General features: G+C 36.1%; 9 protein-coding genes across 16 annotated transcripts in view; 5 read left to right on the top strand and 4 right to left on the bottom strand.

The window, feature by feature from the left end:
• Positions 1-8819: 8819 nt before the first annotated feature.
• LOC112723482 (UDP-glucuronate 4-epimerase 1) lies at positions 8820-10968 on the top strand. Its single transcript, XM_025774872.3, has one exon. It carries the CDS (start codon positions 9328-9330, stop codon positions 10624-10626), a length of 1299 nt encoding a protein of 432 aa, XP_025630657.1. The 5' UTR covers positions 8820-9327; the 3' UTR covers positions 10627-10968.
• Positions 10969-14150: 3182 nt separating this feature from the next.
• LOC112723484 (uncharacterized) lies at positions 14151-17331 on the top strand. 3 transcript variants are annotated; one of them, XR_011868071.1, is made up of 8 exons: positions 14151-14467; positions 14846-14970; positions 15107-15144; positions 15443-15553; positions 15645-15864; positions 16061-16097; positions 16842-16883; positions 16960-17331. XR_011868071.1 is itself a non-coding variant. In XM_025774873.2 (8 exons), the coding sequence occupies exons 1-8, from the start codon at positions 14327-14329 to the stop codon at positions 17028-17030; spliced, it is 645 nt and encodes a 214-aa protein (XP_025630658.1). In that variant the 5' UTR covers positions 14151-14326; the 3' UTR covers positions 17031-17331. The 3 variants fall into 3 exon arrangements, 1 of the variants encoding a protein (XP_025630658.1); XR_011868070.1 differs by having other exon boundaries at positions 15957-16097; XM_025774873.2 differs by having other exon boundaries at positions 15645-15724.
• A 1860-nt stretch (positions 17332-19191) lies between these two features.
• LOC112723481 (protein FLX-like 4) lies at positions 19192-21618 on the bottom strand. The gene is made up of 4 exons (XM_025774871.3): positions 21335-21618; positions 20356-20973; positions 19698-19837; positions 19192-19606 (listed from the first exon to the last, which is right to left on the bottom strand). Exons 2-4 carry the CDS (start codon positions 20844-20846, stop codon positions 19389-19391), a joined length of 849 nt encoding a protein of 282 aa, XP_025630656.1. The 5' UTR covers positions 20847-20973; positions 21335-21618; the 3' UTR covers positions 19192-19388.
• A 7122-nt stretch (positions 21619-28740) lies between these two features.
• LOC112723479 (uncharacterized) lies at positions 28741-35299 on the top strand. Of its 2 annotated transcripts, XM_025774868.3 has the most exons (15): positions 28741-28937; positions 29044-29077; positions 29210-29398; positions 29540-29676; positions 29750-29899; positions 30101-30202; positions 30619-30783; positions 30967-31077; positions 31716-31813; positions 32071-32194; positions 32342-32431; positions 32685-32729; positions 32975-33295; positions 33435-33660; positions 34520-35299. In XM_025774868.3, the coding sequence occupies exons 1-14, from the start codon at positions 28875-28877 to the stop codon at positions 33459-33461; spliced, it is 1656 nt and encodes a 551-aa protein (XP_025630653.1). In that variant the 5' UTR covers positions 28741-28874; the 3' UTR covers positions 33462-33660; positions 34520-35299. The 2 variants fall into 2 exon arrangements, with proteins under 2 accessions (XP_025630653.1, XP_072064094.1); XM_072207993.1 differs by lacking the exon at positions 34520-35299 and having other exon boundaries at positions 32685-32910; positions 33435-33714.
• Positions 34412-39310, bottom strand: LOC112723480 (uncharacterized). 2 transcript variants are annotated; one of them, XM_025774869.3, is made up of 15 exons: positions 38893-39310; positions 38265-38546; positions 38070-38155; positions 37819-37913; positions 37576-37698; positions 37307-37376; positions 36962-37048; positions 36806-36871; positions 36606-36698; positions 36280-36336; positions 36055-36183; positions 35868-35958; positions 35464-35552; positions 35007-35200; positions 34412-34785 (listed from the first exon to the last, which is right to left on the bottom strand). In XM_025774869.3, exons 2-15 carry the CDS (start codon positions 38482-38484, stop codon positions 34680-34682), a joined length of 1506 nt encoding a protein of 501 aa, XP_025630654.1. In that variant the 5' UTR covers positions 38485-38546; positions 38893-39310; the 3' UTR covers positions 34412-34679. The 2 variants fall into 2 exon arrangements, with proteins under 2 accessions (XP_025630654.1, XP_025630655.1); XM_025774870.3 differs by lacking the exon at positions 36280-36336 and having other exon boundaries at positions 38893-39275.
• Positions 39311-41165: 1855 nt separating this feature from the next.
• LOC112723478 (uncharacterized) lies at positions 41166-42795 on the top strand. The gene is made up of 5 exons (XM_025774867.2): positions 41166-41349; positions 41618-41811; positions 42076-42160; positions 42250-42315; positions 42539-42795. The coding sequence occupies exons 1-5, from the start codon at positions 41266-41268 to the stop codon at positions 42629-42631; spliced, it is 522 nt and encodes a 173-aa protein (XP_025630652.1). The 5' UTR covers positions 41166-41265; the 3' UTR covers positions 42632-42795.
• Positions 42796-42995: 200 nt separating this feature from the next.
• LOC112723477 (autophagy-related protein 18b) lies at positions 42996-47063 on the bottom strand. Of its 3 annotated transcripts, none has more exons than XR_003163094.3 (11): positions 46764-47057; positions 46603-46676; positions 46443-46516; positions 46245-46354; positions 45599-45690; positions 45278-45390; positions 44878-44997; positions 44646-44791; positions 44194-44307; positions 43961-44055; positions 42996-43526 (listed from the first exon to the last, which is right to left on the bottom strand). XR_003163094.3 is itself a non-coding variant. In XM_025774863.3 (11 exons), exons 1-11 carry the CDS (start codon positions 46826-46828, stop codon positions 43385-43387), a joined length of 1116 nt encoding a protein of 371 aa, XP_025630648.1. In that variant the 5' UTR covers positions 46829-47063; the 3' UTR covers positions 42996-43384. The 3 variants fall into 3 exon arrangements, 1 of the variants encoding a protein (XP_025630648.1); XR_011868069.1 differs by having other exon boundaries at positions 43636-44026; XM_025774863.3 differs by having other exon boundaries at positions 43961-44026; positions 46764-47063.
• A 2444-nt stretch (positions 47064-49507) lies between these two features.
• LOC112722145 (protein FAR1-RELATED SEQUENCE 5-like) lies at positions 49508-52166 on the top strand. Its single transcript, XM_025773116.1, has 3 exons — positions 49508-49519; positions 49630-52011; positions 52098-52166. The coding sequence occupies exons 1-3, from the start codon at positions 49508-49510 to the stop codon at positions 52164-52166; spliced, it is 2463 nt and encodes an 820-aa protein (XP_025628901.1).
• Positions 52167-65167: 13001 nt separating this feature from the next.
• Positions 65168-69196, bottom strand: part of LOC112723476 (probable LRR receptor-like serine/threonine-protein kinase At2g23950) — a 4723-nt gene continuing 694 nt past the window's right edge. For both annotated transcript variants that reach the window (XM_025774862.3, XM_025774861.3), the window contains 10 exons: positions 69004-69136; positions 68843-68914; positions 68359-68502; positions 68138-68209; positions 67941-68000; positions 67725-67825; positions 67508-67639; positions 67090-67434; positions 66178-66557; positions 65168-65787 (listed from right to left, as the gene is read on the bottom strand). In XM_025774862.3, the coding sequence (XP_025630647.1) occupies positions 65380-65787; positions 66178-66557; positions 67090-67434; positions 67508-67639; positions 67725-67825; positions 67941-68000; positions 68138-68209; positions 68359-68502; positions 68843-68914; positions 69004-69136 (1847 nt within the window). In that variant the 3' untranslated portion in view covers positions 65168-65379. The remainder of the gene's footprint in view (positions 65788-66177; positions 66558-67089; positions 67435-67507; positions 67640-67724; positions 67826-67940; positions 68001-68137; positions 68210-68358; positions 68503-68842; positions 68915-69003; positions 69137-69196) is intronic.

The following is a 69196-nucleotide window of genomic DNA, read 5'->3' as shown; positions in this document are numbered from 1 at the left end:
AAAGAGAGGGAGAGGGAGCCCAAGAAGAAGGAAGAACTCGGTCTCGATAGACCAAGGAAATATCACTCTTATACTCCTTTAAAGGTTTCCATAGTGGATGTATACAGAGAGATTTGCAATACTGAAAGGCTGCCACCTCCCAGGCCCATTAAAAATAAAAAAAGGGGGAGGCGCAGTGACTACTGTGAGTACCATAAAATATATGGTCACTTGACAAATGACTGTTATGACCTTAAAAATGTGATAGAAAAGCTGGCTAAAGAAGGTCGGCTCGACAGATATCTCATAGAAAGGTCGGACGGTCATGGGAAGAGAAAACGAGACGATATGGATAGAAGAGACCCACCACCGCAGACTCCAGAGAGACATATCCATATGATCTCAGGAGGATTCGCGGGAGGGGGACTCACCAAGTCCTCTCGCAAAAGACATCTCAAGCGAGTCTACCAGGTCGGAGGAGAGTCATCCGACCTCCCCACCATTTCATTCACAAGAGAAGATAGGCAATGATTAATCCCTGGGCATGATGACCCAGTGGTAATTACTATGATTCTAGCCAATGCCCATCTCCACAGAACCCTAGTAGATCAAGGGAGCTCAGCGGACATCCTTTTCAAGTCCGCTTTTGACAAACTAGGGTTGGATGAGAAAGAATTAAGAGCCTACCCCGACACCTTGTACGGACTAGGCGACACACCAATAAGACTACTAGAATTTCTACCCCTACACACTACCTTTGGAAAAGGGGAAAAATCCAAAACTCTGAGTATAGACTTCATAGTCATCGACGTAGGGTCAGCATATAATGCTTTGATCGGCAGAGCTACCCTTAATCGACTCGGAGCGGTGGTGTCAACTCCGCACCTTTGCATGAAATTCCCGACCCCAGCAGGAATAGCAACGGTGAGGGGAGATCAGAAGTTGGCAAGAGAATACTACAATGAAAGCCTGAACCTGAGAGGAAAATGCAGAGAAGTTCACACAATAGAGCTCGGCGGTGCAAGGGCCAGAGAAGAGCTGCGACCACAGCCGGGAGGAAAAATCGAAGAAAAACAGGTCGGCCAAGAGGAAGGAAAAAATACCAACATAGAAGCCAACCTAGGGGAAACCCTAAAACAAGGGTTGATTAAGCTCCTAAGAGACAATTCCGACCTCTTTGCCTGGAAAGCCTCCGACATGCTCGAGATAGATCCCGAGCTCATGTCCCACAAGCTCTCGGTATACCCAGGGTCCCGACCTGTACAACAAAGAAGACGCAAGCTCGGCCCAGAACGAGCCCTAGTAGTAGAAGAACAAGTACAGGCGCTCTTAGAAGCCGGCTTCATCAGAGAAGTCGAATATCCAACATGGCTAGCCAATGTAGTGCTGGTCAAAAAACAAAATGGCAAATGGAGAATGTGTGTCGACTATACCGACTTAAATAAGGCATGTCCCAAGGACCCTTATCCACTACCAAGTATTGATACCCTCGTAGACTCTAGCTCAGGGTATCAATACTTGTCGTTCATGGATGCCTACTCGGGATATAACCAAATCCCGATGCATGAGCCAGACCAGGAAAAAACATCATTCATCACGCCCAGAGCAAATTTTTGCTATGTGGTCATGCCATTTGGATTAAAAAATGCGGGAGCCACATACCAAAGGCTGATGAACAAAGTGTTTGCTCCCCACCTTGGGAGCTTAATGGAAGTCTATGTAGACGACATGCTAGTGAAAACCAAGAGAGAGGCCGACCTCTTAACAGACCTCTCGCAAGTATTTGACACCATAAGGTCACACGGGATGAGGCTAAATCCCGCAAAGTGTACCTTCGCGGTGGAAGCTGGAAAATTTCTAGGGTTTATGCTGACACAAAGGGGGGATCGAAGCAAATCCCGATAAGTGTAGAGCTATCTTGGAAATGGAAAGCCCGACTTGCTTAAGAGAGGTCCAGCAGCTAAACGGCCGACTTGCAGCCCTCTCCAGATTCTTGGCAGGATCAGCACTAAAATCCCTTCTACTGTTCTCCTTATTGAGAAAGGGATGTCAGTTCGAGTGGACTCCTGAATGCGAAGAGGCGTTCCAGGAGTTCAAAGGATTCTTGAGTCAACCTCCGATTCTAACCCAACCTGTAGTTGGAGAAGACCTCGTCCTATACTTATCTGTAGCAGACAAGGCTGTCGCGTCAGCCCTGATAAGAGAAGACGAGGTCGGTCAGCATCCAGTGTATTTCATCAGCAAAGTTCTACAAGTCCCCGAGCTAAGGTACCACAAACTAGTGAAGTTTGCCTACTCCTTAGTGGTAGCCTCACGAAGGCTACGACCTTACTTTTAAGCTCATACAATAAGAGTCCGCACGAACCAACCCATGAAGCAAATCCTCCAAAAGACGGATGTTGCGGGGAGAATGGTTCAATGGGCAATAGAGCTCTCCAAGTTCGACTTGAGGTATGAAACTCGGATGGCAATTAAAGCCCAATGCCTTACCGACTTCATATCAGAATATGCAGGAGATCAAGAGAATAAGCCAACTACATGGGAACTCTATGTAGACGGATCCTCAAATAAGACAGGAAGCGGTGCAGGCATAATATTAGTGGACGAAAGGGAAACCCAAATAGAGGTTTCCCTCAAATTTGAATTCCCAGCTTCAAATAATCAGGCAGAATATGAAGCCCTGATTGCTGGGTTGAAGCTGGCAGAAGAAGTCGGTGCTACAAAAGTGATGGTATATAGCGACTCCCAAGTGGTGATCTCCCAGATAAGTGGAGAGTATCAGGCAAAAGACCCAAATATGAAGAGGTACTTGGAAAAAACTCTGGAGCATCTTGGGCACTTTGCGAAAATCGAGATCAAACATATAACTCGGGATCTAAATAGCAGAGTAGACACCCTATCCAAGTTAGCAAGTGCCAAGCCAGGAGGGAATAACAGAAGCCTGATCCAGGAAACTCTCTAGGAACCCTCTGTGGTAAAAACGAAGGAAAAGCAAGTGGTCCTTGAGGTAACCTGATTAAACCTCGGATGGATGAACCCTTTGGTCGAATATATGAAATTTGACATCCTCCCCAAGGAGGAAAAATAGGCTAAGAAAATCCGGAGGGAAGCACAACACTACACTCTGGTGAAAAATATTCTCTATAGAAGAGGGATATCAACACCATTGTTAAAGTGCGTACCGACCTCGAGAACCACCGAGGTATTAGAGGAGGTCCACAGTGGGATCTGCGGAAATCATCTCGGAGCCAGGTCGCTTGCCAGGAAAGTAATCCGAGCTGGATTCTATTGGCCGACCTTGCAGAGAGATGCCAGGGAATTTGTGAAAAAATGTCAACCATGCCAAATGCATGCAAATTTTCACGTGGCTCCCCCTGAGGAACTAATCAGTATAACTTCCCCATGGCCCTTTGCAAAATGGGGGATGGACCTGTTAGGCCCTTTCCCCCAGGCCCCGGGACAAGTCAAATACTTGATTGTGGGAATAGACTACTTCACAAAATGGATAGAAGCAAAACCACTAGCATCCATCACAGCCCAGAGAAGTCGAAGGTTCCTCTACAGAAATATTATCACAAGGTATGGGATACCATGTTCCATCACTACAGATAATGGAATCCAGTTCACCGACTCTACCTTCAGAAGCCTGGTGGCCAGTATGAAGATTAAACACCAGTTCACCTCGGTGGAGCATCCGCAAGCAAATGGACAAGCCGAGGCAGCCAACAAAGTCATACTGGCAGGGCTGAAGAAAAGGCTACAAGATGCAAAAGGAGCCTGGGATGAGGAGCTCCCACAAGTGTTATGGGCTTACAGGACAACGCCCCAATCCGCCACTGGAGAAACGCCCTTCCGATTAGTCTATGGCGTAGAAGCCATGATACCAATAGAAATCAGCGAACAAAGTCCAAGGGTGATTCTCCATGATGAGATCGGAAACATACAGGGGCACAAAGAGGAGCTCGATTTGCTCCCCGAAGTCCGAGAAGAAGCCCAGATAAGAGAAGAAGCGCTGAAGCAAAGGATGACTATAAGATACAACAAAAAAGTCATTCGAAGAACCTTCACCCCAAATGACTTGGTCTTGATCAGAAACGACATTGGAGTTAACAAATCAGGGGAAGAAAAACTTGCTGCTAATTGGAATGGACCATACAAAGTCAATAAGGTCTTAGGAAAAGGTTATTATAAAGTAACCGACCTGAATGGCACCGAGTTACCAAGGTCGTGGCATGCTTGTAATATGAAAAGGTACTACAGTTAAAAGCAAACTCTACTCCATGATGTACTCTTTTCCCAACTTCACGATTTTTTTCCGAAAGTAAAAGGGTTTTTTCTGGAGAAGGGTTTTTAACGAGGCATCATAGTAGAGGCTAAGGGAAAATAGGCTGTCAAAAACCCTTAGTAGCAATAAGGTACATCCCCAATAAATAAAGATCTTTTTTCATTTTACAAATATCTCTTATAAATTCCTTCTAGTTTTCTCTTTCTACGAAACGCGTCGACTTAAGCTCGACAAAACGTGAAAATTCCATGAACCGACCTAGATGGTCGTCAGGATAAAACGACGAGGTACAAGTCGGCGTAAAGAGGTTATAAAAGTTGATCGTGAGAAACTCGGAGAAATTCCGACTCATAAGTCGAAATGAAAAACCGAGTAAGAAACAAAAACGAATCGCAAAAATAGCCTAAGTCATAAAAGCTCAACAAAACAAGGTTGAGTATAAGGAATAACCAAAAAGAGATAAAAAAAAAACCTAGGGAAAAAGCTTAAAAGCTGTCCTAAAGTCCTTAAGGCGAAAAGGCTCGAAAAGACAGACAAGCCAAAAGAAAGGTTTTCAGAAAAGATCAAGGGGACTCCGAAAAAGCAAAATCAGAAAAGCATGCACACATAAGGTAACTTAAACCCTTATCCAAAAAAAGGGTATTTATTTTGTTAATTTAAAACCCTTATTAAAAAAGGGTATTTCAAAAAAGTGTTTTGTTTATGGCCTTAAAAGGCCAGAAGAAATTGTTCAATCACCACCAACACAAACAAAGAAAGAGTTTAAAAAAGGGGGGACTCACAGGCTGGGCCCCCATATAGCAAATAAAGTTATTTTTTCGGAAGAGGAGTAGACGGATCACCACCAGAGCCAGGAAGAGTAGTCGGAGCAGCGTCAGGACCAGGGAGAGAGGCATCCATAGGAGATGGAGAGGAAGTCGGAGGAACCTTTGAAGAGCTCGGAGCATCCTTTGAGCGAGGAGGGGACTCAATAATCCTCTGCCCCCGAGTCTTCAAGTCTGACTCAGAAACAACTTGGAGGGCAGGAGGAGAAACTATAGCACCATCAATGACGACCTTGTCAAGATCCAAAGGAGAGAGATCCAAGCCAGGAGCAATGACTCCGACTTGCTCCTTAAAAATCCTCCAAGCCTCTTCAGATCCCTCGGCAATAGAGTCCTCCAACTCGGCATAGGCAGTCCGAGCATTCAGCAGATCTTTTTTCACAACCACAAGGTCCTCAAAAAGGCTTGAATAGCTCTCCTGCACCTTCAGCCTTAAACCGACCTCCATGTTGCACTGGGCCTGCAACTTGCTCTCCCTCTCCTGGAGACCCTTCCTCTCCTCCTTTAGTTTGACGACCTCCTCCTTCAACTTCTTCTCATGTTCTTGATATAAAAGAAGTCTCTCCTCCAACTCTTTAGCTCTCGAGGATGAACCAAGAGAGCTAAGAGGAGTCTTCTAAAAAATATCAAGAAATTTGGTGCACACCGCCGCCGCCCTGATACTCTCCTGAGCCAGAATAGTGAGGTGGTTCCGGATAGAAACATCATCCAAGCCTATACGGGCATGAGGATAGATGTACTTCCGGATAAATTCAGGGGCATCCACCTTGGCTTCACCCTCGAAAGAAGAGCTAGGCTCTAAAGCCTTGCGCTTCTTCCTTTCAGGCTCAGGGGAGGATCGGGGGGGAGGGGACGGCTGAGAAGGAGCAGAAGAGGAGATAACAATAGGTTCAGAAGGGGTCCCCAAACTACGGGAAGAAGAGGTAGGAGGAGGAAGAGAGGAGCTAGTTACCCTGGCGCCACCGGTCCTGGTGCGAGACCTTGCCTTGGCCTCCTGAACCCTTTGATAAGACTCATTTGAATTCTTCCTCGCCATCTCTGCAAAAGAGAAACAATTAGTAAAACAAGTCGGTAACTACAAGTCGGTAACCACAAGTCGGAAACAAAGTGGATAAGTAAAAGCTACCTAGTTGCGACTGGACGAAGGATGGTGCCCCCTGGAGAAATTTTTTAGTGTCCAAATATGGGGCCCTCCCCCACACTTCTCGGAGGAACCCCACAATGGCTGCCTCCACTTCGTCCAGGTCATCCAGACCATATTTCTCACAGGGGGAGGCCTCCAGCCAGTATAGAGGAAAGCGAGGAGAAGAATTCTCATCCAAGAAAAAGGGGTGGTGACCCTCTACAGCTTGCACTTTGAAAAAATAATTTTTGAAGTCATGGAAAGATTCATCAAAAAGGGTGAAGACCCTCCGACCTTGTATGGCCCGGAAAGACACCCATTGTTGTTTATTATTTTGCCCACTGAAGGGCTTAGTTATATGGAAGAGAAAAAAGAAAATCCTCAGGGAAGTTGGAAAGTCTAAAGCATGGCTGACAAATTGATAAATTTTCAGAAAACCCCAGGAATTGGGATGAAGCTGGGTAGGTGCAACACGGCAGTGGCGTAAAACATCAATCTCAAAGTCAGAAAAGGGAAGGAAAACGCCCAGGCGGGTAAGCATGCTCTCATACATGAAAAAGAAATGAGGGGCTGCCTCCGAAGCCCTCCCAAAACAGACCCGGTCTTCTGGACCCGGGGCAAGTAGTTCATACTTCGGCTCATCCTCATCAGAGGTGCAGAGCCGGTGGCGAGTGCAAAGATCAGTAAGAAAATCAGTGTCGACCCAAGGTTCCTCCCCCAGGACTGTGACATCAACCCACTGAGCAAGACTTTCAACAGAAGACATTTTCTTTCTTTGGAAAAAGGGTTGGTAAAACCTACAAAAGGAAAAAAGAAAAGAAAATAAAAAACACGGTCTATAAGGGGGAAGTACGGAATCAAACAGAGGTATATGGATCAACCTATCCATCTAAAAAATAAAAGCATACAAACAGAAAGCATGTCGTTAAAGGAAAAGAAGAAAAATCTAACCTTTATCTGAGAATAAGGTTGGAGAAGATGAAAGCCTTTAAATGCAAAAATACTGCACGAACGGATGAAGAGAAAATTTGAAAAATTGCAGAAACGAAACAACGAAAGAGATGGAAAGTATTTATAAACACGTTAGGGGCATAATGGTAAAAACGGGCAGTCATTAATGGGTGCACCGTTACCAAGGTAATTAATACCTACGCGAACCTTTAACAGACGCGACGTTCGATTAGACGTAACTGTGAAAATCAAAAGTCATGAAAAGTCACGTCGGTTGCGCAAAATCATGTCGGTTCCCTCATAGGTCGGCTACGACCCCGAGTAGAATACTCGAACCCAATCCTAAAAGAGAAATTGGGCTCGAGTAGGGGCACTGTTCATATCCTGGCCCAACGCTAAGACCCAGGATCCAAGTAAAAATGCCCAACCCAAAAGAGTTGAGCCTCACACTACACAAACCAGATGCCACGAAGTCGGCTATCTTCACGACTTGCTCTAAAGAAGTCGGTACGAGGATCAGCTGGCAGATAAACCCTCCCTCAAGAGGATAACTGCCCCTAGAATCTCTCTAACCACTTCCAAGAGCCATATCTCAACCACCCTAAGATAAAGGGACGGTTATTCCCCTTAAAAGGTGTAACTACTCTAACGGTGGTTATTGGTCCATCCCTATAAATACACTGACACTTCTCATGTATCTCAGAAGCTCCAATACTCTCTAGACCTGCTCACACCCTTGCTGACTTTGGCATCGGAGTGTCTTTGCAAGTACCACCCCCCATTCGTTCATACTCACAAGTCGGACGGAGGCTCCCAAGGCGCAAACCCACACGAAGGCTTCCTTCCTCAGACGATTGGGCCAACCCACCGAGTCCAGCCCAACAATCTCCGGTTACCCATCGTAACACTTAGCTTGAGCTTCTTCACATGGACTAAATTCCAAAAAAATTAAAAGAAAAAATAATTCCTATAAGTTTATTTATGTATTTATTTATTCAATTTGTCTATTGCTCTGCAGATTCCTAGTAAGGTCATCACTTCTCCCCTGCACATGCTTTGGCATGAGTCAAGCCATGGATTATTGTGTATAATAATCATTATAGTAATAATCATATTAAATCACTAGTTAGACAGACTTCCTACTCAATTTAAGGTCAGCATATATATATACGGACGATAAAATTTACATAAAATTCTTCTTTTCTTTTTACGTTTATTTTCTTTTTATTTCTAAACTCTAAATCCTCTCCATAATAAAATGAAAAATTAAACTTAAAACAAACAAACTTTCAATTGAACTTAGACTTTATGCAAAAAAGAAACGATAATAAACTAAAATTAACTATCTTGTTTCCTTAACCGCGTTTAGACTGAATTTGCAGAGTGAATAGCATTTCTTCTTATATAGCAAGTAGCTAAACGAGGGTTTCCTAATATTTAGGTCAAGGATATATTGTTGCTACTATTAGTTATTCACAATACTATAATTACTTGTTCCAGTTAATACACGGTTTTTCTTCATCTCCTTCCCACCCGAAAAGAGAGGCAAAAGGCAGTGGTTTAGTCGTTACTAGTAGTAGTACATAGATGTGTCATGTGTACTACTTAAAAATCCTGGTATTAATGCAGTCATGCGGAGATGAGTTTGTTTAATATAAAAATATAATTATTTGAAAAAGAAAAATTTACCGGGAAATGTCATTTATATAACATATCCGGTGCAGAAATTAAGAAAAAAAAGGGCTCAAATTCGCTGTTCGCATTATTTAATTTATAATAATAATAAATAATAATAATGTGTGCAAGTCCGGTTCAGTGAATGGTTGTGTTGTGTGTGGCTCGTCCACCCACCCTTTCCATTGTTAAACGCGTTCACGCGTATACTTGTCGCTTGTATGTGGGTGACCACTATATATAACCACCTCCTTCCCGATTGGTCCTAAATCTTAATAGCAGGTGCAAAGAAAAGAAAAGAAAAGAAAAATTTGCATCCCACCCATTTTTTCTTCCTCTCTTTCTATCTATCACTTGTCCCCTTTCCCTCCCTCATCCATCACCATTCACCAACCAACCACTTTCTCAAAACACCAAACAAGCGAAAAGCATTTTCATTCCCCTCATTTTTTCTCAGCAAGAAACAAAAGAAAGAAAGAAAGAAAGAGAGAATGCCGTCATTGGAGGAGGAGCTGTTCCCGTCGACCCCAGGGAAGTTCAAGGGGGATAGAGCGCACAACATGAACCGCCAGGTCTACCGTTGCTTCGCCTCCACAAGCACCATGTTCCTCTGGGCTTTGTTCCTCATCGCCCTCACCGCATCCTACCTCAGCTTCCAGGGCTTCGTCGACTCCGGCAGCCGCTACCTCTCCGCCTCCTGGGGCGGCATCAACTGGGAGAAGCAGCTCCGCTCCTCCGCCCAGATCCAACGCCACGGCGGCTTCTCCGTCCTCGTCACCGGCGCCGCCGGCTTCGTAGGCTCTCACGTCTCCATAGCCCTCAAGCGCCGCGGCGACGGCGTCGTTGGCCTAGACAACTTCAACGACTATTACGACCCTTCCTTGAAACGCGCACGCAAGTCCCTCCTCGAAACACATGGCGTCTTCATCGTCGAAGGTGACGTCAACGACGCCAAGCTCCTCGCCAAGCTCTTCGATGTCGTCGCTTTCAGCCACGTCATGCACCTCGCCGCCCAAGCCGGCGTCAGGTACGCGATGGTGAACCCTCATTCCTACGTCCACAGCAACATCGCCGGCCTCGTCACGCTCCTCGAGGCTTGCAAGAACGCTGACCCTCAGCCCGCCATCGTTTGGGCCTCGTCAAGCTCCGTCTACGGGCTCAACGACAAGGTCCCATTCTCCGAAGCTGATCGGACCGACCAGCCCGCCAGCCTCTACGCCGCGACAAAGAAAGCCGGCGAGGAGATCACGCACAGTTACAATCACATCTACGGGCTTTCCATCACGGGCTTGAGGTTTTTCACTGTCTATGGGCCCTGGGGGAGGCCCGACATGGCTTACTTCTCTTTCACCAGGAATATTCTCCAGGGGAAGTCAATTACGGTTTATCGGGGCAAAAATCGGGTCGATTTGGCCCGTGATTTTACCTACATTGATGATATAGTGAAGGGATGTCTCGGGTCACTGGATACCGCGGGCAAGAGTACCGGGTCGGGTGGGAAGAAGCGAGGGCCCGCTCCTTATCGGATCTTTAATTTGGGTAACACTTCGCCCGTGACCGTTCCAACTTTGGTGAGTATATTGGAGCGTCACTTGAAGGTTAAGGCCAAGAGGAATATTGTGGATATGCCTGGAAACGGCGACGTTCCGTTCACTCACGCCAATATTAGTTCGGCCCGGAGGGAATTCGGGTACAAACCCACCACCGATTTGCAAACCGGGTTGAAGAAGTTCGTTAAGTGGTACCTCTCTTACTACGGCTACAATCACGGCAAGCCTGTAAATTATTAAATTTTTTGTTTCCTTTTTATTTGGGAACGGCTATTTTTCTTCCTTTTTAGTCTGCTAGATTTTTTGTTTTTTTTTTTTTGGAAAAATTACACACATGGGAAGAAAAGAAACGAAAGGACCTGGTCAAGAACGAATGAAGGGAAAGGAAACTAGAAAGAGAAAGAATTTCTTGAAAAAGGAAAAAAATAAAAAGAAGAGCAGAACACATTCTTTGCTTGAGAGGCCAGCTAAAACAGCTGTTCCTTAGCTGATTTCTTTTCCCTTTATTTTTTTGTATTAATTGTTGTTTTTCCTTTTTTTTTTTTTCTTTTTGTAAAGAAAGAAAGTTTAAGTTTGTTTTTATCTTACCCGATTTATTTATTTTTTGAAATTTATCGTTCTCCTTCCGTAGTTGATTAGTAGCTTAATATTATAGTTGAATACGATACAAATAGTTGCACCGTAATTTTCGTTTGTTCATCAATCACGCGGCATTGTGGATGATCTGATCTTACTCCATTGAGCACATGCAATTATTTTTTCTGTATTGTATAAGTTTACGTATATTTTATTTTCTTTTGACAAAAGGGGCAGCATGATAAAGATGGTTAGATTTGAGGTGAGGGAAAATGATAAAAGGGTGGAGACAGCTAGGATGATGGTGACAAGTAGTGGTGTTTAGATGGGATCCGCATAAGTAGTGGAAGCTAGAGAACGATAGTAGTAGCCGTTGGATTTTGGGGATTTGGCTAGTAGATTTCTCCATTCTCCAGCTGTAAAGTGCTATCCAGTAGACTAATGCACTGCACTGTGGGTTCAGGAAAAAATACACAAACTCATGTATACCTGTTCAACTTGCCGACAGTACTATTGGAGATACTATAAAATAGGTAGGGATAATGGCGTATTTAGATCTATGTTGAAATTTCATACATATGTTTGGGCTTTTCTGGTGGGTCCTTTGGCATTCTTGGTGTTCTGTGATGTGAAGTGAATGTGACCCTTCTTTTTTCCTTCTATTAATGATTTATTTAGTATAATAATTGGAACTATGGAATCCAATAGCGTGTGTACAGGTTATGAATGTGCTTTTTTAAATAGGGTCCCCAAAGGGTGGAGGGGTTAGTGATTTATTAGCGCATTAATCATTATAGCTTAGTGTTGCGGATGTTATTATGCATTGGCTAAAATCGGCATGTCTCAAGCAATCAATAGAGCTATAAGAGAGATTTTAATTCAGCTGTTTAGATGAATATTTGTACACTATAGGTAACGTTTGTTTTGAGTTACTGACACGTACACTGAGAAATTGACTTAGCATCTGTTTGTTGGTTTAAAAATTGGTACTAAAATTTTTGTCTCTATCTCTAAAATTTTAATATTTCAGTATTTCTAAAGAGTGGAGACACATGGATTAAAATTTTTAGAGATGGAAACTAAAACTTTAATAACATTTTATACCTAAAATACCTTCATTTCAATTAATTAATTTTAATTTTATCCTTTATACAAATTAAATTAGAATTTCATTCTTATTTTAATTTTTGTCTCTCACTTTGCACCAAACAAAATATTAAAATTTATTTCAATATTTGTCTCTTAGTTTCTGTCTCTCTCAATTTTAGTCTTTCCATCTCTATCTCTCCATCAAACGCTACCTATATGATTTGATGTGAATACACTTTGTATATACGATTATTATTAATATTAATTAAATATTATCTAAAATATTAAGAATAAAATTAAAAACATACAGGAATAATTTTGACATAGATGGAAAATATTAGAAATAAAATCGAATAAATTAAAAACATTAAAGATATAATTGAATAAAATTAAGAGAAATGCTAGGGACATCAAGTTTTATGATTTGTAGCTATCAATTAGCCATCATTAATATTTTTAATGGTATAAAATTACATCTAATAGTGTAGGATTACTCACTCTTTTCTTGGTGGTTAAGTGCTGGCCAAATTTTAATGAAAGTACTCGCCTCATAGACTTTCTCTAAAATTAAATATCAAGAATATTTAAAAAAAAAATAATAAAATATTAAAGACAAAAAAATATATTTTGTTTTTAAATTTTTAAAGATATTTGTATATTTTAGAATATTTAATAAAATGTTATATATTAATAAATAAGTATTTTTTATTTATTAAAAGTTATTTTTATTGACTTATTAGATATCATTATTATAATTTTTGAAAAATTAAAATTTTATCAATCTTGATTAATATTCCATCCACGCAAAAATTAAGAAGATTAATCACTTCTTATGTATTTACATGTTATATAGGATTGAAAAGGTCAGGGTATAGAGGCAACGTTAAACCTTGTTGAACTTCGTGTAAGATCGCTGCTTGGAATTCCTTCATTTAGGCCTCGGATTAATGAGAGTTAATAAATTGAAATTATGCTATTATTTGGATTTGTTTTAGAATAAAAAAATAAATATTTAATTATGATTATATTTAACAAAAATATTATAGATATACAAAAATCAGTTATTAAATTAATCATATTATATTTGTATATAAATATAATATATATGCGTTATTTAACTTATCTTTAATATATATTTTATAATTTAACATAAATTTTATACAAATAATTAATTTAATATTTGATTTATATATATATATATATATTAAAATATTAAAATTTATGTATATTAAATTATAAATTCAATAATGATTGAAATTAGGTTTTTTCAATTTATTAATTGTTTTTTTTATTATAAATTAGATTTTTTTCGATTTATTGATTATTATCTTATTTTTATTTATTTTTATTTTTTATAGGTCAATACTCTTTATATATTTAATTTTATCTTCATAATTTACAATTTCAATCTAAAAACAATTAAGTCACAAAAAAAAAAATCTAACAACAATCAATAAAATTTTATCTTTTTTTATTCTTTCCCAATTTTATTATTTTTGCGTATTTTTTTATGTCCTCTTCCCATTTTATTAAAAGTTGTGGCCAAATACGAGCTAATTTTTTTTTATATTGGAGGAGTCTTCCCATTTTATTAAAAGTTGTGGCCAAATACGAGCTAATTTTTTTTTATATTGGAGGAGTGTGTGAGTTGTGCTTGGTTATGGTGTATACAGGTGTTAGACACAGATGTGGGACAGAGAGAAATCGGACAGTCCGAATTCTTTGTTAAAAAATTCGTTGATCACAAATCGGACTGTCCGATTAGTTTTTGTTTTTTTTTTATTTAACATGAAATCGGACCCTCCATTTACACTTTTTGTTTCTTTTTTTTAAAAAAACTGAAAACGGACCCTCCGTTAACCATTTTTGTTTTTTTTTTTAATTTTTCCTTTAAAACAAAACGGACCCTCCGTTTTTAGTTTTTTTTTTTTTAAATCAAAACGGACCGTCCGAGTTTTATAAAAAAATTATTTTTTTGTACATCTCTTTTAATCGGATCGTCCGAGTTCCTTGCTCTAAATTGTTCGGTCCGATTTCAGCCTCCTGACACCACATGCAGAAAAAACACCTCTATTCTTCATAATGCTGTTACACCCCACACCTTACTCCATATTAAAAATAAAAAAGGGCCAAATACCTAGTTCAGACAGTTCCAAGAGAGCCTAACTGAATCCAAACGAATTTCCCTCTGCATTTTGCATGATTTCTCTTTCTACTACGAAGCTGAAATTCAAACCCCTTAGCTTTCGCACTCACTTTCGCTAGGGTTTATCGCATGGCCGCTGCATCTCCATCCTCCCCTCCGTCAAACGCCGCCGCCACTATTCCTCCTCTACCTCCTTCTTCGGCGGTTCACGACGGACCTCCTTCCGCTTCTTCTGCAATCGATTTCCTCTCCATATGTCACCGCCTCAAGGTACTTATTTCCGCTGCCCTAGTTTATTTGAAACGAGGCATGATTTATTCGAAATTCGGTGCAAGAGCTGAATCTTAAGACCAGATAATCTTAATTTTATTTAAGCTAACTGGAGATACTATGTATGTACAGGAGTACAGGAGTACATCAATCTAACGAACTAATATCTCTAATTAGCTTAAATAAATCACATTAGGTGTAATAGATTATGCTGTTCCATTGTGTTTGCATATCCGGAAGATAGCCTTAGGTTCAAATTCCGAATGTCATATAATATGCAAGTCAACTGGAGATTTCAATTACAGTTGATATTTTGCTCAATTGCTTTTGATTTGGAGTTCATTCATTTGTTTGGATTCTGTGTCTGATCTGAAATAGACAACAAAAAGGACGGGATGGGTTCGAAGAAATGTTGAGAATCCAGAATCTATTGCTGATCATATGCATCGAATGGGTTTGATGGCTCTCATTGCATCAGATGTCCCCGGTGTAGACAGAAACAAGTTAAATATACCTTTCATTCCCCTTTGTTACATATTATATATGTTTCTGGCTTTATGGTCGTTATTGTGCAGCTGATGATTTAATTACACAAGAGAGGGTAGGTTTTCAGCAACTTGTTTTTCTGTTAATTTTCAGGTGCGTGAAAATGGCTATTGTTCATGACATTGCAGAAGGTATGCTGATTTGCAGTTTGCCTTGTGCTGGTTGTTTTTGTCTAAAAATAATAATGGTATCTTTTTGGCTTTCACATGCTTCATCTTGTGGCTAAGAAATGCCGAGTTCAGCTGAAAAGTAATATATTTAAGGTAAAATCAATTGAAACATTGCTGAGAACAGGGGTCAACAAGGGCAAGTTAAAGATGAAAATAAGTATATAATTGTCTAAGTGGTTCTTCTTCTTATGCTTTATTCTGAGACCTTTAGTAAGTTCTTTTTAGTAAGAATTTCTTACTTTGGTACTTTGTTTAATAGCTATTGTTGGGGATATATGCCCTGAGGATGGAATTTCAAAGGAAGAAAAGAGTCGGCGGGAACAAGATGCACTGGACCATATGTGTAATGTTCTTGGAGGAGGATCTAGAGGTACACATTTTCATTCTATTATTGAGCTTGATAATGAGCAGTTAAAGAAAACTCACATCCCTTGATTTTTAATTCAATTGTCACACTGAAGCAAAGGAAGTAGCTGATTTGTGGATGGAGTATGAAGCAAATTCTTCTCCAGAAGCAAAATTTGTCAAGGACCTTGACAAGGTTTGTGGCTCTTTCTGCTATTCTTCTTTCAGGGATTCACACCCAGCTATTGGGTCAATGCTTGCTTGTGGTTGTTATTATGGTCTTTGATTCACTACAATCGGTACCCGTTGGCTGATTTTGATTACTAACCTCACCAAGTATGAACTATCCTTTGGGCTTTTCATGATGTTTTCTATTCCATTGCTACTTTTTTGAGTGGGTTGTATGAGTTGTATTTGTGTCATTGCAGATTTAAACGAGATAAGAAGTAGCAAATTTATCATCAAGATTCTGTTAGGCAGCAATGGTGATTATTCTTTAACCTTTTCCTTCTATGGTTCTTGTTCAATGCAGGTGGAGATGATACTTCAAGCTTTGGAATATGAAAATGGTGAGATAGTTCATTAATTCTATTTTTTCTCAATAGTTTTAGGCCTTGTTGAATCCTTTGAAAATTATCCTGATGTTAAAACATTAATTCCACATGATGTTGAATTTTGGGCATGTTAAATGTTTCACACCAGGATCCTCCACGATTGAATGGTTTCCATAATTAAGGCAATTTTGTTGGACTGGATGAGGTTGTAAGCTTTGTAATCTTCGGCGACTTGACAAATGAGCCTTAACATTATAGTTAGCTAGGAGTACTTACTATTGAAGAACTTGTTACCATAGGGTGCCATTAGTGATTAACTCAGTACCATAATAACGATTAGGAAAAGTCTAGGGGGGCCAGCAATTTTATTAAATTCTGGCCAGCATGTAACCAGCAAAACAAAAATGAATAATCCCATACCATTAGATGAAATCTCACACCATTAAAAACATCATTGATGACTACTTGATGGCTACAAATCATAAAAGTTGCTGGCTCCCTAGCACCTCTTGTTATGTACAAGTCTCAGAGCAACAGATCCATGCAGGATACATCCCACTAAATATTATAAAATTTGGTCAATAGAATGTCTCTGATTGTTTTACTCTCCATTTTAGGAGGCATGCATATTTAAAAGTATCATACTAATACATTGAAATGAGTGGGTATTGTGATGTTTTTGGACTAACTAGCATGTAATAAGCCATATGGTTAAAAATCTTTCAGTTTTGAACTTTGTTCTCTCATGGCTTTTTACAGAGCAGGGGAAGGATTTGGATGAATTTTTCCAGTCAACTGCTGGTATGACTTTCCTCCTCATCCGCTGTTTCCTATTGATACTTATTAGTGTTCCCTGATTGTGGTGAATATTTTACAGGGAAGTTCCAAACTGAAACAGGCAAAGCTTGGGCGTCCGAGATCGTGTCAAGAAGAAGGAAGAATAACTAAATGCTCGGATCAATCTGATTGAGTGTGTAGTAATAGCAGCATAGCTTTTACCAAGAAAAAGGAAGCAATGGTAGCTGTGCAATGAGACCAGCCTATGCTATTTCCCATCCATGTCCCGGATCGGATAGCGGCAAGCTAAGCCATTATCCTGCCCATGGCGCACAGTACTCATAACCTACCAAATGTATGTGAAGCCGCCAATGTTTAGAGTTATCAATCAACTTTATTGAAATAGACAAATTATCATTACACATCCAATGGAGAAGCAAATGGTTAAAAGTACAGTTAAAATCAGAAGAAAGAATGTTACGAAATCACTTAAATTTAAAGACTTGAATTTATCTAAAATAATTGATAAAAAATAATGATTATAATTAATATTAGTTCTAACGGCAATGATTTGTTAAAATGAATATAAAATGATTTTATATAAGATTTTAACTGAACACTATAGTTGATTTTCTAAGAGAAGTATTAACATACGCGTGTTATAAAAAGGATAAAAGAAAAACGAAGAAAAAGTTTCATCTTGAAGGAAATAAATTATTAATAAATGAAATCAAATAATTATTTTTAAAAAATAGTTTTAAAATTTTGATGTTAAATACATCAAAATAATGTATTTCCATATGTTTAAATAATGAATTCTGAAAAAAAAAAAAAGTAAAATGTGAAAAGTTATTAAATTAAAATGTATTTCCATATGTTTAGTATAGTATAATGTTCGTTTGTTCGTCAAATCGCGTGAGGACGAGGACCGTTGGTCACGAGAAACGGTTAATGCGGGACAAGACCCGAGCGCGAGTGGTGCGAGCAGCTGCAGGGTCAACGATCATCGGTTGGACGGCGGGTGGAGTTACCTGCAAGGACACTCCAATACTAAATTTAGTATCCGTATGATGAGACGGCTAATTAGGGTAAAGGATGTGACATACGTCAGAAAAAGGGTAAGTCCCTCTCCTTTTATACCTTGTATTTTAGGTGGGTCACATTTGCTTGGGCCTAGAAACTTGATAGCTGTGGAGCCTAGAAACTTCTGACAGCTGTCCAAGTCGTTTCCAGGAGGTAGCGTTGCATCTTGGTTGTCCTAGCATGTTCGGGTTGGAGACCCGTTGGTTTACTCGGGTTAGGTTGATGATTCGCCTAATGGACTCCAGCCCTTGCGACTTTATTGCTTTTTTTTAGTTACATTTTAGAAGTGTAGTTAAAGTTTTATAGTCATTAAATACGATTGATATGACCAGTAAACATCGGTTACGAGTTATAGCTCGGAAACGCATAATCCTCAATTATAACCGACCTTTTTAAGAGGACAGCATTAATCTCTAATTGATAACGTTGGATATGTAATTAATCCTCTCCTCAGACGTTACAACCTCGTCCACACAGGCATAAAAGGACGAGGAAACAGTCAAAGGTAAGATCATCTTTTGATGAAGAAAGAGTATTCATACACATATATCCCTTTGCTAACTTAAGCATTTGAGTGCCTTTGCAGGCACTCAACCTCCCCGCTCCAGTCAACCGACGTATACTACACTTTGTTGGGAAGGATCGCCGACCTTCGTCAAGAGCCGAGTTATACCTCCACTCACTCAGGCAAGAACAACGATAATTATAGATATTATAGAAAGAGACCTGCTACACATACATGTTTTTTTGGCATACAAGTTAACCCTAACTCAACAAAACCCACTTTCATAATGCGCGCCTAAAATCACGACGTTCCTCCTCCAACGTTTGGATCCCGCGTTCCTCCTCCTCCTCTTTCTTCTTCCTCGTTTTATGGTTTAACATTCCTTAAAGGAGTATACTACATTAAATTTAGTTAATAACTTCCTCATTTTAAGGTTTAACATTCCTCAAAGGAGTACACTATATTAAATTTAGTTAATAACTGCTTATTGAAAATAATACTTTAGAAATCGATAAAAGCCAGAAGACATGCACATGGTTAATAATAAACTACCATATATCCATGTATCATTCAACAAATTTTCATAAGATCATTCAAAAATATTTTTCTGTTACTTATCCCAATTCAATTTTTGATAGGTGAATGATTATCTCCAAGGATTGAACTTAAGAGCAGTGATATTTTAAACCCAGTGTGGTTGTTTATGAACATACAAAACAACCAAAAACAATAACAGCAATAACATACAAGCAACATGATTCATTACATAGGCCACTCTTGCAAACACATTCTACAAAATTTGAGAAAAATATTTTTACCTTCTTCAAAATCTATACAATTTAAGTCCCTGCTCGAATTTATGGCTTTAAGCAAATAATTGGAGATGGCGTGATCCATAATGAATTTTGCATAAAAGAACGTTACAAACAATTAACTAAACTTCATCTCCGAGCAACTGAGGGATCATAAGATCCTGTCCATACAGCACCACTCCCGCCACAACCAGCACTACTGCCCGCTGCTATGCCATTGCTATCTCCATATGGTACAACGTTTTCTCCTACTTGAGCAAACACCGTCTGACCATGACCTCTCCCATAAGCATCAAGAAAGGGTACAGTACTGTCTACAGGCGTAGCAGCTCCAAACTGGTTTGGAGCTGTTTACATGGTAAGAGTGCATCAGATAAAATATTTGATAGAAACGCCACATAAAAGTAAAGCACTGACATACAAAAGCCAAAGAGTTACCTTTTACTCTTTTCTCAACGTTCAAAATCTCAGCTCGTAACATTTCAACTTCTTTGGCCATTGATATTAGATTGTTCTCCTTGGCTTTCATTTCCTCCACTAGCTCTATGTTTTTGTTCTTTTCATACTCGAATGTGGCACTATTAACACATTTACAGAATCAACCATAAGAAAAAAGATAAATAATGAAGAACAACAAGAGAAAGTATGCAACATGACGGGAAAGAATTATTTAAAATATTAAGCATGTATTATTTGATAGATATTATAAAACCACTTTTCAAACATTTAACGTTTTATATGATTCTTGAATCCAATGGCAATAACACATGTGGTATATCTTATCAATAAGAGAATCAACCAGTATATCACTCGCAAATCGCAATACACACTTCTAAAATTGATATTATTGCTTAACTTTTCAACTCTTCTTTTATTTGAGTGGGAAGAGAAAAAAAAATTTCCCCCACCCACTAAGTGTGGTCAATTACATCGACTAAATGACATCCAAGTATTCTGTCAAAAACTAAGTTTTAGGAAAGCCTTTTCAATCACATTGTAACAATGAATTGAGTACCCTTAAGAATCAAGCATCAATTCCGATCTACATGCATATGAAAACAGGCATGCAACAAAGTTAACAGACTTCAAGACTCACCGTAATCTTTGGTGCTCTAGCACTAAACTGTCCAGTTCAGCCTGCAAATCTGGAGTACTCTGAACATCGCTACAAGCCTTCTTCAGTTCCTCAGTGGCTCGTTGAATTCGGGCACTCAATTCCTGCCTGGAAGTTGCCAAGCTCTGTGCATCAATAAGGGCCTGCTGCAGTTCCTTCTTTATGCTGTCACCAGCTCTAATATCTACCTCCATTTTAGCAATCTTATCCAGTAAAACTCTGATCTGTATGTCACTTTCCGTCTGAATGCTTCTAATGTGTGACTTCACCTTTTGCACATCCTGAGTAGCAACCACAAGTGCCTCCCTTAAGGCCACATGAGTATTTGCCAATTTCCGGTTATCCCCAATGAGTCGCTCTATTTCTACTTCCTGAGCAGCAATTTTATTCTCCAACAATTGAGGAGAAGGCAGGGACTCCAAAGAACGACCGGCAGCAGAACTCAAACCAGGAAATGTACCGTGCCCCATCATCCCAGAAACCTAAATCGCACGCCCCTCTAACAAGCAGGCGGATTTTTGCCCCTAGCAGCCATTCATCAGACACATCACAAACTTCTTGTTGAGCAAGTAAACATCAATACAAGAACCTCCAAGATACCTACAATCAAATGCACGGCTCCAATTAACACAGATGCAAAGAGTCATGATCCTTGTTAACAACAAAACTGTCAAAGTCAGAAATGAATTCCACAAATGAGACAACTTCCAAAAATGTTAAGAGCAAGCATTACATCAAAAGGTATAATGGATATCGCTTAACAAGTGGCAAAGTGCAAGTGATAGAGTATGTTATTGAGGCTAAGCATTTAGAAGTTAAAAATCACATGTTTCAAATAGTTTGCATCATACTGAAAGGTTCATGGTGAGGTAGGAGTATGACCTCGATTAATAGAAGAAACATAACAGAATTGAATAAAGTGGAGCTTAATTTCACATAAAATCAGAGACAAAAACCGAACCGATGATAGGAGGAACTTTGGGGGCGGAAGAGACAAGTCTGTATGAAGCCAAACAAAACAATTGGCGGAACAGTAACGGCAAACGGCGAATCTTCTCAGGTCTCATTCATTCACACGGCAAACGGCGACGGCGACGGCGACGGCGACCGACTACCACAACAAGCGAAAAAAAAAAAGTCTCCGCCCAATTTACAGAATTTCATACAAGAGGGTTTTCGTTTTGCAAAGACCAATGTAGTATTGTTATTAATTAAAAGCTTGTTGTGAAATAAAAGATATATATAATAGAGATGTACAAATAGAAGACTCTAGTATTAAAATAATTAGCCCAATAATAATTTTTATATATATAATAATATTATATGTTGTAATGTGTATATATATACAAAGATAGAAAGAAGTATTAAAAATAAAGAGAGAGAGAATCGCATCTGTTTATTGTTGCAATCTCAATATAATAAAGATGGTTAATATTGCTATTAATATTATATGTAAAGAGTAATAGAAAATAGAATTTAAAATACTTATAAAATAAAAGAAGAGAAAGAATTGTAGTAGAAATATAAGAAGAAGAGTATTTAATTGCAGCATAAAATAAGATTGATTTGTATGAAAAGGAAGGGAGAATAGTATTTTGTTATTGCTTGTAGTGTACATATCATGCACTGAGGATGTCTATTTATACATGCAAGGAGGCTATAATTTTCAACTATCATTAAATATAAGGACATTGATAATGTAGCCATTCAGCATGGAAAATATGATCTGCTCATGGTCATCCATTTTTATCCTTATCGCAACACTCCCCCTTGGATGACCATTAAGGATTATTGTCTCATTAAAACCTTACTAAAGGAAAACCCTGTGGGAAAAACCTCAGTGAAGGAAAAAGAGTACAATATCCTTTGTGATGGGGACTGCCTCATTAAAAACCTTGTCAAGAAAAACCCAATGGGAAAAAACCTGACCAAGGAAAAAAGAGTACAGTCTCCCCCTCTTGTCGACATCATTTAATGTCTCGAAATCGGCGCATCCCAATCTCATGTACCAATCTTTCAAAGGAGGATTTCGGGAGTGACTTTGTAAATAAATCTGCCAGATTGTCACTTGAACGGATCTGTTGGACATCAATTGTCCCTTGATTTTGGAGGTCATGAATGAAGAAGAATTTGGGAGAAATATGCTTTGTTCTATCACCTTTGATGTATCCACCCTTAAGTTGAGCAATGCATGCTGTATTATCTTCAAACAGGACAGTTGGAGCTATCTTATGATCAATCAGTCCACATGATGACATAATATATTGAATCAGACTCCTTAGCCAAAAACACTCGCGACTAGCTTCATGAATCGCCAGTATTTCAGCATGATTAGAGGATGTTGCAGCAATTGTCTGTTTCGTGGACCTCCAAGATATAGCTGTACCACCATATGTAAACAGATATCCTGTTTGAGATCTCCCTTTATGTGGATCAGACAAGTAGCCAGCATCTGCATAGCCAACTAGTTGTGACTTGGATCCATAGGGGTAAAACAATCCCATATCAACCGTTCCATGAAGATATCGAAAAATTTGTTTGATTCCACTCCAATGTCTTTTGGTTGGAGAGGAACTATACCTTGCTAGTAAATTCACTGCGAATGATATGTCAGGTCGCGTATTATTAGCAAGATACATTAGTGCTCCAATGGCACTAAGATATGGTACTTCAGGACCAAGGATATCTTCATTTTCTTCTTTAGGACGGAATTGATCCTTTTTCACATCCAAAGATCTTACGATCATTGGGGTACTTAATGGATGTGACTTATCCATATAAAATCTCTTCAAGATCTTTTCTGTGTATGTTGTTTGATGAATAAAGATCCCGTCTTTTATATGCTCGATCTGCAGGCCGAGACAAAATTTAGTCTTTCCAAGATCTTTCATCTCAAACTCTTCTTTTAGAGTTTTTATAATTGTTGGAATCTCTTCAGGAGTCCCAATGATATTTAAATCATCAACGTACACAGCAATTATAATGAACCCAGATGTAGTTTTCTTTATGAAAACACATGGGCAGATATCATCATTCTTGAATCCGTTTTTGGCCAGATACTCAGTAAGACGATTATACCACATTCGTCCAGATTGCTTTAGACCATATAAAGATCTTTGCAATTTGACTGAGTATAACCCTTGCGAATATTCATTGGATGGTTTAGATATCTTTAATCCTTCAGGGACTTTCATATAGATATCCCGATCTAATGAGCCGTATAAATAGGCTGTTACCACATCCATTAAATGCATATGCAGTTTATGATATGCAGATAAGCTGACCAAATAACGCAAAGTTATCGCATCCACTACAGGGGAATACGTTTCTTCATAATCTATACCGGGCCTTTGTGAAAAACCTTGTGCCACAAGTCGGGCTTTATAGCGCACAACTTCATTTTTCTCATTTCGTTTTCTCACAAATACCCACTTATATCCAACAGGTTTTACATCTTCAGGTGTACGGACTACAGGTCCGAAGACTTCACATTTTGCAAGTGAGTCTAATTCAGCCTTCATGGCTGCTTCCCATTTTGGCCAATCACTTCTTTGTCGACATTCTTCGACTGATCTTGGCTCAAGATCCTTACTTTCATGCATGATATCTAATGCCACATTATATGCAAATATTTCATTGACAATTGTCTTATTTCGGTCCCATTTCTCTCCTGTAAAGACATAATTTATCGAGATCTCGTCATTTTCACAATTTTCAGGTACCTGAACGTCTTCTGGCGTTATATCAGAATTTTGGACAACTGCGGGTGTCTCTACTATGTCTTTTTCAACAGGAATAGTATTTACCTCTTTTCTCTTTCGAGGATTTCTATCTTTAGAACCGACAGGCCTGCCACGCTTCTGGCATGTATTTGCTTCAGTGGCTATTTTTCCTACTGGGACATCAATTCGAATTGGGACATTTTCCGCCCTGCCACGCTTCTGGCGTGAATTCGCTTCAGTAGCTACTTGTCCTACTGGGACATCAATTCGAATTGGGGCATTTTCCGCTGGTATATAAGATTTGGTTATCCTCTTTGTATCGGAAAATGCATCAGGCAATTCATTTGCTATTCTTTGCAAATGTACAATCTTTTGAACTTCTAGTTCACATTGCGCTGATCGAGGATCTAAATGCATCAACGATGATGCATTCCAATTAAGTTCCTTTTCAGGAAACTTATTCTCTCCCCCTAATGTTGGAAATTTTGATTCATCAAAATGACAATCGGCAAACCGGGCTTTAAACACATCACCAGTTTGTATCTCAAGATACCTCACTATAGAGGGAGAATCATATCCAACATATATCCCCAATTTTCTTTGGGGTCCCATTTTGGTGCGATTAGGTGGTGCAATGGGAACATATATCGCACACCCAAATATTCTTAAATGGGAAACATTTGGCTGCTGGCCAAAAGCTAATTGTATAGGAGAGAATTGATGATAACTCGTTGGCCTCAAACGAATAAGTGCTGCGGCATGTAAAATAGCATGCCCCCAAACCGAGGTTGGGAGATTTGTTCTCATAAGCAAGGGTCTAGCAATTAATTGGAGGCGCTTAATAAGTGATTCTGCTAACCCATTTTGTGTGTGAACATAAGCTACTGGATGTTCAACACTTATTCCATTGGCCATACAATAAGCATCAAAAGCTTGGGAAGTAAATTCACCAGCATTATCAAGACGAATTGCTTTGATTGGATTTTCTGGAAATTGTGCTTTTAATCGAATAATTTGAGCCAGTAATCTCGCAAACGCCAGGTTGCGAGAAGATAATAAGCACACATGTGACCATCTCGAAGATGCGTCTATCAGGACCATAAAATATCTAAAAGATCCACATGGTGGATGAATAGGCCCACATATATCACCTTGAATCCTTTCTAGGAATTCAGGGGACTCAAATCCAATCTTTACTGGTGATGGCCTTAAAATTAACTTCCCTTGAGAACATGCAGCACAACAAAATTCACTAGATTTAAGAATCTTCTGGTTCTTTAGTGAATGTCCATGAGAGTTTTCAATAATTCTCCTCATCATGGTTGTTCCCGGATGACCCAATCGGTCGTGCCAAGTTATGAACTCATTTGCGCTAGTAAACTTCTGGTTTACAGTGGCATGTGATTCAATTGCACTAATCTTGGTATAATACAACCCAGATGAAAGTGAGGGTAATTTTTCTAATATAACTTTCTTATTTGAATCATGAGTTGTTATACATAAATACTCATGATTTCCCTCATTCATCGTCTCAACATGATATCCATTTCGGCGAATATCTTTGAAACTCAACAAGTTTCTCAGAGACTTGGTAGATAATAGTGCATTATTTATTATAAATTTTGTTCCTCCAGGAAACAAAATTATAGCTCTTCCGGAGCCTTCTATCACATTGCCTGAGCCAATAATAGTGTTAACATATTCCTCTTTTGGCACAAGATGGGTAAAATATATATCACTTTTGAGAATAGTGTGTGAACTTGCACTATCCGCAAGGCATACATCTTCATTACATATCCTTGCCATTCTTCAAAAAACAAATAATAATAAAATGAGTAGTATGCATAGTTAAATTGAATACTTGATCAGAATTATTTTTTTTTTTTAAGAAACACTGTACATAAAATAATGTCATATACTGAAATTTTATTTTAAAATTTGACACAATTAATAATTTCAAAATTCATAAATATTAATATTTCATTATTTATGTACATCACATTTGAAACTTAAATACATAGAAAATAAAACTTTAACAATAAATTTTTTACATTATTTATTTACATAGATACTTCACAATTTCACATATTAAACTATTTCATCATTGATCAAATGGCCAATATTTCCTTCAGGGTCCTCAAAGAAATCAGATACATCATAATGAGTGGTGGAGTTCTCAGCATCATTTGAAACAAAATTTGTTTCCTTTCCTTTGTCGTTCTTTTTCAAAGATGCCTGGTAAAGATCGACTAGGTGCCTTGGGGTACGACAGGTACGTGACCAATGGCCCTTTCCACCACAGCGGAAACACTTCTCCTCGGTTGATTTATTCTGCCCGATATTCTTTTCTTTGTCCCACTTCTGGTGAGATCCTCTCTTTTGAACATAATTCTTTTTCCTTCCATAATTTTTCTTGTTATTAAAAGCTTGCCATTTACCTCTTCTGGGGTAATGATTTGCCGCATTTACTTCAGGAAATGGGGCGGCGCCAGCTGGGCGCGCTTCATGATTTTTCAATAACAACTCATTGTTGCGTTCGGCAACAAGAAGGCAAGAAATTAACTCAGAATATTTCTTAAACCCTTTCTCTCGATACTGCTGCTGCAGGAGCACATTCGAGGCATGGAAGGTTGAAAAAGTTTTCTCCAACATATCATGATCAGTTATTTTTTCCCCACACAATTTCATTCGTGAGGTGATCCGAAACATTGCAGAATTATATTCATTTATAGATTTAAAATCTTGTAAACGCAAATGCGTCCATTCATACCGGGCTTGAGGAAGTATCACCGTTTTCTGATGATTGTACCTTTCTTCAAGGTCTTTCCAAAGATCTGCAGGATCTTTTAATGTAAGATATTCATTTTTCAATCCTTCGTCAAGATGACGACGGAGAAAAATCATGGCTTTAGCTTTATCCTTCTGGGATACATTATTTTCAGCCTTAATGGTATCTCCAAGATCCATTGAATCAAGATGGATTTCAGCATCTAATATCCATGATAAATAATTGTTTCCAGATATATCAAGAGCATTGAATTCAAGATGAGAGAGCTTCGACATAATGAAAATTTGTTACCTGAGTCTTCCTAAAAATTTGATCAGAGTCTCGTGCTGATAACGTGTTGTGAAATAAAAGATATATATAATAGAGATGTACAAATAGAAGACTCTAGTATTAAAATAATTAGCCCAATAATAATTTATATATATATAATAATATTATATGTTGTAATGTGTATATATATACAAAGATAGAAAGAAGTATTAAAAATAAAGAGAGAGAGAATCGCATCTGTTTATTGTTGCAATCTCAATATAATAAAGATGGTTAATATTGCTATTAATATTATATGTAAAGAGTAATAGAAAATAGAATTTAAAATACTTATAAAATAAAAGAAGAGAAAGAATTGTAGTAGAAATATAAGAAGAAGAGTATTTAATTGCAGCATAAAATAAGATTGATTTGTATGAAAAGGAAGGGAGAATAGTATTTTGTTATTGCTTGTAGTGTACATATCATGCACTGAGGATGTCTATTTATACATGCAAGGAGGCTATAATTTTCAACTATCATTAAATATAAGGACATTGATAATGTAGCCATTCAGCATGGAAAATATGATCTGCTCATGGTCATCCATTTTTATCCTTATCGCAACAAAGCTCTTCATTTTTTCCGTTTTTCGTATGCAAATACTCTTTTCTTTCTCTATTTAACCAACTAAAGTGGATAAAATCTTGATTAAAATAATCGAGAAAAAGCTACCTTTGTATTGATTTTTTTTACTCTAAAGATTACCTTTTATGTATATTATATTAGAAATGAATATTTCAAATTAGTTTTTTTTACTCTAAAATATATTTTTTGTCCTGAAATTTGGTAAAAATTTAAAAAATATCCTTAAATTTTATTTTGTTTTAATTTTGTCTTATAAGTTTTTGATTTGCATCAAATATATCCTCAACGGCTAAATTTTCAAAAAATTTAAAACCAATCTAACAACAATGCATGAAAATTATGCTTGATTTGCTTGTGTTGAGGGTTATTCTTATGAAATTATTGTTGAATCAGTCTTAAATTTTTTGAAAAATTAGCCATCAGAAGTATATTTGATGCAAATAAAAATTTTTTGGAACAAAATTAAAACAAAAAATAAAATTTAAAAATATTTTTAAAATTTTTGTCAAATTTTAAGAATAAAAAATATATTTTATCCTTAATATTTAATAAATTAATATCTAATACATGATATTGTATATAGAAATTAGGAATTTTTTATAAGAATTGAGTTGAAATATTTCTAAAAATATTATATTTTATAATATTAAATTATATATTTTGATGTTAGTTTTAAAAAGGACATAAAGATATTTGGAGTCTCGCTGCACGTTTTTTTCTTTTTCTTTTATATTATTTGTATAATTTTTTTTAATAAAAAATTAGAAGATTTGAATCTGCAACCTCTTAAATATGAACATAGAAAGATTATGTCATTTCAACTATAATTCATTAGGTATTATTCGTATAGTTTAATTCGATAGGGGAGCAAATTTTTATAGTTAACTAATCTATATGGTTAAAGTGAATAGAAAAAAAAAAAAAAGAAAGAAAGAGAGATTATCACACAGGGTACCGAGTACGTTTATAGTTTATAGTTTATACTTGATAGGATTCACATTGCCGCCGTTGAAACTTGGGAGGGCGCGTAAAAGGAAGGGCACTTCTCTCTCCTCTACTGACATTGGCGGTTTTCTACTCACTCACCTCCCCCAATGGCCTCTCTTCGTTTTCGTCTCCGAAATCTCCTTCTATTCCCTTCCTCTATACACCACCACGTACTAATCTCTCTCTCTCATCATTCACTACCATTATTACTATTTATTTCTCATACTAACACTCTAACACTACTATTTTTTTTTCTATTTCCTTCTTTCATCCCAGACTACGCTGCTTTCATCTTCTCTACACCACCAAGGTCCTCTTCTTTACTCTCATTCTTATTTTTCCATTTCACTTCATTTCCATATTGTTCTATGTTTCTTCTCTTCCAAAACTCGCGTTTCATCAAAACACCGACCTGAGATCGAGCCTTACGTATATGCTATAGGGATTTGCGGAAGCTCTCGAAGCTATGGCGTTGTTGATTCGCCCAAACAGTGTCGTTCGGACTCGGAACGCGATGAATTTCTTCCCGATGTGGAGATTGCAGCGCTCCGCCGCGAATTCGAATCTGCCAAACAGAGCTTTCAAAGGATTCCCGATGCCCTCAAAGAAATGCCCAAAATGAATCCTAAAGGTTACTTCATTGCTTGCTTCCACGTGTGGTTTGGTTGCGAATATTGATATTTTGTTTCTGTCTTTATATTATCTTATATCTTTATACTCTGTGTAATGGCTCATATTGAGTTGACCTGTTATTTTGTTTGAATTGGATTAGGCATATATGTGAATAAGAACTTGAGATTGGACAAATTGCAAGTTTATGGTTTTGACTACGATTACACATTGGCACATTACTCATCTGCCTTGCAGACTTTGATATATGACTTGGCCAAGGAGTACATGGTGAATGAGGTTAGCTCCAACCCAATTCACTTGTGCTATTTGTTTTTCTGTTGGTTTTTAATCATGTGGATACTTCTTTCAGCTTAGGTATCCTGAGATTTGCATGGAATTCAAGTATGATCCAAGTTTCCCCATTCGAGGCTTATACTATGATAAGTCTAAAGGGTGCCTAATGAAGCTGGATTTCTTCGGGTCAATTGAGCCAGATGGATGTTATTTTGGTCGACGCAGGGTATTTGCTGCTCATTCTTATGTTTTGTTAGGCACATGTATGCATCATATTAGCTTCTTTTGCTATTTAATTACTTAAAACCTTCTCATGAATTGCTGTTGCTAGTTTTCTTTGACATATCTTGTCCATTATAGCCAAAGTAAAATATTACCAGCAAAATATTTTCTTTACATAGATTTCTTTCCTTCCAATAATTTACAGCTAAGCCGAAGGGAAATTCGTGATGTATATGGAACACGACATATTGGTCGTGATCAAGCTCGATCACTTGTTGGTTTGATGGATTTCTTCTGCTTCAGTGAGGTTAGTTCCCTCTCATTCTGTCCTCCAGTAATTATTATGAAGTGTATGACTAGAGGAGCTTTAGTATAGTCAGGTATTGGACCTTTGACCTAGTGAATGGTTCTTGTAATTCTCATGTGTCATAGATGATTATCATTTCTCTGAATATGCATATTTCAACAGTATATAGGCAAATATTTACTTAGAGGAGGAATATGCTCAATTTTTATTGGAACTTTTCTTAACGTGAATTGCAGTTGTAAGGGCCAACTCAATAGGACTATAGGAGTTGATCCACCCAAATCTCTAAATTCAGTTGAAAGAACTCCATTACTGATTCTCTCTGCCTTTCCTGCAGCAGTCTGCTGTCTAATGCAGACACTTCCCACCATCAAACCTTAGGTTGAGATCTGATTGTTTATAATGTCACTTTGTAGGCATGCCTCCTTGCAGATATAGTGCAATACTTTGTTGATGCCAAGCTAGAATTTGATGCTTCCTACATATATGAAGACGTAATTCGGGCAATTGATCATGTCCACCGGAGTGGCCGGGTTCATAGAGGAATTCTCTCTGATCCACATAGATACTTAGTTAAAAATGTAAGTTCAAGCTGTTTTTCACATTTATGTTAACTAACGTCCAAGAATGTTTCCAATAGATACCACCCTAAGTGGTCTACAATACGATTTTGTGGTCTAGTATTTTTTTCTTCTTATTTATTTATTTTTCCCCATGTTGTTTAGATTTTGTAACTGTTATTCATTTGTGTGTGAGTAACTCAGGGGACGATGTTGAGTTTTCTTAAGATGCTAAGGGAGAAGGGCAAGAAGCTTTTCTTGTTGACTAATTCTCCTTATTACTTTGTGGATGGAGGAATGCGTTTTATGTTACAGGTATTTTCTTAGAAAGTCATAGTCTACATCAGATAATGAAAGAGTCTAAAGTTAAGATGCAACCAAACACAGTTTCATTTTACACCTTAGTTCTGATGCAAGAGCTATTTCATTATAGTTGGTTGTGAAGATAAATATGTTACATCAGTAAATTCTAGAGAACAGGGAAGCTATGCTCTTCTTTATTTACCGAGCCTATAATAATGCACATATGCTTTAGATGGATCTTGTATTCTTATATTTTTCTTATATTTGCTGTTATTTCTTTCAACTCTTCATCAGGGGAAAAGATTGAGTAAGCGTCTATGTTTATAGTTGGTTTTGATGACCACGTACAGAAGTTCTCTACTTGTCCCAAACGTAGCCATTGACTATGGCCTGGTTTATCTATATGACTTAGATCCAATTATTCTTTTCAATGAGAAGATATTCATTGAAATGCTTGAAAATAAATTTATAAGTGGGAGGGACTTTACTATGTTGGAGACTTGGAGTGATGTGTAGGGCACATGTTGCTCAGATGGTTATCGGTCTCTCTTTGTTTAATAAATTTTTTATTTGCAGTTCCTTACTTGTGTGTATTCACTTCTTGTATTTGTCCATAATTTTCTTTTGTTTATTTTTTGAACGTTGATTAGGATTCTATGGATTGTAGAGACTCCTGGATGGAACTGTTTGATGTTGTGATTGCTAAGGCTAATAAACCACAGTTTTATACATCTGATCATCCATTCCGGTCTGTATCCATTTGAGTATAATTTTTGTCCTTTGCTGTACTGTTCTTGGCTTTTATTTTATAACTTAAAGCTTCTTATTGAGGAGAAATGTATTTGGTTCTTCAAGTATTTTTCTCATCCCATCATGAAGATCATTTTCTTTTGAAAAGTTTTACTTTCCTTTTTTCTTCAGTTTCTTTTCACATCTCTTTGACACTTGAAGTCATATATTCTTGAATTATTTCTACAGCTCCTGATTGTTGGCAATTCCATGCAGTTGTTATGACATGGAGAAGGACAAATTAACTTTTACAAAAGTCGAGAAATTTCTTCCAAACAAAATATATTACCATGGATGCCTCAAATCCTTTCTCCAAATAACCAAGTGGAAGGGCCCAGAGGTATAATTCATTTGATGTTTGATATGCCGTGCTGTGTAGTAATTTTTATTTACTAGCCTTTTTGTTCACAATCAGATTTTATAGAATAAATATGAAGATTATTTTACATTTAGCTTCTAGAAAGCCAAAATTCATATTTTACCATAGGTGATATATTTTGGAGATCATCTATTTAGCGACCTGAGAGGTCCCTCAAAGGCAGGTTGGCGCACAGCTGCTATCATCCATGAACTAGAGGTATATCTGCTATGTAATTCATTTTTCATGTAGATATTTTAATATCCTGTCATTATTTTCAGAACCCCTGCAAGTTACAGTTACCAAAAAGATTAGTATAATTAAGTTTGACAATTACCATTTTTTGTATAGTGACTCTATTCCTGAAGAATATTTTTTTGAGTTTATATATTTCTTCTTGAGGTATTGATGCATGGCATAGTAAACATAAGAAGAATGGACATTTATATGGGGTGTTTCATTAATAATGCAGAATGAAATACGAATACAGAATGGAGATAATTACCGTTGGGAACAGGTATTTTTCAGACTTGGTTACTATTGAGTATTGACTTTATTTCTTGTGTTTCATTCTTTTTAGGATATATGACCAAGAAAAGGTAGAAATGAATAGTCTTGTCTCTTATGGTTATGACAGAAAGGTCCATAATTCGAAACATGGATATGGTTCACAAGAGAGTGCTATATAAGTTGACAATGTGAGTTTAATTGCTTTTCTTCATCTAAATCTTGAATCTCCTAACATTTTATGCTTCTACGCAGGCCAAGTTTCATATAATACAAGAATTACTAGGTAAGTTGCATGCAACTGCGGCTAATAGTATGAGAACCTCGTCTTGCAATTTACTTCTGGAAGAACTTAATGGGGAAAGGCAAAAAGCACGCAATATGATGAAGACGATGTTTAATAAGTCTTTTGGAGCAACATTCCTGACTAGTACAGGTCAGGAATCTGCTTTTGCTTATAACATTCATCAGTATGCAGATGTTTATACCAGTAAGCCGGAGAATTTTCTTCTCCATTCAACTGAAGCTTGGCTTCATGTTCCATATGATGTCAAGATTATGCCTCATCACGTGAAGGTAATCCAATTTTTCTCCCTAAACTTCATTATTTCACTGGACAGTTAACATCATCATGCTCTTTTTTACATGAAGAATATTCTTGCTTCCTCATACATTTTCTTACAATAACTCCTTGCTTGTCCTTTCCTGTACTCAGATTCCATCAAGTTTGTTTAAAACCTGATGAACTAGTCCTCAGAATCATTCAAACTGAGTGGCATTCCGTGGTTCTACTATCGCCGGTGTAATGGCGGCGGCAATTGAACTAGGTGTTCCATTATGGAGGTGCAAACAGGAGATACTTGTTGCAGCAGTCACTTCCATTCAGTTTAATTCTTTTGTTCTTGATTTCCCCAATATCTGGGCGTTGCTAACAAACTCGGGTATGCTGTTTTTAATGGAAAATAAATCAGTAAAATTGCTCCGTTTATAGAAAAGCGTTTTATTTCTAAAGGCTGTCAGGGTTTCATCTTAGCATGAAACAAAAAAAAAAAAATAATAATAACTAATGATAAGGTTCCTGCATTAGTTGTTTATGGTTGATGAAAATACATATCAGCACTTTATTGTCGATCCACAGGAACTCGCAATCAATAATCATTAACCAGAAGTGCTACCAAGTCCTAGTACGAGACGATTTCACTTGTGGATTATAGCATGGGTTTACTTATGAGGGGTCTTTTGTCGTCTAGTAACTAAATCCTTGCATATTCTGACATGGTTAGGGCTTTGGGTCGGCTGATGTTTATTTATATACTTACTGAGTCTGAAATGTTGCTGCAAATTGCAACATATATTAGTCGTAAAAAATGCGGATATGTTCAACTCTTAATCTGGCAAATCTCTTGTAAATTTTCATAAATAAAAACTTAACATCTAAGAAAAAAGGTTATGAAGTTGTATCCTCATTACAGGAACTAGGAAACCTGCGAAAACAACTCGTGCAAAAAATGCATTCCTTATTACAGGAACTAGGAGAAATGCTTCGGGACTCAAAATAGTTAAGGCAAAAACGATCATCGGTCTTCTAACAAGGCTACAGCCTTCGGCTCCGCAATGAGTGTCGAGAAATAATAAACAGTACGACATATTAAAAATCGATGGCTGAATTAACTGGTAGAGAGAACTGTTGAATTGTATAAGGAATTATTTGAAATTTTATAATGAACCATTCAATTGCACATTATTTTTTGAGCAATGCTTGTAACTCTTATGCTAACTAAAACACCCCTGGCTGTGCAGGTACTAAACTAAACGGCCTGCTGATGGGTGCTTCCTTTTTTTTTAAAAAAAATTTTGTTGTGTCGGAACCAATACTCATCATTTTATCCTGTTTGCACTCAACATATGATACAACAATTTTAAAGGAACTGAACTTTCGGAGGTTTTGAATCCTCTTTCATCAAGCTTCAACGGCATCCTGATCCATTCTTCCTTGGTCGACTTTCTTTTCAGCCAACATGGCAGCATGCTGTTCCAAGTATTCCCTGCTGTTAATCTCTGTCAATCTGCATCAAATTTATGTCATTATCAGGCATTGAAACAAATACAGTGGTAGTTCTTGGTGGGAGTTTTATTTTTGATGTTCCATTTCCTTCCCTCTTTTTATTTTCTTGGCTGTTCCTGATGTCAAAAGTGTTTTAGATGAGAGCTTTCAACTAGCACTACTTGAGACAGGAATTAGTAGATCATATTGCTTGCTTGAGTTTCTTACAGAGTTGTATCATACCTACTAATAGTACGGTCTTTGGCAAATCCGAGTTCATTGTCTACACAAAGGTCGGAGACATCACTTTTCTGTGATCTTGAAGCGGTCCTGGGTGCCATTTGTTTAGCCTCTGATATTGTTACTATTTTTTCAAAAAGCTCTTGAGGGCTTCCTTCAGCTGTACACAATAGCCTCGCTTTGTTCTCATATGTAACCTGTAAATCCCAACAAAACAAAGCATAATTCTTGTTCTACTCTGCCATGCAAGAGAATGAATTATAGAAGTTAATACAAATGCATATGATTAGCTACCACCCCATGACTCAATAAGGTGGCATAAGCTTCAAATTCTTAAAAAATCTTCAATATTTTAAGAATGAACCAGAAATGGTGCAGAACATAAAATTAAATGCAAAATGTTGATAAAATTTAACAACCACTCACAAAAGGCAAAGTTTGAACATGAAACAGCACTTACATCAATTAATGTGACAAATCTATGTGCAGCTGATTTATTTTGAAGCCCGAAAATTGGGATGCCTTCCAGTGCTAATGTGTGAAAGTTCTCTGTGTAAACAAAACAAGACATTCTGTATAAGATTGATTGATGGGTTTAATATATGGTGGCAGTTCTGCAAAAGTATGAAGGATAAGAAGTATTCAAAGTGGTAAGAAAAACTATCACAATGGAAGAAAATGAATGTATTTCCCAACAAAAAAAAAAAGAAATTTTTATTTGATTTCTACCAAATTCAAAACTGAAATAATTTTTTCCAACCATATTTTGATTTCCTAATAAACAACAGAACCAAATCCGAGGTCTTTTGGCGGGACATGAAAGATATATGCATGAGAAAATCCACTTGAGCAGATATTGCTTACTGAATAATCCCAAATAGTCTGCAGCACCAAGGGGCCTGTCACAAAGTTCCTCAAAAGTAAAATAGGCACATCCATTAGCTCCCAATGGAACCTGATGAAAAAGTTAAAACAGAGTAAGATTGATAATAGTAGTAAGCATGTTCTGTGTATATGTGTGTATCTCTGCAGTATAGAATTTAGCACATACTTTCAGTTTCCTTCCCATCACTACCTCCACTTCTTTGGGAGTAGCTGTTCCTTCTCCAACTAACTGCTGAAACTTTTGCTTAAGAAAGGCAGATGAATCTGTGCCAATGAAGTAGAATCCTTCTTCACCCTGCAGTCCAAATAGACAAAAAATCAAATTAAAATAAATCTAATGACTTGAGATCAATACCAGATAAATCTACATAAAAGAGTTTGGGACTCATACTGAAGTCATTTTGCGGTAGTCAATTGATGAACCGATCTCATGTATTACACATCTTTCCTGCATCAGTATATGTATATTAGAAAAAAATTACTGATGCTCAGATGTGCACTTAATTCTTTACTTCTGGAAAAACAGACAGTCATTCCTCAATTTAACTGTTGCTGAAACCACAATTGAATTTGGTTCATGCTAGCATTGACGTGGTTTAAATTCTAAAAAATTGATTTCATTGAGTCTAATGTTTCAGGCTAATATGCAACACGGTGAAAGCTTAAGAGAAGCCAATATGACATTACTCTCAACTGAGGAAACATTTAGAAGCACACCTTCAATGTCGCAATGAATGGCAAAAAGAGATCCCTCTGCAATCCTCCCTCATATAGATTATCTGGTGCACGATTTGAAGTGGCAACTAGAATCTATAATTGTATCCAAGCATGTCAGAAAATTGAATTTTTGAGAATATATAGGCAACAACTGCATAAATGATATTATAGAGACGCAGTTACATGGTAATATTACTTACAATGCCTTTGCTAAACAAATGTTTAAACAAGCGATTTAGTACCAATGCATCAGCAACATCTGTTACCTTTTCAGAAAAACAAACAATCTCAAGTCATTGAAGTACAATATGCAGATCAGTTGCCAATGGAAATAAATATTAGATTGACAAATTTACCATAAATTCATCAAGGCATAACAAAATGGCTTCCTCAGAAATTTCCCCTGCAACAACCTCAAGTGGATCTGATAAACCCTTATGCTTCTACAAGGATAAACAATAAGAAATTTAAGAAAAGCTACCTTCATGCATATAAAGATAACATCATTCCAGGAACAGACAACAGATCAATGAATGCTCAAAGAATCGATCTCTTCTGTGCCTCTTTAAGATTCTTACCCAAAAATCATACATAATATTGGCACTTCTCTTACAGAAAGTAAAGATTTCTCATCGACAAGAACCGCACAAGAAATACAATTCAGTTATAGCTTCCACAATTAGCAGGCACAGTAAACTTACTTGTAATAGGCCATGTACTTTTAACATGAAGTCATGAAAATGGATCCTCTTTTTCCTCCAATTAGAGGGCCTGAAGAATTCTTAAAAAAACAGTCAAGAGATCAGATGACAAGGTTGATCCTCATAAGAGCACACATCAATAAAATCTTCTTAAAATGTTTTAATCTTCCTATAGTTAGACTTGAAGAATATGAGATTTCAATGTAGCTTTTTTCAAAGAATAAAAAAAAAAAAAGAGCCAATGGAGAAGGAACTAATGTCAAACTCACAATTGGTCAAAGAAAAGGTCCATCAGCATAGTTTTACCAGTACCCACTCCTCCATACAGATACAGACCCTTTACTGGTGAATGAGAAGGATGTGATAGCAAACGAGACCACAACCAGCCACTCCTGCAGACATAATCATTCTTTAGAACTCAGAACATGATGCGTAGGTAGGGGGTAAAAACTGCAAATTTGAACAGACATGGTAAACAAACAAATAAATACTAGTAAAATAGAAAAGTATACCTTACAGGTTTTTCCACATTGCGATCCAATTGGCATTCATCCGCAGACTGAACAAGCTCGTCATAAAGTCTCTGAAGTTCCGTCAAGGTTACTACCTGCCCAAAGATTTAAACTCATTAAACATGCTTTAAACAAAGGATAACAAGATTATGTGAGAAAACCACTAATAAAATTCTATCTAATAGCATTTAACCATTAAACAAATTTTCCTAAGGAAATTTAGGAATTAAGATGATGAGCTATATTTATACCTGGCATCTATCACCATCTACTAGCTCGCCGCTACAGATTCTTCGTTCATACTCCACAAGAGGCCCTGCTCTATTTGTTTCTGCAGCTGAAAACAACAACTTCCAATACAAATCAATAAGGGCACAGAGGATTTTCAAGCTCTAACCAATACAGCACACGGGAAAAAAAATCAAGATCAAAAAGGAAAGGCGAACCTCCATTGGTGAGTTTTGCAGCGTGAACTGAGATAGGTCTTGTGGATGCGGTGAATGAATGGTTCTTGAACAAGTTGGTTTGAGCAGGATTAAGAACTCTGTGACATGAACTATGAATATGAGAGGTCTTTTGCAATTGATGTGGTGTTTCTGCAACTACATCACCGATCCAAATTACCGCCGGTCGCAACCGGCGAAGAGAACGAGCCAAGCTTGTCATCTTCTTCAACCACTCTCAACTCCAATTGAGAACAGCAACCCTCAGAAAGAAACGAAGAATTCCTGAAAATTACATATTTTAACTAATTAAAAATTAGTGATCATTTTATCTTGAATCATAACGATTTCTCAACAGCATAGAAGCGAAAGTTTTCATCTTCTTTGAGAGAGGAAAAAAAAAAAAGAAGCTTGATTTATAATTTGACTGTCACTAAAAGATTACATATGAACAAAAGAAAAGTCGAATTGGAAGAATATTCAGCAGAGAACAAAACTAATTTGGATCAAATAATTGTAAACGCATGCATGAATCATAAAAGTAATTCGGATTTTAGCAATGAATAAACGGCATTTCCTACATGACGCGAAATGAAGCGTAAAAAAAAGGAAAAAGAAGAAGCGAGCGTGCCTGAAGGAAGCAGTAGCAGAAGAAGAAGAAGAGTGCGAAACACGCGAAAAGAGAGAAAGAGAAAGGGGATATGAATATTGATATTGATACTGAGACTGATACGAGAGGCTCCTTCCCTCCCTCGGTGGCTGTGATCTGAGGCTTATCACCCTGCTTTGTTTTTCTTCGTTATTATTATTTTAGTGTTTGACTCAAAAATTCAGAGAAGAGAGAAGAGAGGGTGTTGCTGATTTGGGTATTTGCTACTTGCTACCTCAGAGGGTTGCAGCAAAACATGCTTCAATTCTCAACCAACTCAGGTTATGGAGCATGGACCCTCTTTTCTTTAAGCTCCGGTCTTTGTCGTTCCTTTTTTTTGGTTCTATCTATCTATCCGCTCCAAGGAATATATTTCCCTTGTTTTTTTTTATTTATTTATGTTTTTTAGAATAATGGTAGGGAGACAAAAAATATTGTTAGAACTTGTTTTATTTGGCATTTATTAATTGTCACAATAATTAATAAATGTTAAATAAGACAAGTTATGGGTGTTTTTTGTTTTTTTTTTTTTGTTATCAAATATTTTTTGTTACCAAACATTTCTATTTGTATAATTTGTAATTATTTTTTGGTAATGTTAGGTAGACAAAAAAAACAGCCAGAACTTGCCTTATTTAGCATTAATTAATTGTCGCAACAATTAATGAATGCTAAATAAGGTAAATTAGGGAATGAATCCTCTCAGTTGTTAAAAAAATTGACAATCTAAAGTGTGATCTCTAACCCTTCATTGCTCCCTCTCTCATATGTATTCTTGGTCACACTTATAAAATTATTGGTGAGAGATCACACTTTACTCTTTTAATTGTTAAAAAAAGTAGAGAGAATCATTCCTGACAAATTATGGCTATTTTTTTACAGATTTTTTTTGTTACCAAACATTTCCATTGTTTTTATTCTGCGCTGGCCCCACTAATCCATGATCCCATTCCTCTTTTGGGTTGGATATGGGTATATATCAATGTGTGCATTTTTACTAACCATAGTGTTTTACCATACATTGAAGATTGTTGATGGAATTCATTGTCTGAGCTTTTAAATGCTTATATTCCGTTACTTTTTCATTTAATATCCATGTTTTAATTTTGTTTGCTTAATGGTATTTTTAAATAGATGAAAACTCAGGTGCAGTGAACTTTACGTGAAGCTAGTAACTAAGAGTTGTTAAATGATTTGACTAATTTGACTAAATTTTCATCTAACAGTTCTCAGCTATCAACTTTATGTGAATTCGACTTCACCTGAATTTTCATCTTCTGAATAATACAACTTGTTTGCCATCTCTTTCTAAAATATACTTGATTCGTACAATAATAGAGCCCATCACTTTTATTTAAAAAGAAATAGTTATAAATTCATGGAGGTATCTCTTCCACGTGGACCAATGAACTGGTTTTTGGCATCAACAAATTAAGGAAATTAATATTTTTATTTTTTACCTTGACTTTATATATATTGAAAAATATTGCTTCAGTAAAGTTGTTCGAATTTCGAAAGGATTACAAATCGGGAATTCAATTAAGCAAAGCAAACATTGAAGACACGTTTTTATATCTTTCAAGTTTCATTTATTTATTTGAAGTGAAAAGTGTGTAGCAGAATGAATTTTGCTTTACCTATAAAAAGTACAAGAGCAGTACTAGAATTATTCAATTTGTTTACGAATATCCAAGTTTTAAGCTCGTGATTTTATTCTCCCACAAACCTGCATTTCATGTGGTGAACAGTAATCTTCGCTGATTAATAAAAGTTGCAAACTCCAATCGTTTGTACTTTGTAGTGGTAATAGGGTTTGGAATCCAAGAATCCAAGATAATATTCTTACAACTTGTACACGTAATCAAAATTAAACAAATGCACGAATCCTCCATGGTGCAAGGATTTAGATTTTTCTGTTTGCACTATTATGCTTGGAACCTTTCAATCGCTTTCGTTAATGTAATGTTACGTGGATCCAAATTTAATCTAATCTAATCCAATCTAATCCCTACCACCACCCTTGTCCCTTATTGGTAGCGCCCAAAAACTCTTGTTTTTTGTCAGGAACAAAAAACGTGCTTCACTTGAACTCATTCTCACACACGAAATATCAAATCAGAAGCCGAGGGGTCTTAACTTTTTTTTTGGGCTACTAACTTTCAATTGTTGAGCCCAGTTTAACATAAATGGGCCTAAACTAGGCCCAATACTGAAGCTCCATCGTTCTACCAACCAAACAGTTGAAGCTTTGACAAAAACAAAAAAGGAGCTTAAGCAGATGCAGAAGTGCGCCACACACACCACCTTGGTAGCGGAAACTGATTCGAAAGAGATCGGAGAGAGAGAGAGAGAGAAATGGCGAATCAAGGCGCTAAGAAACGCAAGGAAGAGAACGCTCGTCACATGGCTAGGCTTCGCCAAGTCATCATATCCTGCAACGTACGCTATCTTGTTCTTTAACACTCTCTTCAATTCTGATTTTGGATTTTCTATGCTAGGGTTCCTTTCTCGGTCGATTTTGTTTCTTTCTTTGCATGCCTCTGCAGAACTTGGCTTTTTTGTTTGTATAGATTTTAATTGTATAGAATCGAATGGCTAATTGATGAAATTTAGTGTAGGGGGTTTAGACTAGTGATATGAACTCAAATAAGTTATTTTTCCTTAGAATGTTGATTATTGATGGGGTAATTAATCAATTAATTAACAGGTAATCTATGCATTAGTGAGGATGTTGTTCTTCCATTCCACATTCACCTGGAAGCACTGGATTGGGCTAATTGTGACATCTCTGGCATATTTTATACCATATAAACAACTTGCTAAGATGGCGACGCCAAGTTATGATGACGATGGTGAACTTTTAGATGGTGGTTTTGATATGACTACTGGTGGAGTTTGTGGGTATGTCTTTGTCTTTCTTGCCTTCGATCGCTTAGGTCGGTATCATGCTCTGAAATATTAATTTGTTTGGGATTGGCACTGGTAAAAACCTTGTCAATTTGTTGTTCTCATCATGTGAAAGTTGTCACTTGTCACACCCTCCCTTCTTTGGATTTCCATTCAATGGGTCACATTTCATAATGGTGGTTGCCTTTTCTGAACATTTTTTGCTATCTCTAAGTTTATGTATGGGATATATTCTTAACTGTTGCTCATCTTTTGCAGCTATTTACATGATGTTATCTACATAACATGCTTTGTGCAAGTTATGTCTATCATCTCTGGAAAATTTTGGTACACATATCTTGTGGTAAGATCCATATTCAGGCATTGATAAGAGGATATAGCATACTTAAGATTGGAGTCAGTGACAGTTGCTCATCTCTTGACACTATGCAGATACCAGCTTTTGGAGCATACCAATCTTTTGGCTTCATTAAAAGGTTTTTGCCAGGACGTTCAGAGGTATTTTCACGTTCTTAATTTGTTTTGGATCCAAACTTCTTTGTTCCTTCCGAGTATTCTTCTAGTCTAGAATAATGCAACTATCGTTGCAAAAACCAGGACTCCCCGCTTAATTTTGAGTAGGTGGAAGTGGAACCATTCTTCTATTTTGGTTCATTTTTCACTTTTAGACCACGAAAAGGACCAGTCTCATTTCTATATTGTATTGCATTTTGTGAATCAGGAACCATATGAAGATGAAAAGACCCGCAAGAAGAGGGAAAAGATGGAGAAGAAAGCATCCAGGCCTAAGTTCGTCAAGACAAGAACTAGATAGGTTTTTGTATTGTTCGAATGTACACCTAGTTAGGTAACCAACAGAAAATATTCAAAACTGATGCGGTCGCTCTGTAATTTCCAGTTATTATGAGAACTAGTTGTATTTTAGTCGAGTTTTACACTTTTACTTTAGTGTAAAATAAAGCAATCTCTAATTTGCAAGCGCTCCTTTTTTTTTTTTTTCCTAAACACGATTGTTGGGTAAACATCAATACACCGTACACCTTTTTGTTTAATCATCACTTGAAATCTTATGACTGACTGAATTGAATTCCAATTCCTTTCACATGATTTAACAAAAAAGATTCAAATCTTTACATTAGAGCTTTAGACCAAAGGTTAACAACATTAATCACGAGATGTAACCAAATAACTATACTTAGATTGAATGGAGGCACCTACGCCATATTTCGCTAATTGAGGCCAGTAATTCTTTACAAAAAACAACAACAAAGTCTTGTCCCACTAAGTGGGGTCGGCTAGGCCAGTAATTCTTTATCGTAAATAATTCTATACTGCATAAATACAACATATCATCAGCTGCGACCGAGTTGTATCTCAGAAAAATGAGAATATACATTTTGGGGGAGGAAAAATAGAACAAATTTACAACGTTAATTCCTCCATATATGTTATAACACAGTCATGTCAGCAAATGTAGACTGTTTCCTTGGATAGAAAAAGAGCGGCAAGGGTAGTTCAAGTTGTTTTTCTAACTGTATGATGCTAACATGCATCCACTATTTGCCACTCATGAAATGACAGCCTTGTCCGGAGTCACTGTCAAAAGATTGAATTCACGTCCCAGAGACCAAGTTAGATCATTGTGGGCATCAACGCTTAAGTTGTATTCCTTGAACTGACCGTTATAAGTTATTACAGACATAATGGCCCTGGAAAATTGGAGATGTCGATAATTCAGTTCAATGAACAATTAGTTTGAAGTGACTATACTATATAGCTACTTAAATAGTTCTAAGCCTTGATTTTCATCTAACTGACCATAGTTTGTCTTATCCTCAGACCATTATAGTATTAGTCCTACATGACCAAGAAAAGACTATTAAGTCCTACCAAAAGTTGTACGAAAAGTATTTAAACCTTGTGCAACGGAACAGCAGCTTATAGATTTGAGAGGTTTATCAAGCTAAGAATTATAAGCAATCAGGTTAAAAACTACAAGACATTTGCAGGATCTCTGTTTAAGATGGTCAAAACTCAGTCTTAGAGCACATGTCAAAAGCAAACAATAAATACCAGGGGAGACAGGGACATCAAATAAAAAAGATATTGCCAGGTCGACCTGAACAACTAACAAGGCACTCACCTACAAGCTAAAAATTCAGATGTTGAGGAGTCAGTGACATTATCAACCTTGCGAATTACCGCATAGCTGTATGAGAAACAGCAGATTTCACAGAGCTGAAATGTTAGAATGTTTGAAAATTTGAAGCTCTTCAGGAAATTAAGGATAATATGAAATATTGCCAATGTTAATATAGGCCAATTTAAAGTTTTATTGAGTAATGAACCTAGTTGCTTAGCCTCAAAATACTTCACCTTTTGATCCCTGCAGGAACAACATTATGAAGTACATGATGAAAAGCAGGATCGAGCACATCGCTTACAGCATCAGGAATAATTGATCCAAGAATACTACTCGATCTCTTGAGTCTGCAAAAATATATGGAAACTTAAATGTAATACAGAGAAGGTTGCACACATCTGATCATCGCCAAGATAATCTCAGCTAATTGTTTGGGAATATCAAGAGTTCAAAGACATTATGCTGAAGCTTTCAGTGTTTGGCTTCTCTTATTCTTTTGGCATGTCCACATTAGTATGACCAAGCATTCAATTTAAAAAAGGCTTAGCCTAATCTTTAATGTTTTGAAGCAACCCAAGCCTTGGTGATATGTTGGCTTGTTAACATTAATAATATGTATTACAATAGAAAGTAACAACTAACAACAAGTGAAGAATAATTGTATATTTTAAACTATAATTCTCACCTTGGTTGTGAAGCATGTGCAAGAGTAAAAACATGAACAGAACCAGAAGAACTCGAGGCTGCAAGAATATCCGGAAGCTGCTTTGACGGCCCAAATGACAAAGAATAAATAGTCGATGGATAAGACCCCCTTCGAAAGCTATATGACTGCTAAGAGATATTAGATTCTACACATTAAGTAACCAAATTCATATTGGAAGTGGTTTCAAATAGCACAAAATTTTATTGTTCACCTTTGTTGCATCTGAAACCAAATGAACTCTGATTATGGTTCCTTGCTCGGAAGCTGTGGCTATATACATTCCATTTGACGAAAGAACCATTGCAACCAGTGGTGAACGATGAGCCTCAATCTGTATTTTAGGTTCAACAATAATGCACATAACAATAAGTAAAATATATAAACATGCATACCAATTTATATCTAGTACTAACTACCATGAAAAAAATACAAAAAAAAAAGAGGCAGTTATGCCCTTGAAAGGAAAACAGGATGGCCATGTGTTAAGAAAATGAAGATCATTTACTGGGATGAACTTAAAAATCAAACCCACTGACAAATATTATAGTAATAAAGCCATTTTGTTTTATTATTATACAGCACAATTAAGAAAGCCAAGTTTATGCCATAACCTCACAGTGTAAGTGACGATCCATGACATTATACAACAATGCAGATCCTTTGGTGGTGCTAGCAGGAAGAGCCAAATAGCAAGCATCCAAAGAAGTGGAAAATGCGCAGATCCCTGTGAAGGAAGTTTTTCCAGAAAAGTTTATGGATAATACAGGATATTAAAATGCGCAGGTCCTATGTTGTCATTTTCAGTGCTGACAATGATATATATGCAAGAACACAATTTATGAAAATCATACATGCAACCACTGCAAAAGTAGTGCTTATCACCAACTCTCCTGATTGAATGGAATCTCATCACGTATTAATTCCAGCCTCACCTTTAATGTTTGGCACTGTGTCAATAGTCTCCAAGATTGTGAGGCTATTTAATTCATATATATAAGCTTTGTCTTGTAAAATGACAACGAGTCTGCGTTGGAAAGAAACAGAGAGATGGGATTATTCTTAGCGACGAATGAATTATGCTGATTGGGTCATTGGTTATCTAGATTCCAGTCTGAAAAGTATAATCAATCAGGAAATAATTGTGGGCTAGAATGAATAGTACTCTTACCATTCCAATTATCTAGTATAGTAAATTAAAATAATTGAAAAAAGTGGAATCATTTTATTGATTATCGGATTTGTAGTTCATACATATACACAACCCAAAGAGTAGGAGTGCAACTATTAAGTATACACAAGAAACAAAAGCAGTGTGATGGTGAATATCGAGAAAACGACACGATGCTGTAATCAAATATTCATAAAAAGAGATCAGAGTTCAAGCAACAACTTCAGTAGTACTCAACTTCATTGAAAACCATCGCAACGATCTTTGATAAGCACTTGATGCCCAAGAATTCTCCCATAACATTTTAGCAAGAGTAAATCATGAATGCATACACAAAACAAAACAAAATAAAGCAAAACAAAACAATACAGAATAAAATAGGAAAAAGGTAGGAAAGTAGAGACTTTTACCTTTGTCTATTCATGCGAACAGCAAGTATTGAAGTTAGAAAGTTCAATTCCCTAAGAGCAGCAGAAGTGGTTGTATTAAATAAACAGAGACGTCGTGGGGACAGAGATGGCTGCATCACTCAGACCAACGAAGACAATCAGATCACAGAGAAAGCTAAATTAAAACCCTCACACAAAACAACGAAGAAAAGCAACTACCTTATCACCAGCTCCAACAATAGCAAGAAGACTTGAGCTGAACAACATCTCAACAATAACAAAACCTCCAACAACTACGAGATCGAAAAATATTCATAAATATTTAAGAAGATAGCAGGGCATGTAAAAATTGAAATATTCATGGAGTTTGGAGCTATACATCTTTGGTAGCAGAGCCTTCCTGAATTGGTATCAAATATTCTGAATCCATCTCTGGTGCCAATAGCGAAGCAACTGCAGCAAAGAATGTTGAAATTAGCGAGAGGGAGAGTTGAGTTGAGAACGAAAGGGATTGAATTGGAAGAAAGAAAGAGTAGGTACGTGTGATCCTGGTTGAAAGAAGCGCAAAGGATAGGGCACGAAGATGAAGATGATTGGTTCGCCATTCGAATTCGGATTTGGAAGCTCCCTTCCTCAATGATTAGGAATATGATTATGATTGTGATTATGATTACGATTACGATTCTGGTTACGATTTTTTGGACTCTGCGATTCTAAGCTGCTTACGATTCTCATATCTTTCCTTCTGTGACTGCAATGGCGTCCACTTCCACCTTTCAAAAAACTAAAATATTCTTAGTTTATTTTATTTTAAATGAATGAAATCACCTCTTTAATTTTAAAAATAATCTTTTGGTATTAATTTTAAAAGCAATAAAATATCTTTTAGGTTTAAGGATGTTTAATTGGATTAGAAATTAACATTTGAATTTGATTATGAAAATGCTAAAATTTTTCACATAGTTTATTTTAAGAGAGTAGAAGACTTTTTTACCATTATTTTTAAAAATACAAAAATATTCTTGTTATTCATATTTAAAGTTTTAAAATATCCTTTAATCATTAGTTTTAAAATGACTAAATTACTTTTATAGGATTAATTAAGATTAGAGTAAAGTAATAATTATATTCCTGACAAAAAAAAAAGTATCAATTGATCTTTTAAGATAATAAATCATAGATATATTATGTCTTTTTATTAATTTATCATATAAAATTTAATAATGGTATTTATATGTATCGTTAATCATTGAGATGTGTCTATTTATGAAAGATCATCATTTAGATAATAATTTTTTGGAGTAAAACTTCACATATTTTAGTAGGATTCGTAATAAATAAATAGCAATTGATAAAGATTATATAAAAACTCAAAAAATAATAAATGCTTAATTGTCTAAAACTAAATCGTTTCAATACTTATGTGATAGTAATAGGACATAGATATCCAACTCTATTTCGTTTTACACTATCTATTGACAGAAATACATAGATGTCCACCATTTACTATTATGAAGGACTTAATTGATACTTTTTTTTAAAAAAAACTAATTAATCCGAAATCGAAATCTTTGAAAACGTAATTATCACTTTACTCTTAAGATTATTTTATTGTATTAGAATTATACATTTTAATCTAACATTGAAAAGACTAAAATATCCATATTTTATGTTTTAAAGACAAATAATTTTGTTGAATAAAAATTAATAGACTAAAATATCCTTTATAATAAATGTTTAGTTATAGTAAAAATTATAAATTTCAACCTTCAAAAACACTGTAATACCCTTTTATAATTAAGTTTTAAAAGAACAAAACAATTTTGGAAGGCTATTTAAAAAAATACTAAAATAATATTATAGGATTAATTCATATTATTTAATTGTATTAGAAATTAAAAATTTGGATATAACGTTAAAAATTAAAATAGAGAAAATTGAGATTTTATGTGAAATTATAAAAATAAATTAAATACGTAAAACGTAAAATTTTAATAAGATTTAAATTTAAAATCGTCAAACCTGGTAAAAATTTTGCAAAATCGATTCACTTATTTAAAACCGTAATATCAAAAAATTTTTAAAAGTTAAATCAAGCCTAGCTATTATGTTAAAAATACTAAAAGTCTCTCTGGTTTTAAGATTTTTTTTTTTATTATTTTTTGTAAAGAAAATAGATTTGTTATATTTTTTATTTCCTGCATAAAATGCTTGAGTTGGATAGCTCTCTTTTTTATCTTTTCAATCAAATTTCCGCTGACCCAAATTTTCATTTTCTATTAGGTTTCCATGAAACAACAACCCAAATACGAAGTTCAATTGTTAAAACAGGAGCCCAATAACTAGCCCATTATAGCCCAATAACAAAAACCACCCACTAAAAAAAACCCTCCTGAACTAACCGCCTCTTGATTTTTGTTTTTGGTCAGGAATACTAACCGCCTTCGAATTCCCTATTTACAACTTCAAGCATTTATAATAGAAAATGTATAGGTAGACAACGAAAATATTAAATAATATGAACAATGGATATATTAGATGCTCAATTTATTAGGTATGTAGATGGTTATTCTAAATATTAAAATTTAGGTGAATAATTTGAAGTGTAGTGTATTTTACTTGAATTGGACCAATTTTAAAATCCATTATTCATGTTGTTAAAAAAATTATTGATTACTTAATATAATTCTTTATAATTGGCTTGGGCCCAAGCTCACCTATCGAGTAAAGAGGATAGTGATTAGTGCTAAATACTAATTCCCGTAAAAAAAAAAGTCCTAAATACTAATTCATGCTTGCCCGTTGCGACGTTGCCACCCATGTGGCATTGCCTTTCTCGGTGAATGATTCGGTGGTCCTCACTTGTTTTTTCACCAATTGTGGTGAAAACTTAAATCAACGGTTAGATCATTATTAAATTTGATCTAACGGTGGGTTATATTTTGTCAATTATAATCAATTTTTTTTTTGCAATTAATGGTATATGAACTACGGTCCAATAGAATTTGTTATTTTCATAAAAAATTTTGCTGAATCCTAAATTTCACCCACACAAAATTAAATTTCATAATTTTCAACTAGTTAAACACACAATTGTCTCCCTTCGTCAACATCAACATCAACATCATTATCTTCTTCTTCACCACTTTAATATTAATTCTGTTGATGTTCAACTATACATCTCCTAAGTTTCATATTTTACACCCTTACAAGCTTATTTCTTTATCAAATTTACGGCGTATATCTTATCTCTCAATCTCTGCGAGGAAGCAATCTGAATCTCAATGTCTAATGAGGTAGGTTTTTCATCAATCTGAAACCCTAAGTCACACTCTTAGGATTAATTTTGATAGATTTCTTGCATCATGCCATCAAATACCTAGTCTAAATTAATTTGTTCATGTAGGATTATGTAGATGAAACCAATAATGTTGACGGGTTTCATGGAAATTTGGAGAATCCCTTGAGAAACGGTGATGAGCTCTTGGACGACGATATCTTCATGGATGCTAACTTGGCAAATGCAGAAGTTGGTGCTTCTGAACCCAATGAAGGTGCCCATTTTGATCAATTGGATGAATCTTATAAGATTGATGGGTGGGAGGACATAGGAAAGACTGAGTTCTTGAATATTGTAGATGTTGATATAAAAAGATATCATTTCAGTGATCTAGGAGTGGCTTTTGATTTCTACAATGCATTTGCCAAGTCAAGGGGATTTAGTGGTCGAAAAAGTAAGACGCGAAAGCACAATGGGATAATCAATCGACAGAATTTTGTTTGTTGTCGCGAGGGCTTCCGACAAAAAAAGCCAGATAATATGCATACCAGAAAACAAGAGCCTAGAGCTGAAACTAGATGTGGCTGTAAGGCAAAGGTTCAGGTGTCATTTGACGCTGTTAGTGGTCGCTGGATTGTTTCAAAATTTTCTGATTTGCATAATCACGACCTTCTTCCTCCAATTTTTACTGCAATGCTTCCTGGTCACAGGAAAATACCTGCTGCAGACATCGAGCAAATAAATATAATGAGGAAGGGTGGATTAGGCACTGCACATATTTTTGCAGCACTCTCAAGCCAATCTGGTGGTCACCACAATGTTCCCTTTTTGCCCAGGGACTTGTACAATCAAGTCGCACAACAACGTCGACGGTTGAAGGGTGATGCTAGTGCGGCTCTTCAATTTTTGAGGAAGATGAAGTCCATTGATCCTGTCATGGTTATAAGATATGAGGTTGATAGGTTTCACTCGATAAAGAATTTATTTTGGTGTGATGGAATAAGCCAAATGGATTATCAATTGTTTGGTGATGTATTGGCTTTTGACGCTACTTACAAGAAGAACAAATATCATTGTCCGCTTGTCATTTTTTCGGGTGTTAATAACCATAACCGCACAGTTGTCTTTGCAGCCGCTCTTGTGTGTGATGAGTCGGAGCAAACATATATTTGGTTGTTAAAAAGTTTGCTGGAAGCAATGAAGGGGAAGGCCCCAATTTCAGTTATCACAGATGGTGCCCTTTCAATGAAAAATGCAATCGAAAAAGTTTTTCCTAATGCACATCATCGCCTATGTGCTTGGCACCTTATTCGCAATGCCACGAGTAATGTAGGTAATCCTAGGTTCACATCGCAGTTTAAGAAGTGCATGCTGGGTGATTACGAGGTTGGTGTATTCCGTAGTAAGTGGGATCGGATGGTTGAAGAGTTTGATGTGCAAGACAAGCAATGGATAATTGATATGTATGATAACCGTCATAGTTGGGCAACAGCACATATCCGTGGGAAGTTCTTTGCTGGGTTTAGGACCACTTCTCGATGTGAGGGGTTGCACTCAGTTATTGCAAAGTATGTCAAGTCCAGGTATAATTTAAGAGATTTTGTAGAGCACTTTGATAGATGTGTTGCCTACATTCGTTTCAAAGATAGTCTAGCAGACTTTGAATGTGCACATGGAGTACCTGTGATGCAAACTCATTTATTGTCATTGGAGAAGTCTGCAGCTAATTTATATACAAGAGAGGTATTTTTTCTATTTCGCCCTATTATTATAAGGTCTGGTTCAATGAAAGTGTTAGATTGCATTGATGTTGGTTCTTATATGTTATACACGGTGGTTAAGTATGGTAGTCCTAACGATACATGGCAAGTATCTTTCTGTGATTTACCAATGGAGTTTACTTGCTCCTGTATGAGGATGGAGTCATTTGGCATTCCTTGCGAACACATTCTATCTGTTTTAGTTACACTTGACATTTGTGAATTGCCAAAATGTTTAGTTCTAGATAGGTGGACCAAAAATGTGAAACAACAAATACAAGATACAAGGGGGTTCACTTGGGATTGCTTAAAGTCTACCCAATACTGGTGTTTGATGGACTGGTTTAGATTGGTGGCTACACTATCAGCAGGTAAAGATGATAGGTTCAGGAGCATGAGGGATTGGGCAATAAACACAGTGGATAAAATGAAAGCTGATGATATTGCTAGTGCAGTTGCTTCTAGTAGTGCAATTCCTGCCACTCATACAGATCCTCGTGACCCCCCAATTCGTAGAAGAGCTAAGGATCGTGCCGGACAACGGTGTAGTATATGCCGGGAGCTCGGACATAACAAAACTACATGTCCAGATCGGAGTAAGTATGATAGGGATTCACATGAACGGCATAGTCTACCTACAGATGATGATGCATATGAGGCTATGTGGGATGAGGAAGAAGACTTCATTTACGAGGAAGATGAAGGTGAATGTGCGGTAAATTCTAGTTCTGAATCTAGCAGAGATCAAGTGAGACATTTCTCAACTTTGATATTTTATTTACTGGCTACTTTGGGATTTTTCATGTGTTGCTCATAAATTTTGTGTTATTTCAGGATATGGAGATAGATGACTCTAATTATGAATTTGGAAATGAGGACGATGGAGTCAATGAAATTAATTAGTCCTATATTATTTTTGTTTCATTTAATTTGTAATGTGTATTACGTATTATTTACTTGTTCCAGCTCAAATTACCTTTGATTTAACCTTTAGTTTTTTTGTCTTTTTGAAATATGGATATCTTCTATTTAAATACAACACAAATGTGGAAAACTAATCCTGTCTAATTTGGTGTATATTGGGTTTAAGTTCTAACTTTTAATTATGTCTAATTGATTTTTTGTAGTTACTGATTACCAATTTTAGGCTACATTGATGAAAGATGAAAGATGAAAGCTGGGAATAAATATGGTGTTTATGTTAAAATTTGAGGGATTTTTTCATCTTGTCTTTTGTTTTGGGTAATAGTGTTTCATAAATCTGAATGCTTGGATCTTATATTACTCTTCATATAATAACAAGGATATTCAAATTCATGCACTAGTAATGTTATGTAATTTAGTTGGTGGTAGATCATACAATGGCAAAACTCAATCCTTTTAACTTCAATTCATTCATTAGTTATGCTATGCAAGTTAGTTAGTGATAGATCATACAAAGACAACAATGGACTCTTTTAAATCCATTATTCTAAGTTGTCTACTATTTTGTGATTATATTTCTATTTTAAAGTGCTACTTTTTCACTAGTGTGAGACACAAGAGACTTACAAAAATATATCCTATTAGTAAAAAATAGTCACTCAATTTTTTTAATTCATCTTAATTTTTGAGAAATTGGGATGAGTTAATTATTTTATCACACATTGAAGTCTCTAAAAATAGAAGAAAATAATGTAAAATAGTCCTTTGTTATCCTCTATCATCATCTTTGTGACTATTTCTATGACAGGTTTCTTTTTATGTTAATAACATAGTGCTTTAAACTATGTGCTCTCATTTCATTGTTCTTTAATGATGAGAAGATTTTTAATTATTAGTTCAATTCTAATATTTTTTGCACCTTGGAGCAAGATTGCTATGTGCATCAGTTTAATTCAATGTGAAAATGAGTAAAAAATAATTTAAATATGATTAAAATAGTTTAAATCATAAGCATGGATAATTATCTTGTCCATAAGCAAAATAAACATTTTGGAACTTAAATTCAAATATCCAAGTTAATAACCATATGATAGAAATATTTTTGCACTCAAATTCAAATATCTAGTTAATTTTTTGCCACAACCGCATTCCACCATCGATCTGTGCTTATTTGAACGTCTCGCTTCCTTTCGTTGCTCTCAGATAATACAAGCTTCAAGGTGCTACTCATGCGGACCTTCTCATCCTTGAGCTACATGTTCACCAAATTGGCACTTTAATAATACAATGATTATAAGTAGAGCTAAGACAACTCAAGGTGTGTACCCTTACCACTCCAAGGACAGATGGGGTGAAGTGAGATTCCATATTCAGCCATTGCATAACCCAACAAGCAGAATTTTCACTGTGTCAGATTGTTAAAAGTTTGATTAAAACCTCAATGGAAGGATGTGCATTGACAAGAGAAGCGAAAACATACTAATAAATGGTCTACCTTGATTCCAGTTGTGGTAATCCATATCCTCTAAGTATATCCCATTTTTCAAAATGGTCCTTACCTGGCATTCCATGTTTGACATAATCTTCCGATAATATTATTTGAACAAGCACTTGTTCCTGTAACCATGGCTTTATGAGATACAATGGATCTTATTTTAGCATATCATGTTACTTGCTATATTGAGATACTTACTATTACTTTCATGTTCTGGAGCCTTTGTTCCTCGCCATGTTTTGGTGATAACACATCGAAATAATAGGTTACCTTGTCTACGATGCTAAAGACTATAAGATACCAATGACCAACCTTCTCCTTAACTGGTATATATACCTAAAATTTGAAAATTTTTTTGATTTAAATATCATGTACACAACAAATGATATATATACCTAAATTAGTTTTGTCCTCTAATTTTAAATACTTAAATTAGTTAAGGTCAGTGGATATACCCACTTAATATTCTTGTTGGGTTGCATAAAATCTTTCCCATAGTCTCTGAGCAAGTCATCCAGTGTTTTATCTCTAAAGATGTCCTCCTGAAATTTGATAAATAATGTATAGCATAACACACAAAATATGAGACTAGTCAATTCAAATTGTATTAAATCCAGTTAATCATTTACACAATTGTACAAGTTTCTCGACATAACACTCATATTAGACTTACTATATGCTACATTGTTACACATATTTAGAATTGTTATACTTAATAATTGAGATTACCGCAAACAATGGTGGTAAGCTCCATAGTATCCTTTTGTTACTCTGTTCATGTGTTGTTCTAATAGCCATCAGCGTAAACACCTGCAGTTTTAAGGTAATTTATATTATTGTTTCGATGTGTAAATCACTGAAGAATTAATGAGTTAGTGTTGTTAATTTTATGGAATTTTAATTCTTAAATGCAAACCTCTTCTGAAATCTCATGCCCCGGACACATGCATGTTAGCTGCGCTCTAGAGATTCTGCAGTCCCCATGCTTAATGATCTCCTCTCTGCAATAGAGTTCAGTGAATTGGATAAACAAATTTTAGTTCAGTGTCATCTTCATGTAAGGTTTCGATTGGAGACACTTAAAAAGCAGCAACTTACTCCCCATCAAGTGATGAACAAAAGATATATGCTCCGATTTTCTCATGTTCTTTTCTTAAATTCATCTCAGGGACTGGTTTGAAAGTGAATGATAACTCCACTAACGATGCAACATCGTGATTGACTTTTTTTCCTGATAGGATTTTCCCTCTTGGTGCAGCAGCTTGGAGATGGAGTTGAGTACTTAGTGTTTCAACGAGGGTACTGCGATGGTTATTCTTTGGTGGGACAGTGCTTGAGGCATTTCCATTTGACAGCATATGCTACGTTTTCCCCATCCATCAACATTAGTAACAGAACCATATCACAAGATAAAAAATGATAATACAAATCGGAAAATTCATAAGATGCAAAGTGTTACCGGTGTTCGAAATCTTGCCGTGCTACCTATTGCCACTAAATTTCCCTTAGAATTGGTGCCAGTGGGAGCTTTCTGGGTTGGCTTAATCCTATGCGGTGGATGAGACATGGTTGTAATCACGTGACTCCTTGGAGTTACCACCCTGTTAATGGATTTTGGAGGTGGCATATCAACTGTATTGACTTCAAAAACTTCCTTTGGGTTCTCATCGACATCAGTAAGCAAGGTAATCAGGTCCGTTTCTTTATCCGTGAGCTTAAAATTTTTTTCCTGTGCTTTGAGTTTGGTAGTAGATGCTGATTTTAGTTGTTGTTGGACCCTCTCAGTGGCACCTTCACTGAACACACCTGGATGAGGTGACCTCATTCTCTGTTTCTTCCTCCGCCCTCCTTTGATCCCACTACTTGAGTCACCGTTGGCAAGAAGGATAGACTCGACGTGAGCTAGGGCGTTTATCTGCGTATCAATTTTTTTTTCAATGTCGTCAACCTTTTCCCGGAGTAGTCGTATCTCAGACAGCAGAATATCCATCAATGTGTTATTTCCCTCCATATTGAAAATGGCTGAATCGATGATCCTTGCATTCTATTGCGTACGCATTCTTTTGTGGGGGTGATTTGCTACTGAGGAGTGTATGTGTCTTTTCGACTTCAGCCACCTTATTTGCTTACACATGGCTACACAAATTCGCCAAATTAGAAAAGCACATGTGTAGACACTAATGTCCTACTACTGCTGCCAGTGAGTGTGACATAATTTTGTCTCTTTTGTGAGCCTTAGCAAATAGTACTGCATGCTCTCTCTTTTTTGAGTGTGTTTGTTGAGGTTGTACCTGTATACCAGTCGCCCAGGCTGTATTGGCAAAGTTGTGGACATATATGTGGTCTGGTTTGTCCTTGACATAAGCTTTTGGGTGGTGATGATATGAATTTTTGATTAAAAATCATGCCTTTTCTTAAAAATTTATTCTAATAACTGTGGGTGGTAGTGAAATTAAAGAATTTAAATGACCTAAAAAAGCTTATGTGGAAGTGTATAGACTAAGGTGTCGTTAGCTTAATTAATAGTAAGTTTAGACATTAGATAAAATTACATTAAAAATAAGACATAATAAAATTAGATTAATTAACAGTTAACAATTTGGCAAGAGGTGAACCCTTTCAAAAATACTAAATGACAATCAAAATTTACCATTTTAAATAAATATTTAACCAATTATAAATCTTAAATACTAAATTTTAAATTATAAACTTATAAAATAAATTCTTATATGATATTATTTTATTAGTAAGAAAAATTTAGCAAACTCTTTCTATATTACTTTATTTGATCTTCATTTAATACTCCCTCAATTAAAGACAGGATCAGATGTGTGGGATACTGGTATCACATAGGCTGTATAGTAATCCGATAGTAAGTAACTATTATAATCAAACAATAGGCTATTATCATTATGTAATCATATACTATGACAACCATAACTCATGCGACCATCTCTCGCATTTGTCCTCCCAACTGCATTGCTCAATATTCGTACATGATCGTGCCTTGTCCAGAAATTTTCTGCACAACCATATTTTGGCGCCAATATGAGTCCATACAACTTCCTATATCCCATATTATTCCCTATATAACATATGTTTCACAATTCACTATTACACATAGAAGGAAAACCAGTCACAGAAAAAACTCTTCAATGGAATTCCTGAACTTGGAGGCATTTAACATCACTGGCTCTGTTTCACAAGTTTACGACAGGTAACAACATTAAGATTGCAACTTCAGTGTGTATTTTAATAAAAGTTTTTATTTGTTGGGTCTGGGTATACTAACTTATCTAACTATATTGTTCACCATATGCTTGTAGTGATGCTTTTGCCAAGGTTGAAAGCAACCATGACCATGCTGTCCCAGAAAAAATGGTGGAAGTTGGACAAGTTGACAACACCAATGGAACAGAGTCTTTGCATGGAGAGTCTAAAGAAGGGACACATGCAAACTTCAATTCTAATGGAGTTTCGATTGAGACCCCGCATGATGCACAACAATTGAATGAAGTAGTTGGAGGTGGACAAAACATGCTCTTCGTAGGCTCGCAACAGCTGGATCCTTCCCAACACGGCTTTCATATGTTTAAGGAGAGTTTGGCCACTAGGACGTGCCAACAACTGGACATGGAGACAAGGCAATTCATGCGGCAGCTGATAAGACTCTTTGAGGTAAAAAATTCAAAATAAAATTATTATTATTATTATTATTATTATTATTATTATTATTATTATTATTATTATTATTATTATTATTTAATGGCCTGTCATTCACAATGCTCTCTGAAGTTTTTTAAACATTTATATCAAGCCAAATGCTTCATTGTCTTGTAGGAGCAACAAGTTCAAATTAAAGAGCTGAAGGGCTCAGTTGAGAAATTACAGGCAGAGAAAGAACCAAAAATGATCTTACTGAGAAGCCTGCAGAAGATTTAATATATATTGATTCTGATGACAATTTGGTTTACACAAACAAGGAAGAGAAAACCCCAACTAACTTGGTTCCTTCTGGAATTCATAACATCTCTCCTATAGCTCCCGATACTGAAGAGAATTTAGTGCAAGCTCCAGCCTACACCAATATCATAAGGAATAGGTTGTTCAGGACCCCTTTTACTAGAAAACCAAAAAAGGAGAAGGGAACAGGTTTACCTACAGTTAACAGTGCAGGTAATCAGGGGCCAACCAGGAAAAGCCCTCCGTTGAAGAGGCGTTGTGTAGGCCAAGGATCTCGTCGGACCAATGCTACCACAAAGGTACCTTGTTTAATTTTGTGCTAAACTCAATCACAGTCAATAATATAGTTGCATTACTTTGTCTCTATAACTTGTATTAAATATATTTTTTGTGCAGAGCGGGAGAAACAAGTTCAAGGTAACACCTGCAATGGACTTCAATGATGTGCAAGCCAGGATATTTGCATACATCTTCAACAGCGGAGTGTATCAAGAGTAAAAATCTGAACTTTATGTGTTTGCAATATCATAAAAAAAGACAATAACCACATAGTCAAATTATAATTATTGATTAATCCATGTGTTCTTGTTGACTCTACAAAGGGAGTATCTGGTGAAGATGGGCGAAATGACAGCTACAAGAAAAATCATGCATAGCCTTCTTCCTGAAAATGATATAGATGAATTGGTCATGCAAATGCTATGCAAAAACGTGACACTTGCTCAATTTGCTTACCCTGACCCCTACATTTGGTGTCTTCCTCCCACTTTTGCGGTTAGTTAGTCCAATTGCATGAAATATTATGAATATTGTGATCATAACATAGCATATTTTAATAGAGTTTATCAACTATAATCCAATAATTTATTTAACATAAATTTTGATTGATAGGAGGATGTGCATGAGAAAAAGAGTCAAGCACTCATGCAGATGGAGTATATGGACACTTGGATCAAAGCATCAACACAACTGCAATATGTAAGATGACCCTCTCCTTTAAATTCTACAAAATCTTTAATTTGGATACAGTATTGTTTATTGTTACCTTTAAGTTTAAAGGTCCTGTGTATTAAGAGTAATTATGATATGTGAATATCCTATATGCTATCTAATTAATCCAAATTTCAAGATCTATGTGCCAATTGAGGATCTCGGTGCCAATTGGTTTGCGATGGTAATTGGAATGCACCAAGAGGCTTTATATTACCTTGACTCTAATCCACAACCGTACTTGGTTAGAGATAGAAAGGCTCGGATGCGCGATGTTGTAAGGCTTCTTTTCATAAGATCAAAAATTACAAATCAGGTGCTTGCTATCAAATAATTTAACCACTCAAAAATTCTTGGTAATTTGTAGGCCAGAATGTTGTTCAAAATAACAAGTGAATGCTTTGACACGGATGAGAAATTTCTACCCCATGGCTTACCGGATTGGCCAATTATAGATGGAAAGGGCATACCAAATTGTCGCAGCGGGTAGTTGTTAAGCCACAAAAAAATATTTAGTTGATAGTATAATTAAATAACATTGTATAGTAATTGTTTGTTGTTACTGCAGCACCAATTCTGCTAGCTGGGTTATTTCATGGATCAACATGGAAAATCAGTTTGATTATGATCTCCCAGGCATGGTGAGCTACCTGGCTTTGATTACTAATTCTTATCACTATATTAATCAAGGCAATTTCTTTTATTATTTTATTTGAAAAGATAATTGAGTTTCTCGTATAAAGAAAAACATTATTCATTGGATTGCAATGGGGAGGACATTAAGAATGTTAGAAATTATCCTATCATTTATCCCATCAAATATATATACTAATAGATAACCAAACTCTAACAAAATATAAATTTCATGAAACAGTTGGAACACAACTTGCTTCGTGCTAAGTTAGCGGTGGACTTGGTTACTAGTCCCTTCAATCAGTTGAAGAATGAGATTCTTAAAGATGCAATTGAGTGGGAGAAGCACCAGGTGGGAGCATGAAGGACCAATACCTAAGCATTTTCTTTGTGGCATATGTAGCCCGTATTATGTAGTTTGCTTTAATTATAAACTAGTTTTATTTTCAAGCTTTAATTATCATCTAATTTTATTTTAGTTGTGCTAGTTTGGATATTATGGGTGTACTTACAAAGGCTTTAACTTTAATTATTATCTATATTATGGATGAATCACTTATTTATCTTTCTCTTTTATTTTATGGCAATCAAAATATTGGCTAGTCAACATTCATTATTCTTAGGAGTTCTTTCATAAAAATGTTATTAAATGCATGCTTTTAATTTTGTAGTTTTATTATATGAAATTTCTCCAAATTTATATCTATTTACTGACTAAAAGACTTGTATGTGAAGTCATGATACTATTTATTTTTAGAGTTCATGAACATAATTTTACAAAACTAAACATGTATTGATTGCCAACTATTTATGTTACTCAGTGACACAATCATATAATTATAAAAGCATTAAATATTAATTTATGCACAATAGTATATAACATGACATTACATCACAATCCAAGAGTATTAGCAACATGAAATTGTGGCCTTAAGTTGGACATAAAGTGAAAGATACTAATTATTGAGTCTTAATTGGCTGCATAACAATGTCAGTTACACAGAATTATGAAATTAAATTAAATAGCATAAATCAAGCTCTAATTAATGGTCCTTTGTTTTGAGACTCATAACTAGTAAAAGAAATGGATATTATCTATATTAGTGATCCAAAATTCCAAACTGTGCAACCTGGGAAAGAAGATAAAGAAAAATATTTTAGAAACATAAATCTAAGTCACAAAGAACAATGTAACAGTTTCAAATCAGATGTTATATAACTTCAGTGTTGATAATCTATATTATAGCATTAAGAAAAATATAATATTTATTTAAATTGATTTATTTATATTAAAAGGAAGCTCATTTAAGCTTTACATATTATGCAATTCAGAAGAATTATACCAAAGCCCTTCAATTTGTCTTTAACACAATGAATGATAAGTATTATGAGCAAAATTTACTTCATCAACTCACTAAAAACTCAGAATCATTTACCTTCAAAGAAGAATGCATTAATTAATGTAAACTACTTCAGCAAAGCTGATAATTATATACACAAGGAGATTTGAAGCCAACCCCTCCTCAAGATTTGTATAAGTTCAAAAACAATTGAAGATATATATGAATGCATAATGTATTCTTAGTTAGGTTTTCCGATAAAGTGGAACTAATTTTCAATTTGCAGCATAATAAGCAACACATAATCTTTATCCTTTTCAACACATTATTGCAGGAAGTTAAGTTGTAGTAGTTACTTTAAAATCAAAACCAGTTTCAGTTGAAGTCACAATTACAAATAGAATAATCAATAAAAATCATAAGTTAAACATGAAGTGACAAAATGAAAAATACAAAGAACAGGGTTAGTGTTATCTCATAGAGGTGAAGCTTTTTTTGGTCTACTGCTAAGTCATGGAGATAGAAGAGTTTGCTAGATTTGGTCCACCACTGTAATGTAGAAAAACTATCTTCTCGTCCACCACAACAAAAACTACAAAATTAGAAAATTTTATGTCAAAACCGAACAGGGGACAATTCAGATAATGGGAACAGGTAGTGCAAAAGAGAGCATTTCTAGAACAATTGATGAGTCAACAATACTCGTCGCCACTATGTCCCCATATAGGTGACTGTCTTCCACCGATGCTATGCACCCAACAAGAATACAATTTCGACAGTTTTCTCCTTATCTAAAGTCGTTAATAATTTAACATTGCTTGCAGTTGATAAATAATAATCTAATTACATAAGTAAATAATGCTAGAAATAACCTAATTTTAGGCTAGGTATTTGATGGCATGATGCAAGAAATCTATCAAAATTAATCCTAAGAGTGTGACTTAGGGTTTCAGATTAATGAAAAACCTACCTCATTAGACATTGAGATTCAAATTGCTTCCTCGCAGATATTGAGAGATAAGATATACGCAGTAAATTTGATAAAGAAATAAGCTTGTAAGGGTGTAAAATATGAAACTTAGGAGATGTATAGTTGAACATCAACAGAATTAATATTAGAGTGAAGAAGAAGATAATGATGTTGATGTTGATGTTGACGAAGGGAGACAATTGTGTGTTTAACTAGTTGAAAATTATGAAATTCAATTTTGTGTGTGGGTGAAATTTAGGATTCAGCAAAATTTTTTATGGAAATAACAAATTCTATTGGGCCGTAGTTTATATACCATTAATTGCAAAAAAAAAAATTGATTATAATTGATAAAATATAACCCACCGTTGGATCAAATTTAATAATGATCTAACCGTTGATTTAAGTTTTCACCACAATTGGTGAAAAAACAAGTGAGGAGCACCGAATCATTCACCGCCTTTCTCAGTATCTCAGTTTTTTTTTTTCCACTGAGATCATTAGAATTCTTTTTTTTTTTTGAACAAAAAAAAGCTAAACAGAGAAAAGTGGAGAAGCTCAACGAACACGACACACACAACAAAGCTAAGAAAAATATATACAATCAATCAATTTTTTTTTTTTGGAATTAGCATCAATAATTATATAGATCATCACCACACTACTCCTTATAATTTAGAAATGACCTCGTTTTGATGTCTTTAATATTTTTTTCTTTATTCTTAAATACTCTCACATTTCGTTCTAATCAAATAGTTCAAATTACTGCAAAAAAAAACTTATCAACCACTTTTTCTACTTGTATTTTTTGTCAGTCACTTTTGTCTATTATCCAATTCTCAAACAGTTCTTTTGATCGTACTCGAAATAACTTATGCTCTACCATAGTATGTCAACCACACACACCACAATTGTCAACTAAACTCACAGTAAAAAAAACAAATAATGAATACATTTTATCTCTTTTTTTACATAGAACATAGGTATTATCACTTTGATGAATGACTCCTAATCTACTTAAACGTTCTTTAGTATTCACCCTTCCCACTAAGACAAACCATGCGAAAAGCTCGATTCTTGTCGAGACCAACCCTCTCTAAATTGCACTAGTGAAGCTATAACTTGTGACTTCCTGCGAAATAATCTTTGACTGCAACACCTGCACAAAGAAGTTAGTAGAGAAAATACATTTTTTTTTATCAAATTTTCACACAACTATATCCTCTCCACCAATTGATAGTTTATCTGGCCTTAACCTTTCATGAAGTTAGTTGACAAGTGCCAACTCCTATTAAAACAACTCTTTCCTCCAATAGAAATTTCATATCTATTATAATCCATTCCAAAACCCACCGTCTCCTATGACAGATCTTATTGGTTTGAAACAGAGAAAAGTCTCGAAAAACTTCCTTTCAAGGCCCACCTTATAACCAATTGTCTTCCCAAAATCGAGTTCTTCTTCCTTCCCCTATTTCCATAGAAAGCCCACTAATCATCTTGTATTTCATCTGACAAATATGTTTCCACAGACCCCTTTTGAAGGTAGAGTCTAATTTGATAACATTATATTAAGATCCAAATTATTACAAGAGCATACAATCTTCTTCCACAATAAACAATCCTCCTTTAAAAAACACCACCACCACTTAAATAGAATCCCTATATTCCTAATCACCGCATCTCCCACTCCCAAACCACCTAATTTTTTTGGCGCCTATATCACTTCCCATTTAACAAAAGGCATACCATTGTTTCCATCCTCTTTACTCCACACAAATCTCCTTTGCTATGCTATCAACTTCTCTGCAACCGCCTTTGACATCTTATATAAACTAAGATAGTAGACCGGCAAGCTATTGAGCACAGACTTAATAAGAACTAACTTTCCAACTTTGTTGAGTACCTTTGATTCCTAGAGACTGAGCTTCTCTTCCACCTTATCTATAATTGGTTTTCAGATCTTCACCAATCGATGGTTTGCTCCTAAAGAAATTCCAAAGTATCTCTTAGGTAGAACAACTTTTGTGCACCCTAGCAACCCACACATATTTGCCACCCACTCCGGCTCGCAATTAACCGATATTAAATTTGACTTGTCAAAATTAATTGTCAGGCCAGACATAAGCTCAAAATATCGCAAAAGCCTCTTATAATTCAAAATTGTCTCCATCTTTGGAGGGCAAAACAACATAGTGTCATTTGCAAACTATAGATGTGACAGTTCTATATTATCTCTCCCAACTAGCAGTGGAGATATGCGTTCATTCCTGACTGCCTCTCCCACCATCCTATGCAACACATCAACAAGAACAAATAAGAATGGAGATAGAAGATCTCTTTGTCTTAGACCTCTTTCCATCTTGAACGGCTTGGACGTAACTCATTAATCAGAACCGATATAGATGTTGTACTTACACATTCCTACTCTCATACCCTCCATCTATGACCAAAACCCATCTTTTGTAACACGATATCTATAAAACTCTACCTGACCCTATCATATGCCTTTTGAAAATCTAGTTTGATAATTGCCGTCTTCTTGTGCGTCAACCGTTTCACATGCAATGAGCACTCCATCATGTATTTTTCCATCCCTTTACAAATGCATTCTGGGTCTCTCCCACCAAATCTGGCACCTTGTACACACATCTAACCATATTAAGCGACCGAAGGTCTTTGATCTCCTTCACACCTACAAATTTTGGCGCCAACGTCACCCACGTTACATTTGCATTCGTTGGTAATTTGGCATTTTGGAAGAATCCTCTAATCGCAACCTGAATCCTAGCCTAATTCCTTACCAACCTCCCATGAATTAATTTTATTATTCCTCCTTCTGGCCAAGACTACTTGATGAAAGTATCTAATATTCTTATCTATATCCCTTGCATTCTCTTATTTTATTATATACACTAACTTGAAAATGAGCTACATTTTCCTCTCTTATTTCTGATATATGTCATATGTGAGATTCACTTCATACATAATATATGTATCACATACAAAGTAAGCTCATTTGTGATATGATACATCACTTTGAACGTTCTAGCAATTTATGCATTAACATCATTTTAATTATTTGGACAAATAACACGCCACGCCATATAAGACTGAAGCAGATAAAGCACGAAGACAGAAAGTGATAAAAGCGGTAAAAACACCCAATAAAAAGAGGTGACCGTATTGAGAGGGGGAAAATAAATGAATAAAGTAACGCGTGACCCTGCAAAAGCATCTGAAGGAAAAAGACATGTAACAGCTGAAAAGCAGAGACTCTGTGACCTTCACTCACACTTTCAAAGTTTTGAACACACACAGAAAATTCATGTGCCCCCATCCCATCCCAAATCCCACATCCCTTCTCTCTCTCTTCCCTTCTTCAGTCAAAACCATCAGTATCAATATTCTGCTGCATGACACCCTCTCCTCTCTTCTTGATTCACATACTTGAGAGCAAAGAATCTTTGATGATCATTGTACTCCATCCACCCTACCCTATACGACTATACGCACTAAACCTAGTTACACCTTGATTTCTACCGTTCTTTTTTGCATCCAAAAGCACGCCACTTTGTACTACTACCACAACTCCACTCAAACTCATATTTACAATTAAAACACAAACCCAACATGATAATGTGTTTTACAGAACCATATACACTGATTAAATCCTAGAATAACCCAAGTTTAATAATAATAACAATTTTATAAGAAAAAAAAATAAAGAATTATGATTATATATGACCAATAGATCTCATTTCCCTTTTCTTTTCTAATCTTCCTATTGAAAGCCTTGGTAATTTACCTAGGACCAGAGAGTTCCATGGCATAGGAATCCAAGGAGCGTTCATCATCATCGTCATCCATTGTGGTGCCAAACATGCTTGTACGATCATGAACACTGTCATCATGCTTTGATGCAGGGGCAGGGGCGCGGGATGATGTGTGGCCACTGTTATTGCTTGGGGTCATGCCATGACTAACATTCCGATCATGATTATTACTATGTGATGCTGCCCACTTCTCAGCAAGTCCATCGCCTTCAAGCATTCGGACCACCTCGGACATCTTGGGGCGATGTGCTGGCAAATATTGAGTGCATAGTAAAGCCACTTGAAGCATCTCCCCCACCTCTATCATGTCATAGTTGCTCCCTAGCTCCTTGTCCACCAACACCGAAACCTTCTTTTCTTGCTGTATTTTCCTAACCTGTTACAACATACCAATTTTGATTTCAACTCTGTTAAAGTCTAAACATTTCTCATGCTTCAATCACTATAGCCATATTGAGCACATCCTATTAATATCATAGTACATAACTACATACTACATATCTTTCGTGTATAATACATTAACATACCGAAGAATTCAAGTTTTCCATGATTCTTCAAATATTGTTGATACAAATGAAATACGTAAATGAACAATTGCACAAGCAGAAGTGTCCTCATAAAGTTTAGCATTCTCTTAACAGAATGCTATGATGCATAAATATAACTACGATGATTAAAATTAATACCACAATTAATACTGACATATCGTTTTGATTATTAAGAATGGAAATTAACAGTTTGTTTTGGGACCAGAGAATAGACTTACCCACTCTAGCATAGCGCCTTTTTGATTCACAGTTTTCCCAAACTCAAGTGCTGTCATTCCAGTTATGAGCTCTAGCAAGAGAATGCCAAAACCAAATACATCAGTTTTCTCAGAAGATTGGCCAGTGGAAAGGTACTCTGGAGCAATGTGCCCAACAGTGCCACGGACCGCAGTTGTCACGTGGGATTCAGAATGGTCAAGGAGCTTTGCAAGGCCAAAATCACCAACAACAGCCTCACAGTAGTCATCAAGAAGAACATTAGCAGCTTTTACATCTCTGTGTATTATCTTTGGATCGCATTGCTCGTGCAGATACAGAAGTCCTCTCGCAGCTCCAATTGCTATCCTCTTTCTTGTGTTCCAATCTAAGGATGGTTTGCCTATATATTCAACAAGGATTTAAGTCCAAGATTTACTAGCTAAACTAAGCCTTCCATTATAAGGAATTTAAGTAAAGAACAAGGATTTAATGCCTAGAATATACATTTTGTAAACCTGGAAAGAAACAATCAATACATTTTTGTAAATATGGAAAGAAACAATCAATTGGACTTGAAATTAAAACAAGTTCTCAATAGATTGATTCAGAACATTTTAAGCTTATATTTGAAATCATGATGGTCTTCCAAGTATTTTAAATATTATTGAATACATAAGATATTGATAACTAGAGACAAATTATGTGTAGGTGCCTGACATCCAAAATTATTTTTCAGAATACAGGAGAAAAAGAGTCAAATTTGAAAAAATAATTAAGTCCTAATATTAAAATCCAAAACATGATAGGTGCAGATCAAAGACCATAACAGGATTTAAATGCAAAACGAAGACCACATAACTAAGTTCTACTAAAATATATAGTAACAAACATTGTGTGATCACATGCTTTATGGGGTAGTGAGATAAACCTACCTCTAAGCCTGGATGCCACACTGCCATTGGACATATAAGGATAAACCAGAAGCTTTTCATTAGGAGTAGCACAATATCCAATTAAGCGAAGTAAATTGCGATGAACTGCCAAACTGATCATCTCCAATTCAGTTCGAAACTGTGATTCACCAGAACTTCCAGTAACATCCTTCAGTCTTTTCACTGCCACCATAGAGCCGTCACCAAGTTTTCCCCTATAAACGTTGCCAAAACCTCCAGCCCCAAGTATGTTCTTGGAGCTGAAACTATCTGTTGCCTGTTGGAGCTCTCTGAACGTGAAAGTCTTGAGATTTCCCAAGCTGACAATTCCCTCTTCCTTATATTCTGCAGCAAAGCAAAAATCATAACTAACTATTCCTCATACATAATCTAAGAACTGTGATGTTGTGCTACCTACCACCAATAAACAGGATGGCCTGGTGCTGTCGTTTATGTCTATACCAAAAGAGCCCAAAGAGCAAAACCATGAGAGAAGCACAACTAAGACTAACTCCAAGTGCAACTGCTATTTTTCTGGACTTGTGTTTTCCTAAACAAGGAGATGTCAAATAGGTTTAAAATGTTGTATAAATAAAACAAGAGGCACAAGACAGCTAAACGTTAAAGATAGGTACCTTGTGATGATGTTTGAGAGAAGGAAACGGGCATAAGAGTTGCTGATCCAGAGCAACCTTCAGTAGTGATGCTTCCACAAATTAATGGGTTTCCCACAATACTACATAGTAACAGTGAACAAAAGACAAAAGGAAACAGTTCAAAAATAATGTATACAATAAAATAATACAGCACTATCAAACACACGCACACACACAGGGGAAGAGACACCATACTTGAATGCCCTTGCTGGAAACTTGGGCAATGGTCCACTTAGATTGTTATAAGACAAGTCCCTGAATAATGCATAGAGTCATCATCATCACATCAGAGCTAAATAGAAATAGTGTTAACAAGAAGTTGCATGTGGTTTCGATTTTCAAGGCACTGGTATGCGTGAGGAAAAGGGTAATTGGTATATATCCATACTCACAAGAAAGCAAGCTGTGGGATTTTGGCCAGTGAAACAGGAAAGGGTCCTGACAAGCTATTGTTGTTGAGCCTCCTGCTCTCATTGCATTCCACATTTTACATAAATAATAATGATAATATAAGATTTCAAATAACACAAGTAGTATCATCTCAGAATTAATAAATCAATTTATTCCTTAAAAAATGGTAATAAAAGGAAAAACAAAATAAGAAACTACTCACAGGTATTGGAGACTATCCAATTGGCCGAGAGAGGAAGGAATCACCCCAGAGAATCGATTATTGGAAAGATCCAATGTCTGAAGCTTTGGAAGGGTTCCAAGCTCCGGCGGAATTCGACCTGAAATATTGTTGTTCTGCAGTAACCTGCATTCACCCATAAAGGAAGGTTCCAACGTGGAGAATTATGCTTAGGTTTCTCAGAAGGTGATACAAACTCCAATACTAATTACTAAAGACATGAAAACGAAAACTAAAGGAATACTGGAAGAAAGAAAGAAAAAGGAAGATGTTGAGGTGAATACACATAAGGACAAGCACTACTTAGAAACCAGTAATTGTAATAACCAAAACAAGAAGAAAAACAAGATAAACAGGTAGCGTTTGTAGAAGAAAAAAGTTGAAAGCTTAGCTACAGAAAAAAGAAGCATTGAAAGAGACAAATATGAATGCAAAATTGGAAAGAAGATTTGTTCTGAGTCCTCACACTTGGCGAAGATTTGTTAGGTTTCCAATTGCTGCAGACAAAGTTCCAGAGAGAGATTGGCTCGGCGCTCCCCTGCACACAAACAAACAAAAGGAATGAAGTGTAAAATCCCTGAGACGACAACGAATAAGAAGAAGAAGAAGAAGAAGAAGAAGACTAACAGGCCAATAACAAGGGAATCAGAGGAGCAAGTAATCATGGCCCAGCTGCAAGCGTCGACTGAGTACTCATCCCAGTTACTCAACACACCGTGAGGATCAGTGAGACTCCACTTGATGCTCATTAGAGCCTCCACTGCACATTTCAGTCAATGAATTCCGCTCCAAAGAAAGAAGCCACAAGAGAAGACAAGAG

This window comes from Arachis hypogaea, chromosome 11 (genome assembly GCF_003086295.3).
Source record: "Arachis hypogaea cultivar Tifrunner chromosome 11, arahy.Tifrunner.gnm2.J5K5, whole genome shotgun sequence".
Lineage (NCBI taxonomy): Eukaryota > Viridiplantae > Streptophyta > Magnoliopsida > Fabales > Fabaceae > Arachis > Arachis hypogaea.
Note: the sequence above shows the minus strand (reverse complement) of the source record. Positions and strands in the feature narration are given on the sequence as shown.

Bases quoted from the DNA above. Each gene is read 5' to 3' on its own strand.
- LOC112723482 (XM_025774872.3), top strand. From the start codon at position 9,328: ATGCCGTCATTGGAGGAGGAGCTGTTCCCGTCGACCCCAGGGAAGTTC.
- LOC112723478 (XM_025774867.2), top strand. From the start codon at position 41,266: ATGGCGAATCAAGGCGCTAAGAAACGCAAGGAAGAGAACGCTCGTCAC. The intron at 41,350-41,617 runs GTACGCTATCTT...ATTAATTAACAG, and splicing joins AAGTCATCATATCCTGCAAC to GTAATCTATGCATTAGTGAG. The intron at 42,316-42,538 runs GTATTTTCACGT...TTTGTGAATCAG, and splicing joins TTTTGCCAGGACGTTCAGAG to GAACCATATGAAGATGAAAA.
- LOC112723481 (XM_025774871.3), bottom strand. From the start codon at position 20,846: ATGATGGGGCACGGTACATTTCCTGGTTTGAGTTCTGCTGCCGGTCGT. The intron at 19,838-20,355 runs GTGAGTCTTGAA...ATGTGTTAATAG, and splicing joins CTAGAGCACCAAAGATTACG to TGCCACATTCGAGTATGAAA. The intron at 19,607-19,697 runs GTAACTCTTTGG...CCATGTAAACAG, and splicing joins CGTTGAGAAAAGAGTAAAAG to CTCCAAACCAGTTTGGAGCT.
- LOC112722145 (XM_025773116.1), top strand. The intron at 52,012-52,097 runs GTGAGACATTTC...GTGTTATTTCAG, and splicing joins CTGAATCTAGCAGAGATCAA to GATATGGAGATAGATGACTC.
- LOC112723484 (XM_025774873.2), top strand. From the start codon at position 14,327: ATGGCCGCTGCATCTCCATCCTCCCCTCCGTCAAACGCCGCCGCCACT. The intron at 15,145-15,442 runs GTATGCTGATTT...TTTGTTTAATAG, and splicing joins TGTTCATGACATTGCAGAAG to CTATTGTTGGGGATATATGC. The intron at 16,098-16,841 runs GTGAGATAGTTC...GGCTTTTTACAG, and splicing joins AGCTTTGGAATATGAAAATG to AGCAGGGGAAGGATTTGGAT.
- LOC112723477 (XM_025774863.3), bottom strand. From the start codon at position 46,828: ATGGCGAACCAATCATCTTCATCTTCGTGCCCTATCCTTTGCGCTTCT. The intron at 46,677-46,763 runs GTACCTACTCTT...TCTTTGCTGCAG, and splicing joins TCTTTCAACCAGGATCACAC to TTGCTTCGCTATTGGCACCA. The intron at 45,391-45,598 runs GTGAGGCTGGAA...CTTCCTTCACAG, and splicing joins CACAGTGCCAAACATTAAAG to GGATCTGCGCATTTTCCACT.
- LOC112723480 (XM_025774869.3), bottom strand. From the start codon at position 38,484: ATGACAAGCTTGGCTCGTTCTCTTCGCCGGTTGCGACCGGCGGTAATT. The intron at 36,337-36,605 runs GTGTGCTTCTAA...ATACTGATGCAG, and splicing joins CATTCATTGCGACATTGAAG to GAAAGATGTGTAATACATGA. The intron at 35,959-36,054 runs GTATGTGCTAAA...CTTTTTCATCAG, and splicing joins TGATGGGAAGGAAACTGAAA to GTTCCATTGGGAGCTAATGG.
- LOC112723479 (XM_025774868.3), top strand. From the start codon at position 28,875: ATGGCCTCTCTTCGTTTTCGTCTCCGAAATCTCCTTCTATTCCCTTCC. The intron at 29,677-29,749 runs GTTAGCTCCAAC...TACTTCTTTCAG, and splicing joins AGGAGTACATGGTGAATGAG to CTTAGGTATCCTGAGATTTG. The intron at 32,730-32,974 runs GTATTTTTCAGA...GCTTCTACGCAG, and splicing joins ATAATTACCGTTGGGAACAG to GCCAAGTTTCATATAATACA.